General features: G+C 36.7%; 1 protein-coding gene and 2 non-coding genes across 3 annotated transcripts; 1 reads left to right on the forward strand and 2 right to left on the reverse strand.

Annotated features, from left to right (window-relative positions):
* Positions 1-33,059: 33,059 nt before the first annotated feature.
* LOC127128831 (uncharacterized WD repeat-containing protein C2A9.03) lies at positions 33,060-39,030 on the forward strand. Its single transcript, XM_051058196.1, has 9 exons — positions 33,060-33,315; positions 33,419-33,586; positions 34,069-34,155; positions 34,744-34,878; positions 35,234-35,344; positions 36,808-36,899; positions 36,975-37,080; positions 37,169-37,255; positions 38,428-39,030. The coding sequence occupies exons 1-9, from the start codon at positions 33,196-33,198 to the stop codon at positions 38,839-38,841; spliced, it is 1,320 nt and encodes a 439-aa protein (XP_050914153.1). The 5' UTR covers positions 33,060-33,195; the 3' UTR covers positions 38,842-39,030.
* A 172-nt stretch (positions 39,031-39,202) lies between these two features.
* Positions 39,203-39,283, reverse strand: TRNAL-AAG (transfer RNA leucine (anticodon AAG)). The gene has a single exon. It is a non-coding gene; the product is annotated as a tRNA-Leu (tRNA).
* A 4,175-nt stretch (positions 39,284-43,458) lies between these two features.
* On the reverse strand, positions 43,459-43,539 carry TRNAL-AAG (transfer RNA leucine (anticodon AAG)). Its single transcript has one exon. It is a non-coding gene; the product is annotated as a tRNA-Leu (tRNA).
* Positions 43,540-72,089: the final 28,550 nt, after the last annotated feature.

Below are 72,089 nucleotides of genomic sequence, written 5' to 3' on the forward strand. Positions count from 1 at the left end.
TTTGAAAATGAAATATTTTCTAAATTATTTGACAATGATTTCTTTTATGTGGTTCACCATATTGCATCCATATTCCATATTTAATTGGAATATATTGTAAAGGGCATTCCATTAATAGTTATTCACAAGCCAATCTAAGATTAGCCTCGAGGAATTGGCCAGTGTGAGGCAAAACATGGTAGAAGCCATAGATAATTACCTAAATAGGCTTAGGATAATGAAATCAAGGTGTTTCACTCAAGTTCCTGAACATGAATTAGTTGAGTTGATTATAGGGGGTCTTGATTATTCCATCAGAAAAAGTTAGACACCTAGTATTTAAGAGATATGGCCCAATTAGATGATATGGTTAGACAAGTTGAATGTTTGAAAGCTTAAAAGGATAGGTCGAGTAAGTATCATAAAAAAGAAAAAGTAGCCTACGTCGAGATAGACGAAATAGAAAACTTATTCGACACTGACAATGACTTTGTCGGAGAAAATAAGGTCAATGTGGCGGAGCTAAAGTTAGGACCTCCCCGTGTATGTAAATTACTAAAACCTTCAAATTGAAAAGCTCGTATTGTCACAAAACTTATATGTTTGATGTAACAAAATGTGGCAAAAAAATTTATCTCTTTGTTTCTGATGGTAAAATTGTAATCCCTAAAGGGCTTAAGACACCGCCATTAGAATTGAGAAAGAAAAATGTTTTTTTTTTAATTTCATAACTTTGTAGGCCATACAACTTCTCAACACATTCTTTTCAAGGATCTTGTTCAAAACGCATTGAAGGATGAGAGACTCAAATTTGCTGATAAGAAAAAACCTCGACTAGAGAAGAAGCTGAGTCTAAGGTCGAAGATGCTCTTTTTGTCGAGCATGTGGATGTGTTCATGGTTGATATCACTGAGGGCGCAGAAGAGGCTAAACCCAATTACGAAGAGAAAATGAAGGTGGTTTTCCCAAGGAAGAGGAAGAATGTTAGAACAAAATTGGTTTGTCCCATATACTAATGTTTATTCAAGTATGCATGATCATATACTAAAATGCATATTAAATCTAAGTACTGGTTATGACTCAGAACATCCAAAGAGAAGTGTGAAGATCATATTCTACTGTATCAGAAGCTGAAGAAGTGACTCTGAAGAAGACATCTCCAAAAGAAGTCAACATTCAGACATCAAAGTCTAAAAGTATCAGCCTCTGGAAACAGACTTTAGAAAAGTCTTCTTCTTGAGATCAGAATCTGAGCTAGTCAAAGCGCAAGGACTAAGGTGACACAGATGGGTCACTGTTCATCTTTGAACACACTTTATCATGTGATGATTGATCCTCTATCGCACACGAGTAATTAAAAATTGTAGTTTATGTAAGAGACACTCGAGAGTCACATCGCAAGGACTTTTGGATTGATTTTTACCAACTGAAAAAACAATGGGGGGTTTGTGTTTCGATTAAGATCACAACTAACATAATTTAATTACAATTACGATTAAAAAGCTAATATATTGATTTGGTTCCTACCTATCATCGACTATTATAAATTCACTTCCCTAAGCGGATTCTTTATTCCTGTTCGATCACAATATCAATCAATAAGTGCTAACAATATTATAAGAATTAAGTTCCTTTTTGCCGAATTAAGCAATCAGCTAGAGATAACGTGAATTAACAAATAAGTTGAGTTAAGTACGATTAAAATTACGGAACATATCTCATTCGAACCAATCAAAACTACTCTATGACAAATCAGATTAAGTAAACGATAACCACGTAACAGAATTGAAGGGAAAGAAATTAAATTACAAAATTATAATAATCCCAAGGTTTTGAAACTTTAATACAGCAAATCGACTTCGAAGTGGTTTAGTTCTCCATGAAATCTTAATAGCCGTCTAATTTCGTGTAAAATGTTCTATCCTACAAATTATGCTGCAATTTAGTTTAAATAGTATAGTAAATCGGGCTAAAAGAGCATCTGACCCAAATTACACAAATTCAACCCATAAAACTAATTGTTTTATTTAAGTCTAGACTAAAACGAATTATTCGACCCTTCTTCACTCCAAATCAGCTTTTGACTTCAAGAGTAAACTTTTAATTTATTCTCTCAGATTTCCAATGCATATTAGAACCCGTGAATCCGATTCTCGTAGCCCAAGTTATGACATGTATAGTGAGAAGGTATAAATAACTATTTATTTAGAAAATACAATACGGAATTAAAATAAAGGTAAAAATAAACTAATCTTAGGAAACACACTAAAATAGTATAAATAACCAAAGATACTCTAGAATTGTCGTAACATAATAGTGAAAGAATGTGCATGAAAATGCACTAATCAAATTTCCACACACTTGAACTTTTGCACTTCGAGCAAAACTTTAAAGTTAAAATCCAAAGCAGAAAAATAAACCAAACAAAACATGCAAATTCAAAGACCTTCCAAATCACAAGGGTGTAAGTAAAATCCACAATCTAATCTTCAAGAAGTATGTTGTTAGTGAGTAAAATTCAACGACATTCAAAGCAAGTAAGAAGACAGTTTACCAAAGAGTACATCATAAGTAACATGATCCTCACAGAAAAATTCTCTCAACTCTCAAGTGTTTAGGTTACTGTTTACACTCAAAGCACATTATAAAAATTAGCACTATCATAAGCTTGAAAAGACTCTAACATCCACAATTAGAATATATGCATACAAAAGATCAAAAAGACTTTTATTCGGGTTGTAACTTAACTAAGGTAAGAATGAGATAAATCATAAGGGGTACTAAGCTAAAATTCAAATGGTCAAAAGAAAATTGAAAGAAACTGCGGGAGTTGAACTAAATAAAACTTCATTCACTTTCAAACAACAATCTTGCAGCTATTTCTCTTCTCTTTTATTATATTTTTATTCTTTTTTAGAAGCAATATATATAGCCATCTGTAGCACCTCAAATTTTCACCCCTCATTCATTCATTTATCTCATTTTTAGGTCATTACCATTGCATTAACATCATATTAACATCACATTAACAGTACATTATCATTGCATATTACATTGCATCTTATCAGTCAAGACTGGCATCAGGAGAATTCCTCAGTGCAAAAGAGCAAGGTTTTTCCTTGAGATAAAGACCCTATGGTTGTGCTAGAGAGCTTATATGGATCAAGGTTCATTTTGAAGCAACTTGACCAAGTGTTAGAGGCTCAAAAGTCATCAATGCAGTTTCAGGTCATCTGGGCCCCATAAAAGTCAACGGCAGGTCAACTGAGGGCTAGGAGGTGGAGAAATGGTTTGAGACTTTTCATTCATGTCTAAAAGAGGTTTAATTATCATGTCAAACATCTACCTTGAAGGATTTGAAGCCAGATCAAAAGTTTCCCAAAACGGAAAGTGACCTGTAATTTCAAGTTTCCAAAAATGGAAAGTTTTTGGACCAACTTCAACTCAACTTTCCAACATCAAAGAAGCTTCAAATGAAATTTTGTCCAACATGAAAGTTGAAGATCTTTCTCTCCCATTTCCAAAAAGTCCAAGATCATGAGCATCTGATGAATAGTTGAGGAGATATGATCAAATAATTGCCAAATGTGCATGGAACTTCAACAAGCTATAACTTTTGATCTAGAACTCCAAAATGAGTGCCTCTTTTTGTATATTTCTTCTCATGACATGTATTTTCCAAACCATTCATCACATTGCATGATATTTAATCACATGACCATTTGCATATTCATGCTTATTTTGGAGGGAAAATTGCAAATTTGAAATTGGTGCATCATGGGAACAAATCACCATTGCCATTGTGTTCATAAGAGGGTTTTAAGTGAAATTGCATGGCCATTTGCTACTGTTCACGTGGGATTGCATGCATGGGGTGAAAAATCAATTTTTTGCACTACACCTTATTTCTCACTAATCTCCAATTAACCAAAGCTTAATTAATTTTTCAGCATGATTAGGCAAGCATATAAAAGGTTAATCCTAACAGAATTTTCATAATTCACAATTCTAGATCTAGATTGAAAATTTCCCTCCAAAATTTCTCTCCACCATAATTCAAAAATTCTTCAAAGAACACTTGATTTTTATTGCATATTCTGTTTTCTTGATCCTCATTTGGTAGAATTCAAGCCATTGATTGAAGAAATTGGTGAAGAATCAAGCAATTCCATACATGAACATGAACATGGAGTTTTGAAGTTTAGCTAGATCCAAGCCATTCCAAGGGTTGATTTGTGCTTCAGAAGTGGTAACAAGGTTGATAGAAGAGATTTGGATGCTTGCCAAACCTTGAATCTACTACTACCATTGTTGAAGCTTCAAGATGTCAGAATTTTGCATCTCCTAATTCTTGTTTTTGTTGCCATAGACTTGTAGTTCGTTGCTTGCTGATTCCACTGGTATAAAGAACATGAAATTTGGTGCAATATTGATGGAGATATATGAGTTTAAAGTTTGGATGTGAGATTTTATTTTCATCGATTTGCATGATTCATGAACAGTTAGGATGAAATAATAGTGGATTTGAACTCCTCGTGTTGCAAGCTTTCTGTTGATATAAGTTTCACTCAATTCTGCAAAAAAAATAATGGAGCTTACTGTTCACCACCGTCTTCATGAGGAAGATGGTGGTTTCCGCCCTGCCAGCCACCGTGCGCTACAGTGCTAGGGTTAGCCTGGTTCGTCCATGTGAAAACCACTGTAGAAGAGACTTTCACCCAAGCCATGCGTGTTCGATTCCTCCTTATGGCATGTTATTTGTTTAATTCATTCTGACTAAGCGCTTGCGTGTGCATCCATTGGTAATTTCATTGGTTCGTATTGATTGACTGTATCCACATGTGTTTGACTGGATGACTGGGATGCCATGTCAATTAGTTAAACTGTGCGTTTTGGCTGCACACGGTTCGAATCCTGCTGATGCAATTGCCATTTTATTCATTCATTTCATTATTTTTATGTTTTCACAATTTTATTTCATTTCTTTCATGTTATTTCTATAAACCATAAAAAATAGAATAATGATCCAATTAATTCCAGGTTTTTTCCTACATGATCATATGAATGTCTTCTATTTTTTGATGTGGATTTTTGGAATCGTGCATGGCTGGAATTTTAATTGTGCTAGACTAATTGAACATGTATGCATTTGTACCATGCCTCATTCATCCTAATGTGAAATGCTCAATAATGATCCAATTGCCATGAAATTTTGTGTGCTGATTCCTAACATGCTGATTGATGTTTGAGGTTTGGTTTGGTATTTTTAGCATTTGTCATTTCTGTTTTAGACACATGAACTTAGGGTGTGACAATGTGTTTCACACAATTTGATGTTGATCTTCTCCATTTTCATTGCCTTGCCAATTGAGCTCCTCTGTTTATAATTTTTGGCAGGATGATTATGTTTGATATGTTGATTGCTCATAAAAATTTCCATAATTGTTTGAGTCATTTCTGTTTTAATATGGAATTTTGATTCTTGATGACCAATTGTATGCACCTTTTGCTTGCCTTGCCTTCTCTTGGTTGAATGATGACCTTGCTTAATTCTTTTGACTTGGTCCTTTTTAGGACATCTTCTTGATTGAATAAATGTGCTATATGTTGAGAATTGGTTGCTGTTTTGACTTTTTGCCTTACCTTTGACCCTAGCCTTGGTGCTAGTGGTTTGTACTCATCTTTTGAGTTGTGCATTTCAGGTTCAAGCTTCTAGTCTTGATGGTTGATGTTGATCTCATAAATTGAGATGCAAAATGCTTTGTTCCACTAACATTTGTTGTGTTGTAGGTTCCTTGGTGGTGAATCAATTGAGTTTATGGCCTACATGTTGTGTATATTGGTTGTCTGACTGTTGTATTTGTTGGTTGTTTGTCTGAACATAATACTGATTGTTTAGCTTTTCTTACAGGTACTTTAGCCGCTTTAACTCATTGCTTGAGTTGCTTTGCTTTGCTTGTGGTTGGCATACCGCTTAGGTAACTTCCTATTCTCCATGTAGTCTGGAAGACCTGTCATGTTCTTTTGGCAGGCACCTGTCTGAAGCCCTCCTTAAGAGGCAATGTTTGTGCTTGTTTATCTTTGTGCCTTGTACATGTAAAGACCTCCTAAGTGAAGAGGCATTGGCAGATAGAAGGGATGTGCAATCCATCCCCTGCTATTTAGTTGAGTCTTTCATCTTGCTCGCACTACGTGCTGATGCATTTTGAATAAACACCCAAGATCCTTGTATATAGAGTCGGTCAAGTGGAGTAGAGTCCCACATTCTGGACTCCCATGTTTTCATTGATTAAAGCTCTCCCAGGCCAGGGATAAGAGCTATGAGGTCTCACCCTCATTACCTTTTCAGCTGCTCACCCTGACGGTCAATGTCAGTGGTTAAGAGCTTCATCAGATACCCCTTCCAGTTGGCTTGTTTGTCGAGGTTGACATGACCCCTTGACTAAAGCCCTGCCTTGTATGAGCCAATTGTTTGCATATAGTGTGTGATACCTGTGCTTGTGATTGCTTACTTGTTGTTTAGGCTAGCTTGCTTCCTGTGCGAGTTAGGTTCTGATTAGAGACCTCAACTTAGGGATCGTATGCATGACAACTTCTAGGCTCGAGTCGTAGTCTCCCTAGTAGCTTGTTATCTCCCTAGTCTCTGGTTAGGATAGAAGTTTTTTCCCTGTTAAGGGGAACTACGTCGCCCTGATCCTCATACCAGATGAGGTACGTAGGCAAGAGGTTGAGCTGATCTCTCCGGGCAACCTTTTTGTTTTGTTTGTTGTTTGTTTGGAGTCTGACGTAAGTCCAGCGATTGGCAGTCGGTTTCCTGTGTGTGTTTGTTTGTCTGGAGTCTGACATAAGTCCAGCGATTGGCAGTCGGTTTCCTGTGTGTGTTTGTTTGTCTGGAGTCTGACATAAGTCCAGTGATTGGCAGTCGGTTTCCCGTTTGTTTGTTTTGTGTGGAGTTGGATGTAAGACCAGTGACTGGCATTCCGTTTCCAGTAGTGTGTTTGCTTTGACGTCTCAGCGTCTCCGTTTAGCGTTTTGTTTGGCGTGCGTTAGCCGAGCTACGAGTGCTCTGATTCTTAGTCTGGTTAGAGAAGATACGTATGCATAGGATGCGATGTCCTAGCGAGCACGTTTCCCGTTTCCCCGAACTACGTCGACTCTGATGTTTGTGTCTGACAAACTACGTAGGCCCAGGATGCGATATCCTGCCGAGTCCCCTTCCTCCGTCTTCTTTCCTGGGTTTCATTCCAATTTTGTGCAGTTTTTGAGCAGTTATTTAGCAACCTTATTTTGTTCTTTTGAGCGTGGATCCCGTCGAGTACGACGGATGCGTAGGGGTGCTAACACCTTCCCTTCGCATAACCGACTCCCGATCCTTGCAATCTCTGGTCGTAAGACCATTTCCTTTCCAGGTTTACTTCGAGCGTTTCCTTTCCCTCCTTTGGGATAAATAACGCACGGTGGCGGCTCTGTGTCTTTTCCCGCCGGTTTTTCGCGTAATGCGTCACCATCCTTCTTTTCTTTTTCTATTTTTTTCCTTTTCTTCAATTTCTATTTTTTAATTTTCTACCAACTTTTGAAGTATCACAACTATAATAATTCAATCACAAATAACTCTAAATAATTATCCTTCAACCTTTTGTGTCGTACCCCAAATTTCGACTACCATTTATATGTTTTCTAGTGTCACATTATTAGGAATAAATGAAATGACACAATTGGTAACAAAGCATGGGTAGAGAGAGGGATCATATGGTCCCTAGTTCAAGTCTTGACTTTTGCATTGTTTTGGCACATTCTCATTTTTTGACTTTTTGTTTTCTTTATAAAAAATAATGATAATAAATAAATTGCATTTTTAAAAAAATAAGTTTTTTAAAATTAAATACTATTTTATGCATTTATAAAAAGAGAAAAAAAAACAAGAGAAAACAAAAAAAAATATTAATATCATTTGTAAGTGGGGTCAAAAATAGAAATCAAATTTAATTAACATATTATTCTTTGGAGTCAATTGTATTATGAATGAACACAATAATCCACTTGGTAGAGAAGCATGTCTAAGAGTTCTAAGGTGAAGATTTGAGTTCAAATCTCAATCTTGTCACTTTTTACAATTTTCTACTATTCATGTTTTACCTTCAATCTTATCATCTTAAAATCAATTTTCTTTTTACCTTTTATTTTTTATCTTTTACTTTTTCGATTTTTTTTTAAATTATTTATTTTTAATATATATTTTCTAAAAAAAATAAAATTTTATTACTTATTATTTTAATTTTTCGAATTTTGTTTAATTTATCATTATTATATTATTTATTTAAATATATTTTTTAATCTAAAAAATAAAAATCAATCAAGATAAAGTTAAAGAAAAAAATTCAATTTTTTTTCTTATTATTACTTTCTTAAGTTTATTTTTGTCATTTTTATCACCCTTTTTATTAGTATTAATTTACGGTAAATATTATCACTTTAATATTAGAATATTATTATTATTTAAGGAAAAATAAAATTAAAAAAATTAGATATTTTTTAATATCAAAGATTCTCAAAGTTTCAAAATATTCAAATATTCCTTCAAAAGGTGATTTAAAGGCAATGGACAAAAATTATCTCTTTCCAAAATAAAGAAGAGACAACCATCGAACAAAACATTAATCATCATTCATACAGTATTTCCAACTTTTAAATTCATTACATTTGTCTCACACCAAAAATTGAAAAAGAATTGTATACTTTAACTGAAAAAAATCATGACTTTAATATAAAATGAGGATTAATAATTAGAATATTATATATCATTAGATTATATTATTTAAAAGGTAATTAAATATAAATATTATATTAGATTGTTAATTATTTAATGAAATTATAGATTAATAGTTTAGGAGTTTTTAAAAAAAAAATTAGGCTAAACGTTTATTTATTATTTGCTATGAAAATGTTTTAGCTATCTAAGTATTTAAATTATTATATTATATATCATTAAGATGGTTGATTTTCATTTAAATATTTAGAAACGTAATTTCATTTTGAATGAGAGCAATGGCTTAGTGGATGCTAAAGCAAGGTTGAGGAATGTGCATAGGGAAGAAAGTGAGTTTGAATCCCATTCTTTCCTTGTTTTAAGAACTTTTCCTTTTTATGTTCAAAGACCAAATTTGTATGTATGTTATTTCTATAAAAATATCCAAATTCTATATTTTTTTTCTTTTTTCAAAATTTTATTTATTATTAATATTTACAGTTAATATTTTTTTAATTAGGGACTAAGGTTGTGATTAATCTATTAATAGTCGATGATGTTATGATTAGAAGAAATCGAAAAAGAGAGAAACACAAGGAATGTTTTGGTTCATCATCATTAATATTGTATCCTCCATTGTAAGGAAGAAATCAGAGTTTCCTAAATCCAAAAATCATATCAATCATAAGCAGATTCCAATATAAATCCAAAATCAAAGCTGATAAAAACATCCCATTTGAATCCAATCAAACACCAATACAAAAAATCAACATTAAAGCATAAAAAATTAAAATCATCTATAAAAAGAGGGCAAAATTTCTTCATCAGGGGATACCTTTCTTTGCCCTATGAGGTAGACCTTTCTTTGTCCTACCTCAGTTGTTATCATTCATTAATCAATACCATCTTTTTGAGATCAAACAATACTTTTCCTTGGATTCCATGCATACCCTTTTAGGATGATATAGTGACAATCCACCTTGTGAACCAAGAAATATTTGTTTATGAAACCAAACACTTTATTCCTTCTTTTTTGGCTATGACGCTTGTTTACTCATTGGCTCAGAGTTTATTTCTTCATGGATCCAATATACCATTCTTCTTTGATTTCAAATTGTTTGTTCTCTACAGTGATATACTATTCCTTATACCAAACATCACTGCAGTCAACCCTTGAAGTTATGTTTATCTTATCAGTCCCTGTTGCTTAGGCAAATACCTCTTTGTTTCTACTACAGTTAAACCTTGAAGGTGTGTTTGTCTTATTAGTCCATGTTGCTTAGGAAAACACCCTTTTGTTTCCACCATTCTATTGGTGCAATTTATACTTTTCATCACTTCCTTATCTCTCTCTGTTCTCGTGGTTCCGTGAACTACGAGTGCTCTGACTTTCTCATTGCACGATGAGAATACGTAGGCACAAGGCTTCAAACCCTTAGCGAGCACAATCCTAATTATTCTTCCGCCTTAGGGCACCATTCATATCTCTCATAGTCATTGATATACCTCCATTAACTCCATGTGACATACTGTTCTTTTTTAGCCAAATACATTATCTCTTTGAGCCCTATCTTGTGTCTGCTTATGAACCAATAGTTGTTTGTGATGTGAAACCAAACATCTAATTCTCTCTACTTTCGGCCATACCATATATAGTGGCGAACGCTTCTGGATACCCACATATTGGTTAACGTCAGTTTTACTCTTGTGTTCAGATTTCACCCCTTGTTGGAGTTCAAAAAACATTATTCTTTGGTTCAGACCATATCTGTTATCACAACTTCTTTCATCTCCCACTATTAGTTCTATGAACTACTAAGCTCTAAATTCCTTATTGCACTATAAGGATATGTAGGCATGAAGGCTCCAATCCTCACCGAGCACTCTATCTATTCTATTCTTTTTCCTTTCGCGGGTAATCTTTAGATATAACACTCATTCAAGCAAGAACAATCAAAACGATTCTCATTGAGTACAACGGATGTTAGGGGTGCTAATACATTCCCATTGCATAAATGTTTTCCTTACCCAATTATCTATTTCCCCCGGGTTTTATCGATGTTTTCCCTTTTCTTCGGGAATAAATAAAGTTCGATGACGACTCTATGGTATGTTCGAGTGTGAGATGCGTTCGGGTATATTTCCGCTAGTTTCACATATCATCATACCATTGGCATTAAGATGGGTCTTTTTTGCATATATTTACCATTTTTGGGGGGGATTTCAAAATTTGTTGTAGGTGCTTTATGGAAATGAATTCAAATAAAAGGACAACCCTTCGTATTAAGGCAACAATGTCAGATTTGCAAAGCCTAAAGGTTCTTCAAGGTCTAATGCCCAACTCCATTCATAGGAAGTAAATATTTAAGTATGGGAGGATTCTTGATCTCTTGAGAGTCACTGTAAAAGTAGAGGTTGTCACTGCCTTGGCACAATTTTATGATCCACCCCTGCGGTGTTTCTTATTTCAAGATTTTCTGATAGCCCCCACGCTAGAAGAATTTGGGTTGTACTTGGACCTTCCTAAAGACAGAAAGGGACCCTATATGGGTATGAGGAAAAAGATAGAAACTAAGAAATTGGCTATGACTTTAGGGATACCTATCGAAGATCTGTTGTTACATTATAAGGAAAATAGAGACTTTTAGGCTGTAAAGAATCTAGAGGTAGATCTCGTATCCGCTCTGCTAGTTGACGTATATTACACCATGAGCATCTGCCACAACAAGGAGAAGGGACCATTACGCTGTTGTATTCCATTATTGTACCAATGGTTTTCCTCACACCTTTACAAGGATATCTATATGGTAGAGACCAAGGGTAATCATGCTTGGGCTCAAAAGCTTATGTCCCTTAACGAGAGATCAATCCTCTAGTACCCAAAGAAAATAAGAGTCAGGGATATAATTGTCAACTGCGGGAGTTTTCCTAATGTACCCCTCATTGGTTCCAAAGAGTGCATCAACTATAATCCCATATTAGCCATGAGATTACTGGGACACCCCATATGGGAAAATCCTAAGGAAGGCGAGTTAGAGGAGTTCATCTTGCATGGTGGGGATACCTCATACACATAATTGTTTAGAAAGGTCATATGTGCATGGGAAAAGGTGCATGTAAAGGAAAATAAGCTAAAGAGGAAGGATACTTCATCCAAAGAATCTTACACCTCATGGGTCAAGGAAATGGTCCACTTGATTAAGTTACCTTTTGTGATTGATCCAACTTACCTTCCAGACATACCTGATCCTATTCCAGTGTCCATTGAGGAGGTCGATAGTCTCAAAGAAACTATTGTTAGGCTTGAGAAAGATAAAGAAAGCTTGGAGCACAGTCTTTATGACACGACCTACAAAAATAATCAGGTGAGCTATGACCTTGAGCAAAGGGACAAGCAACTTCTTGAGAATAGGGAGGAACTTCAGGCTGAAAGAAGCAAAAGACAAAAAACTTTGGGAGGTTTATTTAGCACCGAAGTTGAATTTAAAAATATCAATAAGAAATTAAAGGAAACCCAAGCAAAAGGTCAAAGGTGGAAAAGGTCGTGGGATCTGGATGTGTGGGAACAACAAGAAAGGTAAAGCGCTTTAGCAACTCAAGTTCGTGGACTCGAAAGGGAACTTACGGAATCTCAGGTTGTTGTTACTAGACAATAACAACTCAGGATATAATTTGTGCAAATGTTACCTAATGAACGAAGAAGGACCTACCAAGAGCTCTTAAATCTTAAAGAACAGGTGCATCTCCAAGCTCAAGATCATGAAGTCTTGACAGCTCAAGTCACACAATTAGAGGGAGAAGTCCAGTACTTAAGGGATCTTGTTGTTGTTGCTCAAATCATAGTTCAATAGCAAGGTGATAGGACTGAAGCATGGAGGATTGAGCATTCTAATATGGCAGATTTCGCTAATAACCTGGTTCGGGATGTCCCTAGGATGTATAAGAGAGTTGATAGTGTTGCAAATTTCCGCAACACCCCACAAGAAGTCTTTGAGTTTATTAGGTTGTGTGATGTCTGATAACGTGAAACTATACCATTTATTTTACTCGATTCGCATGCATTTTAGTATAATTTTGTGTATGTTTTATTGTATTATGAGGGTGTTGGTACCCTGTTTCAGGTACTTGTCGATGCAAAATTCACGTGTGAGAAAGAAGTAAGAAAAGAGAAGAAATAAAGAAAAAAGGGAAGAAAAGAAGAAAAACATTGAAAATGCAAGTTTTGGGCTTGTGGCTTTCTCCACGACCCCTTTCCACGTCACTTTAGACTTTTAGTACCATGGAATTCGCCATGGCCCTTTGGCGTTCACCATAAGCACACAATGCTGTTTTTTCAGCAACTGCATAGAACATGGTCAAAACTCCCCCTATTTTTCCTCAACCACTTCCACACGAATTTAGGGAAGTTCAACTCACATTTCACCAGTATAAAAAGGCAGAACTAGAAGAAAAAAATATCCAAGTTTTTATCGTGTAATTTTGATTCTTAGTTTAAGCAGAAATACTCTAAAAGTGATAGTTCTTCCACATTGGGAGGCTATGGCACCTTTATTCTAAAGTTTACGAGTTGCTTTGATCAAGCGTGTCGATATCGTTATATTTTCCAGTTGTTATTTGTACTCGAAGAATTCTCCGAAGTTTAATCCAATTATTATTATTCATCAGGTTTCTTTTAATTGCTTAATTCTTTACTTTCCACTTTCATTTGCAATTCTGAATTTTGATTATGTTTATGTTTAATAATTATATCTGTATGATTAAGTTTAAAACCATGTCTGGCTAAACCTTTCGACATCGGTATGTAAGTACCGTCGTTCCGATGGGATTCAGTGATAATTAATGTTTATTTTTATAAGTTATTTTTATGGTTCTAGTTTCCAATTCTAATTTAAAAAGGTTTTTGCACGAGAGGGAAAAGTCAATAAGGTTATAAATCAACAGAGCGAGAGTTTGAGATTTTAACCGGATAGTGATTTTCAGGCATTAATCCTAAACACAGCGAGAGCGCTTTAGGATTAATTATGATTTATCAATTTCCAAAAATTACTTTTAATTCAGGTGGGTAGCGAGAGCAAAACATTTTAGCTTAAGAGTATAGCCCGAGCCAAAAAAACGAGAGTGTGAGGCAAAGTCTTTTAATTTGATATTTTCTACTGAAAAGTGATTTACCTTATTTTAATGTTAATTGTTTACCGAATCCTCGAAGAATGATGTAATTTACATACCGATACCTCTTTATTGAATACTTTCATTATATTATTATTTCCAGTTAAATTTTATTTCCCGTTTCCCTTAATCTAATCTAAAAAATAAAACAATCATTAACCTTAGCTTTACATAGTAACTTTAGATAACCATAGTTTGGGTTTTGGTCCTTTGAGTTCAATATCTTTTTAAAACTACACGATACGACTGTGCACTTGCAGTTAGATATTTCAATATACATACTAAGTCGTGAGATCAAGTTTTTGGCGCTGTTGCCGGGGACCAATTAAGTCAATATCGTAACTCCATTGTTGCACCGTATAGACTAAGGCATTCATGTCTCTATTACTATGTATCACCCAAATTTTCTCTATGATTACCACTCCTAGTATTTTGAGGAACCGCAAGATTTCCATAAATACGACCTCGAAATATTAATGGAGGATTTCATTGCAACGCAAACCCACTCTATGATAGAATCTATGATGGAATGCTTTGTGGCTACACAAACTATTCAGAATGAAGAGTTTAGAAAATAAAGTATTTATACCAATGAAACTCTTAGGCAGCTGAACATTGTGGTCGAGTCCCTCACCACTCACAGCGACGCATTGGAGACTCAATTCTCCCTGCTTGCACAGACACCTCTAGGACCCTTCCCTGACAAACATGCAAATTTTGTGACAGCCAAGGGTGAAAAACAAATCAAAAGTAATAAGGACAGTAATAATGAGGAGAGTTTAGGTGAGAAAATAGTAGTGATTGAGAAAGACCCACCGACACCACCCGAAAGGGAGGTTGTCGAAGAGGTAGAGAAGGAAGCACTCTGTGTTGTTCCTCCTCCCTATAAATCACTGATTCCTTTCCCGCGAAGGTCTATTGAAGTTAAGGTAGACTCTAAATTCGAAAGGTATGAGGAGCTGTTCGAAAATATCCACACCAATGCACCTTTGTTTGAGATCCTGAATAAGAAGAGAAAATTAGAAGACCGTGAAACTAGGGAACTCATTAGTATTAAGAGGGGCAAGTTAGACTTTGAGGTGGTGGATGAAAATATTGAACCTAAAGCTGAAAAGCTAGTTCTCAGGATAGAGTTGGAACCACCACCAGAAGTTCAGAAGGATAAACTACCCCACAGAAAGAAAAAAAGAAAAGGTGATGGATATGAGAGATGGCTTGATAAGTGGCCATGTAAATCGAGGATAGTTAAAAGTTTGATCGGGGATTCATCCTCGAAAGAACCACCATGAGTACTCACAGTCCTGAGTCGTCGAGCTACCGACGTAAAACATAGTGAATATTTCAGTTTTATTAATGTCATTTTCTATCTATCCATTTTATATGAAAGTATTATTTTATTGGTTCGTAGCATTCAATTGACTGATTAATTATTTTTTGAGGCTTTGTATTCTATTAAGCAACAAATATCTCTCAGCAACCCTTATAAGTAATTAACAACCGCCAATATGCCTTTTTTCTGAGCCATAAAACAATATAAAATCCCATTTCTGAAGCTTGTGGCGTTCACCACAGCCCTCCTGGCGTTTGCCAAAGAGCTAAAACGAAAATTTTCTTATTTTAGGCTCGTGGCGTTCACCACAACCCTATAACATTCGCCACAAACATCAGAAACTCAAAAATACCGTTTTTAACACGTAGCCCCATGTTTTTCCACTCTTTCAACTTCCAAAATAATATTTCTCTATATTAACTCACTTTAACTCCCCCCACTCACACCCTTCATCTCCAACCTTTCAAACTCTCACTCATATTCAGCCATTTAAAACACCATCACTCAGTTACAACCCCATTATGAAATTATTTTTCACACACACGTCATGCCTCAAAGAGTCCAAGCTCGTCTTCAGTGAAGGTGAAGTTGGAAAATTACAAAAGGAGAGGTACTTGAAGTTCTACAACGCTCAGTCACTCCAATAAGGTATGCCGATGAACCTTGTCTACGTAGGTTAGCATTACTCGGTAGTGTATAATAGATACTAGATAGACTAGATTTAACACACTTATGTTCTATGAATGACGCTACCTACGAGAAGCTGACTTTGGATTTTTTAAGTTCTTTCACTACTATACACCTATGGTAGATCAATACTCTTATGGCACTGTGAGGTTTAGAATGTTTAATAGGGATTACGAATTGAGTCAAGATACTCTTGGGGACATGCTGCATTTTCCCCATGGGAATGGTATAGCTTATGCCTGTCCCTTGGAAGAAGAATGGCAGTATGAAGCGTTTTGTTTTTGGGAATAATTGACAGGTGAGAGAACATCCAATTGGGAAGGGCTAAAAGCTTCACATATCAATAACTCGGCCATATGCTATGTGCATCGCATATTAGCTAACACAATTTTTGGCCGAACAAAAAATGGTAGGGTGAATTTGAAAGAGCTTTTCTTTTTACACATCACATTCGCACCGACACGAGTCAATATGATTCCTTTTATGTTGGAACACTTGTAGTTGATTTACGCAAGAGGGTCCATCCCTTTCTATATATGAGGTCTAGTTACCTCCATAGCCCGCACACTAGGCTTAAATAGTGAGCTTGCAACTCTGCAGCCCCTACCAACGCCCTCCCTGGATATCGATTCCTACCGAGCCCAACATTTAATTAAATCCAAGCGGGATGGAAAATACTCTTTCATGGTTGGTAACCGCGAGATCAGGAGTATCATTTTACCCTGCCCCACATGCACAAATGTGCATAACAGGAACAATTGACTTTATGATCTGACCGCTCCTGAACTCGGTCATCCTGCCCCTAATGACACACATGTGCAGGATGACCAAGGTGGTCAGACTGATAATGAACTTGATGAGATGGAGCAAGATGCTCCCACTTTCTCTGACCCGACTACACGTGCACACACCGCACCTGACCCTTCTAACACTTTTGCAGACACCTATCCCTGACACTAGTCCCAAGAGGAGTATGATTATGTTGGCATCAGGACCACACTTGACAATGCCCTCTGTGAGTTGTGACACCGTAACGATGTAGATGCCGAATGAGACCAACTGTTGAGAGATATACAAAGACAGCAGGTCGACATGATGGCATAAATCCAATAGATACAAGATCAGAAGCACAACTACACAGGAAGGGCCAAGCATAACTTATTGATCCTGATTTAAGAAATGGAAGGCAAGTGTGTAGGGACCGAAGACCTGCTTGAGTACATGCAACACATAGGTATACCACCTCCTCGGCATGGTAGGTATGGACGAGCATGAGGTCGAGTCCGTCATTAAGTACTCCATTCAGGTTCTATCTTCCTTTTCCACCTTTTAACGAAACATTGGGGACAATGTTCGGTTTAAGTGTGGGGAAGGAACTTTATCGCTTTTATTTACAACTTCCTTAGGTAGATTTATTGTTTTATCCATTTCCATTTTTATTTAATTATTTAGTGTTAATTGAGTCAATGCATGTGATGTCGAGTCTTTATGCGTGGTTTCCACTATTTTTTTATCTTCCCGTTTCTTGAGCCACACAAAAAAAATCATGAAAATCATTTCACAATTAGAAAGTTCTAAGTTACAAATGACATTGAGGTTTAATTGTAAAATCTTGGGAAATTTGTGTGCAAGATCGGTATCGTTTTAACGCGTTGAGTCCCCTAAACATGCGAATTAATTTGAATATTCATTATGTCAAAAACCTTGTATTTTTACCTAATGAAATAGTTCAGGCGGTCAACACCATCTTGGTCATGCTTTACATAGGAGATTGATGCAAATAAGTGTTTGGTCCAAAGAATAAAAATGATATTGAATGAAATATGTTAAGACTTGAATTACAAATACCAATCGTAGTTGGTTTAATGGTATTTGGCGCTAAACTTGGTACAACGGACTACGGTCCGATCCCCCACGATTACGATTTGGGAGGGGGCTTAAACCACTTAGATTCCATAATCAACCCCCGAACCGGGAAACCTAAGTTAAAATAAAGGACCAAAGTCACTAACAAATCTTCCTACTATAAGTGTGAAAGATAACGGGCTTAATGTGATCGCACTTGAGTGGAAAAATAAAAGGTGAGTTGACAAGTCTGAGATATACCGACATCATTTAGATTTGCTTGCATGTAGGGAGACTCATGACCGCAATTGCGGAATAGCGTTATTATGATATCCTTAGTGCACCGATTAGTACCTATTTAAGAAATTATAACCAAAGCGAAGTCTGTAGCTTTAGGATGATTAATTAATTTTTTATGTACTTTTTCATGGATCTACATGCTACGAGTCTCCGAATTTTCATGTCACAAGTGTAGCATTTGCTTGAGGACAAGCAAAAGTTCAAGTATGAGGGAGTTTGATAACGTGAAACTATACCATTTATTTTACTCGATTCACATGCATTTTAGTATAATTTTTTGTATGTTTTATTGTATTATGTCGATGTTGGTGCTCCGTTTCAGGTACTTGTCGATGCAAAACTCATGTGTGAGAAAGAAGTAAAAAAAAGAGAAGAAATTAAGAAAAAAGGGAAGAAAAGAAGAAAAACACTGAAAAATGCAAGTTATGGGCTTGTGGCGTTCGCCATGACCCCTTGACACGTCACTTCAGACTTTTAGTACCATGGCATTCGTCATTGCCCTGTGGCATTCGCCACAAGCACACAATGTTGTTTTTTCAACAACTGCACAGAACATGGTCAAAACTCCCCCTATTTTTCCTCAACCACTTCCACACGAATTTAGGGAAGTTCAATTCCTATTTCACTAGTATAAAAAGGCAGAACCAGAAGAAAAAAAATCCATGTTTTTATCGTGTAACTTTGATTCTTAGTTTAAGCAGAAATACTCTAAAAGTGATAGTTCTTCCATATCGGGAGGTTATTGCACCTTTGTTCTTAAGTTTACGAGTTGCTTGGATCAAGCGTGCCGACATCGTTGTATTTTCCAGTTGTTATTTGTACTCGAAGAATTCTCCGAAGTTTAATCTAATTATTCATCATGTTTCTTTTAATTGCTTAATTCTTTACTTTTCGCTTTCATTTGCAATTCTGAATTTTGATTATGTTTATGTTTAATAATTATATCTGTATGATTAAGTTTAAAACCATGTCTGGCTAAACCTTTCGACATCAGTATGTAAGGATCGTCGTTCCGACGGGATTCGTGATTATTAATGTTTATTTTTATAAGTTATTTTTCTGGCTCTGATTTCCAATTCTAATTTAAAAAGGTTTTTGCATGAGAGTGAGAAGTCAATAAGGTTATAAATCAACAGAGCAAGAGTTTGAGATTTTAACCGGATAGTGGTTTCCAGGCATTAATCATAAACACAACGAGAGCGCTTTAGGATTAATTAGGATTTATCAATTTCCAAAAATTACGTTTAATTCGAGTGGGTGAGCGAGAGCAAAACATTTTAGCTTAAGAGTACAACCCGAGCCAATAACACGAGAGTGTAAGGCAAAGTCTTTTAATTAGATATTTTCTACTGAAAAGTGATTTACCTTATTTTAATGTTAATTGTTTATTGAATCCTCGAAGAATGATGATATTTACATACCAATGTCTCTTTATTGAATACTTTCATTATATTATTATTTCCAGTTAAATTTTATTTCCCGTTTCCCTTAATCTAATCTAAAAAAGAAAACAATCATTAGCCTTAGCTTTACATAGTAACTTTAGATAAAGAGAGTTTGGTTTTTGGTCCTTTGGGTTCAATATCTTTTTAAAACTACGCGATATGACTGTTCACTTGCAGTTAGCAATTTCGATAGACATACTAAGTCGCGAAATCAATGTCATGTTGAAGGAGTTTAAGGCCCACTTGAAGGTGGCCATGGAGGCACCACTTTAGTTTAGTTTTCTGTTAAGAATTTTTCATTTCAATTTTAATTACTTTATGTACTGTTATCAGCGGGTATCATCCCCGTATGAACCTTTGGTCTTGGATTTATGAGTAAAGTTGCTTCTGCCTTTTATGCAAATTGTATGGTTTCTATAATTGTGCTCATATTCCTAAAACATGAAACAATAAATTTTGAATGTCCCCCAAAGAAGTAAAAACAAAATATTTTTACATACATCCTCATACATTCATATATACTTCATTTTGCATACATTAAACAGAAAGCAAAATCATTTTCCCCTATACTTTCCCAGTATCATCGAACGTGACAACTTGACTCTCCAAAGTCGAGCTCAACGCAAGAAGGCCATGGAGAAACTTGAAAAAAATCATGTTGCACTTAGAGAGGATATGGACTCGGTCAAAGGGAATATGGAGGAAATGAAAGACAAGATTGATCAACTCAGGAGATTTATTACCAACATGATAGCAAGAGAGATTGAGGATGATAGAAGGAAGGGTTCTTCTGTGTCTACCCCTCCACCCGTGGATGGTATCCCTCTGCAAGGATTCACCTCTGACATCCAAGGGGGCGAAGCTAAGAATGGTACCCTTCATCCTGAAGGGTCTATCCCAACCATTATTTACAATGGGGCATCTCGTCCCATACAAATACTAGTTCTGCAAGACAACTATGTGGATTTGAGCCAACAGTACGAGGATGAGGATCATAGGGTTATGGCCCAAGAGAGTAAACCAGATGCTCACCCTGCTGTCACTATTGGGGAAACAAGAGTTGAAGACAAATATAAAATCTTGGAGGAAAGATGAGGGGTTATTGAGGTCTTCAATATCTTTGGAGAAAATGTTGTAGGAATGTGCTTGGTACCCAACATGGTTATACCACCAAAATTCAAAACACTGGAGTTTGAAAAATACAAGGGTGTTAGCAACCCTAAGAGTCATCTCCAAATGTTTGTCAAGAAAATGGCCGCCTGCACGGATGATGAGAAATTAATGATGCATAGTTTCCAGGATAGTCTAAGTGGGGCATCCTTAGATTGGTATATGCAACTAGAGAGAACCCATATCAAGACCTGGGAAGACCTGGCCAATGCCTTCCTAAAGCAATACAAGTATAACTTGGATATCGCTCATAATAGCATGCAACTCCAGAATCTATCTCAAAAAGGCAATGAATCCTTCAAGGAGTATGTTCAAAGATGAAGGGAACTAGCTTCTCGCGTGCAACCTCCACACTTGGAGAACGAGTTAGTTGACATGTTTATAGGCACCTTGCAAGGCCCTTACTATAAAAAGATAATCGGTCCAATATCTATCGGATTTGCTGACCTGATGATAATTGAGGAAAGGATTGAGAATGACTTAAAGAGTGGTAAGATTGGAAAACCGTCTTCCAATCAAAATAGTAACAAGAGGTACTCCAACAATAATAATCCGAAGAAAGGTGAAACCAACGCTGTCACAATTAAGGGACATTCTCAGGTGCCTTACAATTATTACATAGCTACAATAGTTCCTAATCAATATCCACAACAGGCATACTCTAGGCCTCAAGCACAATAGGCTAGAGCACCACCTCAATAAAATCAACAAAATGGGTATGCCCGGAGGGATTAGAAAAGACCATGAAAGGACTTTGACCCCATACCTACAACGTATACTCAGGTCTTGTCCTACTTAATTCAAAAGGGATTGGTAGAGATTAAACCTCTAGCACCTCCGTCAAATCCTCCTCCTCGTGGTTACGATGATAATGCCAAGTGTGACTTCCATGCTGGATCACCCAGACATACTATCGAGAAGTGTTTAGCACTCAAGTTCAAAGTGCAAGACTTATTGGATCGTAAGATTATCTCTTTTGCTCCAGAGGGCCCAAATGTGTAGGTAAATCCAATGGCAGGACAAGATGGTCCAACCATCAATGCGGTGGAGGGACTAGACGACAACGTTTTGATCCAAGTAGTAGATCAAGTGAGGACTCATATGTCAAATGTACATGAGAAATTGATTGGTTACAAGGCATTCAAAGAGTTATATGCTGGCTGTAAAATCTGCCTAATCAATCCAGACACATGTGGGAGGATAAAGAAGTGCCTTCAATAAATGATAAATGAGGGTTTGGTCCAAATTGGGTACACGGGGAAGTTAGAAGATGTCTCAGTTATAGAATCTCATAGGCACACGCCTTTTGAGATCCCTTACCAGCAAATGGGAGCTCCAACACCCTTTCAAATACCGTTTCCAATGTCTTCCCAGATGTTAGTACAAATACCAGTTCTAGTGTCATTTCAAATACCAGTAAAGTCACAAGACCCTATTGTCTTCCGTGTTCCTGCATCGTTCCCATTCGAAAGCACTAAGTTTGTACCAAGAAATAATAACTCTACATAATATGTAGGAGACAAACCTATAGTAGTAGAGCCAACAGTCACTAATATTGCTGGAATCGGGGGCATGAGCCGGAGCAAAAAAGTGTTTGCTCCTGAACAATAATCAAGGGGAAAGACACCTGAGGGTTCAAAAGGGATGAAGGTTGAGTCTTCCAAGAAGGTTGTACCTTAAGAAGAAACCGAGGAATTCTTAAGGTTGATCAAAAAGAGGGACTAAAGGGTGGTAGACCAATTAAGCTAGACGCCCTCCAAAATCTCTATACTACCTTTGTTGCTAAGTTCTGAAGGCCATAGAGAAGCCTTGTTAAAAATATTAAATGAAGCCCATGTCACTCAGGACATAATACTAAATCAATTTGATGATGTGGTGGCTAATATAGCTGCTAGCAGCTGTTTGGGATTTAGTAATGATGAATTATCTCCAGAAGGACACGCTCGTAACAAAGCCTTACATATATCAGTCAAATGCCAAGATAGTCTCCTATCAAGGGTATTAATGGACATTGGCTCATATATAAATTTCATGCCTAAGAATATTCTGGGAAAGCTGAATAACATAAGAACTTCCATGAAGGCTAGTATTTTGGTGGTCAAAGCTTTCGATGTTTCGAATAGGATGGTAATTGGAGAAGTTGACTTACCAATAATTGCAGGACCTCATACCTTTATGGTCACCTTTCAAGTGATGGACATCAATCCATCCTACAGTTGTCTTATAGAATGACCTTGGATCCATGTAGCATGAGTCATTACTTCAACCCTGCATCAGAGGTTGAAATTCATAACTTATGATAAACTAATAATCATCGAAGGAGAGGAAGACATGTTCGTTAGTCACCTTTCATCCTTCAGATATATAGAAGCGGATGGAGAAACATTGGGAATACCTTTTCAAGCTTTGGAGATTGCAGCAGTTAGTCGAAGAAGATAATAATCAATATCCCTATGGGAGAAGATGTCAAAATTGATCAAGGGTAGAGATGCACAGAGCTGAGGAAAGCTGTTGGAGATACCAGAGAAGAAGGATTGGCTCGGGCTAGGTTACAAACCAGCTAATGAAAGATTTCAAAAGACCAACTAGAAGAAGCTCTGTACACTTCAAGAAACTTTCCATGGTGCGGGATATAGGGGTGAAGTGGTTGTGGTTGAAGAAGAAGAAGAAGGGATACCTAACTTAGTGTGTCACAGTTCACCAAATACAACTCTCAACAATTGGAAGACCATCAATATCTCGGAGATGATTTTTCAGTTCGAAGTAATTTACTGTTTTTTTAATAATAATAAGTCATTTGCTATGCCTAAAGCAAATAAACAAGCTTTGTAGGGCCCCATTCGTTTCAATTACTTATTTATGAATAAAATTGTATTTTTGTTTTCAATTAAGATCTTTTTTTTTTATTTTAATTTTTTTTTTCAAAAATGGAAATACCCTTCCATATTGTTTCGTTCCTATCAAATCATCCAAAATATAATAATAAATAAAAATCTTCCTCATGCAGATTAAAGAATGAACCTATTGAAAATGCCACTGCTATAATTCCTTATAACTTCGAATTCCTAATTAACCAAGAGGAAGAAGGCGATGAGGATGATTGTGAACTGTCAGAAGAGTTAGCCAGGCTGCTGAAGCAAGAGGACAAAGAAATTCAACCTCATTAAAAACCAGTGGATGTGATCAATCTGGGGACTGAAGAAAACAAGAAGGAGGTTAAGGTTGGAGCTTCCTGAAAAGATGAAGTTAGGATAAGGTTGATTGAGCTCTTACACGAATACGCATATGTGTTTGCTTGGTCATACCAAGATATGCCAGAGTTAGACACATAAAATGTCGTACACAAACTACCGCTCAAACCAGAGTGTCCGTTAGTTAGACAAAATTTGAGAAGAACCAGGCAAGACATGTCTCTCAAGATCATGGAAGAGGTCAGGAAACAACTCAATGCAGGGTTCTAAGCCGTTGCCAAAGATCGAGAATGGATGGCTAATATTATGTCAGTTTCGAAGAAAGATGGTAAGATCAGAATGTGTGTAGATTATTAGGATTTGAATAGAGCAAGTTCTAAAGACGACTTTCCACTACTACAGCTCGATGTACTAGTAGACAACACCACTCAGTTCTCAGTCTTCTCTTTCATGGATGGATTCTATGGTTACAACCAGATAAAAATGGATCCCGCAGACATGGAGAAAACCACGTTTATCACTCCTTTGGGCACCTTCTCTTACAAGGTGATGCCTTTAGGATTGAAAAACGTTGGGGCAACATATCAAAGGGAAATGGTGACTCTGTTCCACGACATGACATAAATAAATAGAAGTCTACATTGGCGATATGATTGTCAAATCACAAATTGAAGAAGATCACATAGTCAACCTACAAAAGTTATTTGATCTTCTGAGAAAGTTCAAGTTACGTCTGAATCCTACGAAGTGCACTTTTGGGGCCAGATCAGGAAAGTTATTAGGGTTCATAGTTATTTAGAGGGGAATTGAAGTCAATCCCTATAAAGTGAAAGCTATCCAAGAGATGCCAGTTCCAAGGACCGAAAAAGAGGTCCGAGGATTTCTAGGGAGATTGAATTAAATTGCTAGGTTCATCTCACATCTTGCGGCTACGTGTGAACCAATCTTCAAGTTACTCAGGAAAAATCAAGCCATCGAATAGGATGAAGGTTGTCAAAATGCCTTTGATAAAATCAAGGAATATCTACAAGAGCCACATATCTTGGTACTACCAGTTCTAAGGAGACCACTTATGATATACCTAATAATACTTAATAACTCTGTGGGATATGCATTGGGGCAAAAAGATGAGACCAAAAGAAAGGAGCACACAGTCTATTACCTAAGCAAGAAATTTATCGATTGTGAATCCTGATATTCACTATTGGAGAAAACTTGATGTGCCCTAGTCTGGGATGCTCGGCGGCTCAGACAATACATGGTGTGTCATACTACTCTAATGATATCCTGAATGGATCCTATCAAGTATATCTTCGAGAAACCTGCAGTAACTAGGAGAGTAGCCTAATTGCAAATGTTACTAACAGAATAAGACATCCAATATGTCACACAAAAAGCTATAAAAAGGAGTGTGCTAGCGGATTATCTCGCGCATTAGCCAACCGAAGATTATCAACCTATAAAGTTTGACTTTCCTGACGAAGATATTATGGTAATAAGGGATTGTGAGACCCCTAGGTCCCGATGAGGGACCCGAACCAGGATCACTATGGAAACTGGTATTCGATGGTGCCTCAAACGCAACCGGACATGGAATTCGAGCCTTCATAACCTCCCCAACAGGGTACCATATTCCCTTCATATCTAGGTTATGCTTTACTTGTACAAATAACATGGCAGAATATGATGCATGTATCCTAGGGATTGACGAAGCCATTGACCTAAGAATCAAGATCCTAGAAGTATATCGAGATTCAACTCTCGTCATCAATCAAATTAAGGGAGAGTGGGGGACCCATTAATGCTAAGCTAATCCGGTACCGAGACCACGTCCGGAAGATGATCACTTATTTTGACGAGATTACCTTTCATTATATTCCTCGGGAGGAGAATCAACTAGCGAACGCCTTGGCCACTCTATCGTCCATGTTCAAGGTCAAGTGGTACAACGAAGCGCCATCTATAAGAATTCACCGTTTGGATGAGCCTGCCTATTGCATGGCCATAAAGGTAGAAGTTGATAATAAACCATGGTTACACGACATCAACTAGCGGACACCTTGGCCACTCTATCATCCATGTTCAAGGTCAAGTGGTACAACGAAGCGCCAACTATAAGAATTCACCGTTTGGATGAGCCTGCCTATTGCATGGCCATAGATGTAGAAGTTGATAATAAACCATGGTTACACGACATCAAACAATTTCTTCAGAAACAGGAATATCCTGCAAACTCCTCGAGTGGGGATAAGAAGACACTTAAAAGATTGGTCTCCTAATTCTTCCTCAATGGGGATGTACTTTACAAGAGGAATCATGACATGGTCTTACTCAGATGCTTGGACAGATATGAGGCCGACATGCTTATCAAAGAAATTCACGAAGGATCCTTTGGAACTCACACCAATGGGCATTCCATGGCCAAGAAAATTCTTCGTGCGAGATATTACTGGTTGACTATGGAGACCGACTGTTTCAAATACGTCAAGCAGTGTTATAAGTTCCAGATCTATGCAGATAAGGTACATGTGCCACCTACTCCCTTAAATGTTCTGATTGCTCTATGGCCATTCTCCACGTGGAGTATCGACATAATTGAGATGATTGAGCCAAAAGCTGCGAATGAACACCAATTCATTCTAGTTGCTATCGATTACTTCACCATGTGGGTAAAAGTTGCTTCTTACACCAATGTGACAAGACAAGTGATCGCACGATTCATAAAAAAAAGAACATTTGCCGCTACGGGGTCCCTAGCAAAATTATCACGGATAATGAGTTGAATATAAATAACAAAGTGATGTATGCGTTATGCGAGAGTTTCAAAACTGAACACCATAACTCGTCACCCTATCGACCAAAGATGAACGACGCAGTAGAAGCGACCAACAAGAACATAAAAAAGATCATCCAAAAGATGGTGAAAACATACAAACACTGGCATGAGATGCTCCCTTTTGCACTACAAGGCTATAGAACTTTCTTCCGCACTTCAACAGGAACAACTCCTTTTTCTATGGTATATGGTACCAAATTCGTACTCCATATCGAAGTCGAGAACCCATCTTTAAAAGTCCTAATAAAGACCAAATTAGACGAGGCAGAATGGGTACAAACCAGGTTGGATCAATTAAACCTCATAGAAGAGAAGCGCATGGCTGAGGTATGTCACGGGAAACTATATCAACGAAGGCTCAAGAAAGCATTCGACAAGAAAGTTCATCCTCGACATTTTGAAGAAACTGATCTAGTGCTCAGAAGAATTCTATCCATCCATAAAGATTCCCGTGGCAAATGGATCCCGAACTACGAAGGACCATACATCATGAAGAAGGCATTCTCTGGTGGAGCCTTGATTCTCACAACCATGGATGGAGCGAAGTTACCACAATCTATAAACTCTAACACGATCAAGAAATACTATGCCTAGAAAAAGAGGATAACAAGTCCGCTAATTCGAAAACCCTAAAGGGCAACTTAGGCAAAAATTAGGGTATCCCGATGGATTGAAAACTTGAAAGAGCAATCCAAGCAAAAATTAGGGACTTGTATAGAAAATAAAACTCGATAAGTCGAAAACCCAAAAGGACAGCTAAGGAAAAATAGGGTATATCATCCTGGTGGACTAAGACTCGAAAAGAGCGGTCCAGACAAAAATTAGGGATATCCAAAAGGCATGTGACCGCATCACTTGTTTCATCCTACAACATGAATTCATATGAGAGAAATCAATTCAATCATCATCATCAGAAGCAAAGTATTGTGACCTCGAAGACATATGGATAATAACATGTGTTGAGTTCAATAGGGACATGAATAAATATGTTTTTCATTGCCATTTTACATCTTCCTAGATTTTCGGTAATCTCTTCTTATGAGAATTACTTCTTTATGTACTATTGCCCATTTACGGGCCAAATCTCAATAAATAAAATTTGTTTTTAAAATCTAATTTTGTGTTATTCAATTTTTCCACTTGATTATAAAATATCAATTATTTGTGAATAATGCATTGAAACGTCGGGCATAATAAAAAAGGATTTTAAAAGAAAACATATTTTACTTCGATTTCGAAAACGTCAAAGGGATCATATTCTTCCAACATTGCCTCTCAAGCAAAACACGGGGTCCATAAATCAACAGTCACGATCTAACCAGCACAAGAGTTTCTCCCTTTTCAAAAGCACATTGTATATTCCCGGATATCAAGGGCGTCATGGCTTGTTCCACGAACATATCAAAATATCAAGGTCGGAGAGTCAGAACGTCACGAAAACACTGGATATTCCAAAGATATTTCATACCACATCATAAAAGAGGTGTTATCCCTCTCATTTTTTTTATACTTTTTTTGTTTTCTTTATAAAAATAAATAAATAAATTTCATTTTAAAAAAATATAAGTTTTTTAAATTTTTAAATTTTTTTAAATTAAATACTATTTTATACATTTATAAAAAGAGAAAAAAAACAAGAGAAAAAAAAGGTATTAATATCATTTGTAAGTGGGGTCAAAAATAGAAATCAAGTCTAATTAACATATTATTCTTTGGAGTCAATTATGTTATAAAAGATCATAATGACTCACTTGGTAGAGAAGCATGTTTAAGAGTTCCAAGGGGAAGGTTTGAGTTCAAATCTCACTCTTGTCACTTTTATAATTTTTTTATTTTTTATTTTGTCAACTTGTGATTTAAAGTCAAGGGACAAAAATCATCTATTTCCGAAACAAATACCAGACAACAATCGAACAAAACATTCATCATCATTTATAGAGTGTTTCCAACTTTCAAATTCATTGAATTTGTCTCACATCAAAAATGGAAAAAGAATTATATGCATTAACTGGAAAAAATTATGACTTTAATATGATATTTTCTTAAAACTATAGTATAAAATGAGATACAAGTTGTGCAATAAAGAAAAAAAGAAAATCAGACAGACACCTGAATAGCATAATTTGTAGGATTATGTTAAAAAAATATTTTATTACTATTAAAATTAATTTTTAGAAAAAAAAAGATTAATGATTAAAATATTATATAAATATTATATCAGTGTGTTAATTATTTAATGAAATTATAGATTAATAATTTATGAGTTTTTTTTTGAAATTAGACTAAAAGTTTAGTTATTATATGTTATGAAAATATTTTAGCTATCTAAGTATTTAAATTATTATATTATATATCATTAAGACTCTTGATTTTCATTCAAATATTTAGAAACATAATCTCAATTTGAATGAGAGCAATGACCCAGGGGATGCTTAAGCAAGGCTGATGGAAGAATGCGAGTTTGAATCCCACCCTTTCTTGTTTTAAGAACTTTTTTTTTTATGTTCAAAGATCAAATTTGTAAGACCGTTAATTCTATAAAAATAATCCAAATTATATATATTTTTTTCTTTTTTTGAAATTTTATTTATTATTAATATTTTTAGATGATATTTTTAAGTAAAAAAAATCATATTTGCATATGTTCTAAGAAAAATCAAATTTCACATTTTATTACATATTCAAAATTAATACTCTTTTCCTTATCAGTATGTAAATCTTTTTTTTAATTAGGGACTAAGGTTGTGATTAATCTATTAATCATTCATGATGTTATGATTAGAAGAAATCGAAAAAGAGAGAAACATAAGGAATGTTTTGGTTCATCATCATCAATATCGTATTCTCCATTGGAAGGAAAAAATCAGAGTTTCCTGAATTCAAAATCATATCAATCATAAGCAGATTCCAACATAAATCCAAAATCAAAGCTGATAAAAAACATTTCATTTGAATCCAATCAAACATTAATACGAAAAATCAATATTAAAGTATAAAAACTTAAAATCATATATTAAAAACATTCCATTTGATTTTCACTTTTCGACTTGTAATGGATTTTAAACAAAGAATGAGATAATAAGCTCAAAGGATTTTCAAACAAGAGATGATGTTATTCATGGTTGCCTTTTTGGCTAACTGGCTAAAAAATAAATAAAACAAAAAAATATGTTGCTTTTATCATATAAATGTGCACAAATAAACAAAAAGCTTCAACAAGAGTCAAGTCAAGTTCTAGAGTGACTAATAGACATGAGTGAAATCACACAAGAAGAAAGAGATGGATTTTTGTATATTATACATTAAAATGCTCAAATCTCACAAAGGTTAATGATACACAATTCAACAATTAGTCATACTTATCATACTTATCATACTAAGAATGCATAACAAAAGGATCATATCACACCACAAGCCTTTAATAAATAGAAAAGAGAAATTACTCACACAACACTTGCAATCCGAAAACCAATGAAAATGAATACAATTTTTTATATTTAAGAAAACAAACAAAAACAGTAAAAAACTGAATGAAAGAAAACAAAGTAAATGATTCACTCTCCCACACGTAAGATACACATTGTCCTCAATGAACGAATATAAATATAAAATAAGCATGAGAGAAAGGAAGAAGGGATCCCTGATCAAGTTGCAGTGTAGGTGGGCTTTTCCAAGGAAAACTCTTCCATGGTTGTATCTTCAGGCACCAAATTTTCATGGAATATCTTCAAACGCTTCCCGTTAATTTTGAAAACCTTGTCAGTACCTCAACTTTTTATTTCTAATGCACCATGAGGAAAACATTAGTAACAAGAAAAAGGCTAATCCAATTGGATCGAAGTTTCCCAGCCATAATTTTTAGGCGGGAGTTAAATAGTAAGAATTTTTTGCTAACAAAGAATCCCTTCTTAGAAATCATTTGATCATGGAACTGCTTAGTTTTCTCTTTGTAAATTCTAGATCTTTCATAGGCCTTTAGCCTAAGCTCTTCAAGCTATTGTAGTTGGAGTTTTCTTTCCATACCTGCTTTTTGCATTTCCAAATTATAACTTTTGACCGTCCAATAAGCACGGTGCTTAATTTCTACATGGAGGTGACATTCCTTACCAAACACAAGTCGATAGGGAGATATCCCTATTAGTGTCTTGAAAGATGTTCTTGGATACTAGCTTTATAACTTGATTTTTGAACATTCTTTTTCGTTAAAGAACCGTAACACGATTCACATCACATATTTTATAATAAAGTCAAATGTCAAAGGATTAATTAGGTGTATGCCTCTTTCTTCCCCGAGTATTTGGATACTGGTTATAGAGATCGCTTTTTGAATAATCGTCATCCACCTAAAAACAATCCAACCAATCAAATCTATCATTTTCCGCCCTAGCGCGACCGCAAATTTTTCAAACGAACAATGTTTGATCCATTCTAACACGATACAAACAAATTCTTAATCATCCCATGCGCGAGCATGCAAGCAACATTTAACCACTAGAATACGATCAAATATGATCCATTCTACCACGATACAAACAAATACTTAAGCCTCCCATACGCGAGCAAACAAGCAACGTTTAACTATTAGAATACGACCTAAATACCGATCACTAAAATCAACCAATAAATAAATTTTTGCTACCCAGAACTACGTAGGTTTGAATTCCTCATTGCATTTGAGAATACGTAGGAGAGAGACTCAACGTCTCGTTAAACAGTATAATAAAAAAATCCAAAAAAATACATTTTTCTCGTTAAATTTGCAATAAATCTTTGAAGAGTTATTTCCTTTCATCATACAATACAAATTTTTCTATAAATAATGACAATCTATAAATAGAAAAACACAACACAATTCATGCTTTAACGAGTCAAAATATTGTCAAAATATTTCTAAGCCATTCATTTATTTTTAAGCGCGTGAGAGAGATTAATATTATTTACAATTTATACAAAAAAAAGTTTTTTAATAAATTTTTCGTACTTCTTTCCATTAGAGAACCAATTTTTAAAATTAGAACACAATCATTAAAATATTTGAGATGACACTAGTTCCAGTAAATTTTTTGATTCAAATACTGTTAGCCTGAAATTTCTAATTTTGAAACAAGTCAATTAGATGTTGTATTGAAACAATGCTAAGTGTTAGCATTGATTGACACAAATTGACAAGAATGAGTACGTCGACTGGAGCGTTTGACTGGCATCTTGAAGCATGGTTTGGAAGAATCTCAATAGCAGATCTTGAGACATGGTTTGGAGGAGTCTCATAATAAATATGATTCATCACTCGACACTGTGTCGAAGTCGAAGTGTTCAACGAACTTCAAAGATCTAAAAGATTTTGGAAATCAAAGACTGGAGAAGAGTCTTAGTGCTGTCAACAAATCACCTTCGACGAACAAATCGTTAGTAGTATCTAAGAGCAATTACGAACGTGGGATAATGGTTTCAGCCATTTTCGATTACTGACGACGTGACAGTGCATCAAAAGATAAAGTTGCATGTCCTTGAAGACATGTCAATTCTATAGGAATAAGTTGTCTGAGACGGTTATCTTTAGTTTAATATATATAAAAGTTTCATATGTTGTAATGGAGGTCATAAATTTCATATACTTTATCTATAAAACTAAAATACGCAAATCAAAGTACCAAATAATTTGTGAGTAACATTTGAGTCTACATTCCTTTGATTTTATTATCTTTATATTTTCTTAATTAAAACATTTTTACTTTCTATCATTTACTACTCCCTCCGTTCCTTTTTAAGTGTCATTTTTGACTTTTTACACATACCAATGAATCTAATCATTATTGATACTTTTCAAACAATAATTCTTCTTTTACCTATAATACCCTTAATTATTTATTACATTCACTTTACTTTTTCTCTCTCTAATAATTATCTAGGGGTAATTTTGACAAAATTGCAATTAATACTACCTTGAACTTTGTAAGTGACAATTAAAAAGAAATAATTTTTTTACAAGAAAATGACACTTATAAAGGAACGGAGGGAGTATATTTATTTAATATCATTTATTGTCGATTTCATTTACTTTAATTCAATTTTTTTTCTTTATTATTTTGTAAAAGTTACTCCTAGAGAACTAGTTTTATCTTTATTAATTTTTAAAAGTTAAACCCTTTTAGAATTTATCCTTGAAAATGAAAAAAAAAATCTCTTTCTAATGAGTAACATAATTGAGTTTAGTGAGTCAAAGCAACACTACTTAGGTCCTCTAAAAAAAGTTTAAGCCCAAAGAATAAGAAAAAATAAGATCATATCTACACGTTGCCATGTTATTATTTTGTGGGCCATAGCGAATTTACACACACTAATCATCATTAATTTCATCTTTTCCCTTAATTAATCATCATTAACAAGAGAGTGTGTGAGAGTGAGAGGTTCTTTTCTTTACCTTTCTTCCAAAATTCAACACTCAACCAAACCAAGTTTCGAACTTGAACTTCAATTCACGCTCACAAAACCAAAACCCTATGTCCTATCACCATGAATTTCATTTGGCTGAAGATGAATTTCTTGAAGAAGTAGATAATCAAGAACAGTTTGATGGTGCTGGTGGTGCTGATGATGTTGCTCTTGATGAATATGAAATGGTTTATTTATTTATTTTGATTTTGCCCCTTTTTTATTGCTTGATTTTTGTATCAATTTTGGGGGAATTGTTTTGGTTTTGATTGGTGATTTTGATTGGAACAGCTTACTAAGGTGACTGATACATCAGCTGCACAAGCAAGGAAGGGGAAGGATATTCAAGGGATTCCATGGGAGATGTTGAATATCACAAGAGAGAGTTATAGGTTGACTAGGCTTGACCAGTATAGGAATTTTGAGAACATTCTCACATCTGGAGAGACTGCAGACAAGGTTTTGTTTGTGTTTTTTGTTTGTTGTATAAATTTGTTTCGTTAATATCGTATAGCTGAATTTGAACAAATTGATATCTATGAAGCACAAACACCAGACTCTGACATTGACACCGATACGTTAACACCGGTAATAATTTGAAAAAATAAATAAATTGAACGCAAAGCAGAAGTGTGTTGGGGTGGTGTCCAACACTGACACGGACACGGACACACGTTTTTTCAGAGATGTCGGTGTCACAAGGATCGCTATTGTTCTGCGGTAATCATGCCATTTAGTTCAAAGTGCAGGGTTGTGAAATTGATGCTATTGCGGTGTTATATTGCTTGTAGTATAACATGGTTTGGACAAATTTATATTTTCCGTCATTCACGATTGGAAACACTGGTTGAGGTTGTTGGGAGGTGGGGAAGTAGTGTAAGAAATTGTTTGATAAATTTTTGATACTGAAAAGGTTTATGTTTCTTTGTTTGGTGTTCTAGGATTGCAAAGAAGTCGAGAAGGGTGACAAGTACTATGAATTCTTCTATAACACAAGGGTGGTTAAGCCGACCATCCTTCATTTTCAGGTTTGTTGATTTTTTTTTGTCGTATGCTGCGTGCATGGAATGATTTCTTAGGTTACTATGTTGTAAAATAGTGGCAATAGTGGTGCTATAGTGAGTAGCGGTTTTTGTTGAGTTGGCTATGAAAATTGCGATGCTCTCGTAATTTGCCTATTCGGGCAATAGCGACTGCTATAGTGTAGTGTTTTTTTTGTTGAGTTGGCTATGAAAATTGTGACGCTATCGTTGTTTGCCTGTTCGGGCAATAGCGGCTGCTATAATAGTGTAGCGTTTTTGTTGAATTGGCTATGAAAATTGCGATGCTATTGTAATTTTCCTATTCGGGCAATAGTGGCTGCTATTCCAGTTTTAGTTAGCGGATGTAGCGGCAAAAGCGGCAAAAATTATAATTTTAGGGTTTTTAAGTAATAAAACTGGAGAGTCAACGTGTATGCCATGCATGAACTATTTTTAAAATAGAAAACTGAAGAATCAACATGTATGCCGCGCATGAACTAGTTTTTAAAATAGAAAACTGAAGAGTTAAGAGTTATCTTTCTTTTCATATAGTTTTCAAGCCTGATGACATGTTTTTTTTTCCGTGGAATGCAGCTGCGAAACTTGGTATGGGCTACTTCAAAACATGATGTATACCTTGTCTCTAACTACTCGATTATGCACTGGTCATCATTGAGTGGCAACTTGTCCGAGATTATAAACTTTTCCGGGCATATAGCTCCTACTGAGGTAATGCAGTCCAGTCTCTTGCAAAATCTTGTATAAAGAAAGAGGTATTAAATAGCGGCACTGTAGCAATATGACAGCCGAATTTTAAAAAAATCACCATTGTTCCACGATATGAAATTTAGCACGAAGTGTTGTCGAATAGCGGCTAATGCTATAGCTCTATAGCGTAACGGAATTTGAACAGATCGATATTTTCCATGATCGACAACCCTGATTGATGCAAGACTTGTTTAAAAGTCCAGAATTTCTGAAGCTGTTCAATGTACATGTGATTAATGAAAACGGAAAAGTTAACATGGTTCGTTTGAGAAAATACGCAAGTTAGAATTAATGTTATATTTGTTTGGTCTTTTAGAGATGTGCAGGAAATCAGTTGGAAGGATTTTCCCAGACACAGATTAGCACATTGGCTGTTAAGGATAACTTTCTTGTTGCTGGTGGCTTCCAAGGAGAGCTTACTTGTAAGGTACGTCCACAGGATTTGTGCCTTATCACGTTATCACATACGTCCACAGGATTTGTGCCTTATCACATTATCACATACGTATTTCTTTCGGCTTCTGATACTTCATAAGATTGCTTTATGTATTTGTCAAAAATTGCCCGTTTTGTATGTGTTCTATTCTCTATCTGATTATGGGGTGTGTGGGCAATTGGCATATATATTATATATTTATGAGTGTGACTTTGGTGAGAATATTTGTTATTGTAAGAAATGAGAACAATCATAACTAGTGCAGTCAAGATCGAGTGCTGGGCCGTAAGAGTACGATCTTACGTGCCAAGAATGGCTGAGTGTTATGATCAGAGAAAGATTGTTTTCATCGCCGGTGTGGTCAAGGTCGAGCATTTTGAAGCAAGATCTTTAAAAAAAAACGTTTTGGGCCTTTTTTTTTGGGCTTGAATTATAATTTTCTTGTTTTTGTGTATGCATCTGTATAAATATATATGAAATTACCATTTCACCCTTCAGTAGGATCTTACATGCCATGCTAACGATCCGAGTTTTACGATCTTTTACAAGCCGAGCGATCCTTCTTAAGATCTCGTGCTTGACTACATCGATCATAACCATCCGATTAAATTAAATATGGTATGTGTGGTCCAAATAGTACTTTTTTATTAAACGTGGATTGCTTTCACTCATCCTTTTATTGCTCGCGTCTTTTCCCTCCTTTTGGTTTTCACAGCACAAAACATGACTTATCTTTTTAGGAAACTTGCGGATCGAAACGGTGTAACAATAAATAAAATGATGCAATATGATTAAAAGGCATAATGAAAGGCAAACATAGAAAATCCCCAAAGAAAAAGAAATAAAATCTGACAATTAAAACAATGGGTACAAAAAAAAGTTTCAAACTTCATATATTTTATTAGTTCTAAATCTATGCACACAATATTTAATGAGAAACATAAGAAGAAAGAAGCTATTTCAAAGCTCGTCATTGATTTTCGTTTTTTCGTTCTCTTTCTCGATTTTTAGCTTTTAATTCGACCTGTTTATTGGGCTTTAGGTCTAATTCCATCCGAAGCTAAAAATAGCTGCTATAGCGGCGCTATACCGCTATAGGTTAGCGGAATTTGGACAAATCACTATTGTTCCACGATACTCTATTTAGTACCAAATGTTGTCAAATAGCCGTTATAGCACTATTGCACAACGGAATTTTAATAATCCTCTATTTTCCGCAATCCGCAATTTTGTGGATTCCCTAAACCTTACGAAGACCACTTCGACTATATCTCTACTCAATGTGGCCTTCACTGGACTAAAAAGGGGCACGTTTTTGTCGGAATTTATATTATAGATCGTCAAGGTTGGATATTCGTGAGTAGTATTTAGAGAGGTAGCGATGAATGTTAGGAACAAATCTTCTTGCAGAATATTATTGATTGAAGCTTATAAAATCTATATATTGAATGCAGCGTTTGGATAAGGAAGGAGTAAGCTTTTGTACGCGAACAACGCATGATGATAATGCTATAACAAATGCAGTTGAAATATATGAAAGCCTGAGGTATTTCTCATACTATCTATATCTGACTTTATTTGTCTTAGTTTGGAATGATGTCTGACCCGGAAACTTTTGTAGTGGTGCAACTCATTTTATAGCTGCTAATAATGATTCTGGCGTTAGAGAATATGACATAGAAAAGTTTCAGCTTTTGAATCATGTGCAATTCCCTTGGCCGGTGAATGTAGGCACTCTCCAACCATTGATTTGATATTTCGCTTGGCTTTTAAAAAATATTTGTGATTTTAATTTCACATTTACTCATGATGCAGCACACATCGATCAGTCCTGACCGTAAACTAATGACTGTTGTGGGGGACAACTTAGATGGACTGCTGGTGGATCCTCAAAATGGGAAGGTACATGATTCCTCTCTCACCAATTTATTGATTTTTTGTTTTTTGAGATTTTCTTTTGGTAAATATTCTATTCATGTTTTTAATTAGTTTCCTGATATTATAATTTTCCATGCATTTTCTAATGGATCAAAGGATTTGCTTTTTATTCCTTATTTTTTGTGAATTGTTCTGATTATTCAAACATTTAAGTGTGTGTCTTTGAGAGTGTGAAACAAGCAAAGGTTTCATAGAACACAGATGCTGTGATATGGTTGTTCAGGAGTAGTCAATAGCGGCGCTATCCCGCTATAGCCGAGTGGAGCGGAAGCCGGCCGCTATGAAGAGCCTTAGCAATGCAGAACATTATAGCGGCCGCTATAGGATAAATAGCGGGTAGCGGGGGGCGGAGCGGTTTCTGTCCCGCTATCCTTTTCTCTTATGAAAAACCGAAATTAACCATAAAATTTAAGACGTTGTAAGGGTAATTTTGAGTTTTTCAATCAAATTTGAGTTGAGACTCAACCCTAACCTCTTCCTTCACCGACGATTTTGCACTTCAGCCATTCCCAAGAAAAATCAGAAGTTCCTCCCTCACCTCTCTCTCTGCACTTCGTTCTTCCCTCTGCATTTCATATGTTTATAATTATTATTCATGTAGTTTATCCAAAAAATGATAAAATAGCGTCCCGCCATCTCATTTTTTGGATCGGCCGCTCCGCTCCGCTATCCGAGATTGACTACTCTGGGTAGTCACAGTGTTAACATTCATAGGAGTAGTGAATGCATAAATTTATCAAGAGATCCTTTTGGATAAACAACTTAATTAAGAGTATATAGTATAAGCATTATCCTTTAAGTGTTTATGTATAAGATATTTTCATAACTTTCAGAAAAAATATAGTTAATTTGTTTTATAAGCGATCTTGGAGAGCTTATAGAAATAAGTCGTAATTATAAGTCGTAAACAGCTTATGGACTTGTCAGTTGTAAGTTCTTCCAACCAGCTAGTCTCACAAGTGCTTAGGTCAGTAGATAAATTTCAATGAGTGAATCCAAATATGTTTAAAATTGCAAATTACAAATGTAATAAAAGTGAAAACTGGTCAATTATAGCTTTATCATGGTTTCTAAAAGCAAAATGTTTGAGACTAAGCTTCTGATAACATGTTTGAGACTCGTTTAATATTTTGTAGACTGTCGCAACTTTGACTGGTCATCAAGATTACTCCTTTGCATCCGCATGGCATCCTAACGGCCACGCATTCGCAACCGGGAATCAAGACAAGACATGCAGAGTATGGGACGCTAGAAATGTGTCATCTCCACTCGCCATTCTCAAGAACAACCTTGGTGCGAGCCGGTCGATTCGGTTTTCTTCAGACGGACAGTACATGGCTGTTGCTGAACCTGCTGATTTCGTGCATGTCTATAATACAAAGTCGAATTACGAAAAAAGTCAAGAGATCGATTTCTTTGGCGAAATTTCCGGAGTTTCGGTAAGTCCGGATGATGAGTGTATGTATATTGGAATATGGGACAGGACTTATGCTAGCTTACTACAGTATAATAAGAGACACTCATATCATTATCTGGATTCTTGCTATTGATCTTGGTTACTTTTTTTCTTACTTTTGGATTGATGTTAATTTTATAGAGCATTGTGGAATTATAGATATACTTTACATTTTGGTTTTGGTAGTATTTTTTTGTGTAAGTCATATAAATCAGGCCTCATGTTGTATTTCTAAACTTTTGATGTAAATGCCACCAGAAAAAAATTGGGAATTGCTTGGTTATATTGTTTTATTATTATTTCCTTAAATGGTTTTATATTATAGCAAAATAGAGAACTATGATTGAACAAATAAAGGTATTCTTTATCTAGAATGCTTGGTTAATGTAATGACACAGTATGCACTTCAACACCGATAATTTCATAATTGAACATAATCAAAATAAAAATATCAATGTTGAGAGTGGGATTTGAACCCACGCCCTTTCGGACCAGAACCTTAATCTGGCGCCTTAGACCAACTCGGCCATCTCAACTTGATGGCAAAAATTCAATTTGATTTACTAAATTATCTAATCATATTTGGTAAAAAAATAATAGTTATAAGAAGAAAGTGTAGTTGGAAAAAAATATAACAAGAAATGAAATGATTTTTTCAATGTTTTGGTAGAAGAGAAAACAAAATGAAGGAAAGATAAAACCAACAAATATAAAATATTATTGTTTAAAATTGTAAGTGTTACCTCCACGTATTCAATGATATTTGCATATTTGAAATTGAAACATCAATTTCAATTTCAAGAAGTTAAAGGATTTGTTTATTTCAGACAATTTAATTCTCAAGGTGCTTTGTGATGACATACGATTATAGTGAATTTTGTTTGAATTGTGTTTTCAATTTTAGTTAATTTGCTTTGTAGGTTCCACAAATAGAATTTTTTTTGATGTTAGATGTAAGCAACATGTATCGAAGGACATGAATGAAGCAACGGTAGGTTTGTGGAGAATAATTCTTTATTCTATTTCTACAAAGTAGTACAAGAAGAGTTTGAGCAAACATGTAATTAACCATGTTGTTGTTGATATTTATGTCAAAGACACATGATTGATTTCTTACAAAGAAAAATTTATTGTTGCATGGACAAATTGAGTGATGTCTATCGGTAGTACCGCGACAATCATGTATGTGATGCTATATTCAAATTTATAACATTAAGTATGTGTGTTTAGGATTTGACTTATTTGATTATGAATGTAATTATGCTTTCTAACCATTTTTGTGCATTACTATAAAAAAAAAGTATGTCGTGACGTGATTTTCACATCACAAAGATGAAAATCACGTCACAAAGCAAATTTAGCGTCGTAGTTATTCACGAGGTAGTAGTTGTGATATCTTTTTTGTCATGTGAAAATTACGTTACAATTTCAAGTAGTGATTTTCATGTCACAAAATCCTGCTGCAATTCTGCTTCTACTTTACTGCACGTCAGGTTTGCAGATCATGATTGCAGATTTTTTTACGTGAATTTAACGTCACTAATATCATTTTTGCGACGTATTTTCCACGCCACTCATTTAAAAGGTTATTTCTGATTAACGTTGTGTTTTTCATGTCACAAATTATTTTTTATTAAAAAAAATATTTATAAGTTTATTAATTACGAAATTAATAATAATTATTTATAAATTTATTTATTATGAAATTAATAATAAAAAAATTATAAATTTATTTATAATAGATTTTTTAATTTTAATCAATAATAAAAAATACTAATATTTACAAATAATAATTAGAAATATTAATTTCAATTTAAAATGATTAAATTCAAAATAATTAAAATTATTTTACAAAAATTAATATTTAAAATTAAAATAACAATAAAAAAATCAATCAACATCATCATCCTCATTATCATCTATAACTTCGTCCACATCATAATTATCATCATCCCATCCCCATCACCGTCCAATTAATTATTTGTTTGGTTCCCTTGTTGTGAGATCAGTTGTCGCATTACTTTCTACATCTCAATTTGTCTCTTCTTCATTTCCTCCATTTGAGCGTTTATCGCCGCCTCACATTCTGCCGCCTCGTGTCTCGCCTCAATTAGCGTCAATTGTCGCACTATTTCCATCATTTGGGGTGTCAATTGTTGTAGACGTGACAATCCTTCCCCATCCGTAACTCTTTTAAATAATATTCTATTCCCTCCTGGTCTGTAGTTCCCGACCAAAGATCCAACACCAAATAAACACCCGTTAGGTCATTTCCCGTCAATTACTAAATTCCAAATGTAAAGATCCACATGATCATCAATCAGGTCTGAACCTATTGGAGTATACCGAGGATTTTAAACTAATTTTTTTGCGAGCAATGTGTCATAGTCCTTCTGCACATAGAAGAAAAAAATTCAAATTAAATATAGTTTAACCAATATAGAAGAATTAAATAAAATAAAATAATGAAATATAGCCACTTGATTTTCACGTCAAAAACATTAACTTAGTTGCCACATGAAAATTACGCCACAACTTTACCATTAGATATTAAAAAAACTTAAACAATTTATTCATACATAGAAATTAACTTAAATAAAATAATACAATATAAACAGCTTACCAAAGCTAATTTGGTACGTTCGTCAACAACTTTTTTTGATTTTTTGGTACGAGTCTTTGCAACCAACTCATTCATTCGAGTGTGTCTCCCTAAACTTAGACTAATTAATAAAATTATCTTAAATTAAAATTATCTAGTAAATCAAAAAATAACTTAAAGAAGTAGTTATAATTATCATGGATCGAGCATGTTCGGTGATACTAATGCTTCTAACTGCAATGAGATGACCTCCCTATTCAGATGCTCACATTTTCTTTGTATTTTCAAATCTTGCCTTAAAACCAGGTGTATCCCAATAGACAAGAAGTTCATCAAAAATTTCATTTCCTATCTAGTTAGGACAAGCACCTTGCTCTTCCTAACCACGTCTCGCACGTCGTAGCATGTCAGAAAGTCAGACTGTTGTTCTGTCCCACCATTTTTTTTAATCCTATCCTCGTCAATTGTATTCTAAATACATTTTTCCTACAATGTTGTAAGACATTCAAATTAATTGTTAGATAATTATAATTAAAAAAGTAATTAAAATAACAATAACTTAAAATAAATTTTTTATACCTTAAATTTGCTAAACCAAACCTCTTTATCATTCTTGGAAAGTTATCGAAATCTCTTTCAATTTTTTTTATACATTGGGCAGCAATCCGACTCGACTCAAAACTAAACAACAACAATTTAAATAAGTATTATTAAATCTAAAAAAAGACAACATGTTTACTTAAATTAAAAGTTTATGAATTTGAAACTTACGATTTTCCACTCAGTCAAATATAGTATCTTCCATCAATAATCTCATACTCTAAGAAGGATGAAGAAAGAGAATGAAAATTGGTTATGTGCGTGGAGGAAGAACAATGAAAATATATAGGGAAACCATCAAAGTGAAAATCACGTTGCAACTAAGCGACGTGAAAATCACGTGGCAACCTAAATATGAATGTTGTGTTGCGACGTGAATACAACGTCAGTAATACTGAAATGTCAAAACGATAATGATCCTCACCAAACATCCATTCAAACAGTTAGGATTCTCACGTGATCTCTGTTGATTTTCTGAAAAGTATTTTGCGACGTGAATTACACGTCACAACTATATATATATATATATATATATATATATATATATATATATATTTAATTGAAATACATTGACCGTGTAAAAGGATTTTACACCGTCAATTAATCATAGCCGTTGAATATTGAAATAAGTTTGACTTTTACTTTAAAAATCTATAAAGTAATGCAAACGGGTGATGGTGATGAATCGATTGTGTAAAATTTTTTACACTGACAGTGTATGATAATTAATCTCTCTCTCTCTCTCTCTCTCTCTCTCTCTCTCTCTCTCTCTCTCTCTCTCTCTCTCTCTCTCTCTCTCTCTCTCTCTCTCTCTCTCTCTCTCTCTCTCTCTCTCTCTCTCTCTCTCTCTCTCTCTCTCTCTCTCTCTCTCTCTCTCTCCTCTCTCTCTCTCTCTCTCTCTCTCTCTCTCTCTCTCTCTCTCTCTCTCTCTCTCTCTCTCTCTCTCTCTCTCTCTCTCTCTCTCTCTCTCTCTCTCTCTCTCTCTCTCTCTATATATATATATATATATATATATATATATATATATATATATATATATATATATATATATATATATATATATTAATTTGAAACCCCCATGTTAAATAACTGATGCCTTTTTTTATTAGAAAATATTTGTTACGACGCGATTAACACGACGCAACGATTTTTTTAAAACTTTATAACAACCCACCATCTGAAAAGGATGGTTCTTTTATTTAATTATTAAAAAATATTAGCGACGTGATTTTCTTGCCACATGATTTTCACGTCGCAATATCATGACGTTGGAAGATGATTTTCAAGTAGTGCGTGTGTGTGAAAGTGTGTGCTCGCGCATATACTTCACAACCATAAGTTATCTCACACCTTGATTTATCACTCATTTTGAGTCATTTAAATAAAGAATAGAAGATCAAAATAAAAAGACAAGTGATAATTAGATTTATAGGATTTGAAATAATATTAGCCTTTAAAATGGAACCCATAAGCCAATATTTATGTGTAAACAATGAAAAAAAATATCAATGTTGAGAGTGGGATTTGAACCCACGCCCTTTCGGACCAGAACCTTAATCTGGCGCCTTAGACCAACTCGGCCATCTCAACTTGATGACAAAAATTTAACTTGATTTACTAAATTATCGAACCATATTTGGTTAAAAAACAATAGTGATAGGAAGAAACTTAAAAAAGAAAGTGTAGTTGAAAAAAATATAACAACAAATGAAATGATTTTTTCAACTTTTTGGTAAAGGAGAAAACAAAATGAAGGAAAAACAAAACCAACAAATACAAAATATCATTGTTTATAATTATCGGTGTTACCTCCCTAGAAATAGCGTATTCTATGATATTTGCATATTTGAAATTAAAACATTAATAAATTTTTTGTTGGGTATTACATAAGTTAAAAGATTTGTTTATTTCAGACAGTTTAATTCCAATATGATTTTGTGACTGTCACATGAATTTAGTAATTTTATTGGAATTGTGTTTTCAATTTCAGTTAATTTGTTTTGTACGTTCCACAAAGAGAAAAATTTCTATGTTAAAGGTAAGCAACATGTATTGAAGGACATGAATGAAGCAATAGTAGGTTTGTGGAGAATAATTCTTTATTCAATTTCTATAAAGCAGTACAAACAGAGTTTGAGCAAACATGTATTAACCATGTTGTCTTTGATACTTATGTCAAACATATATAAAACTAACATGGACTACAACTTCTTCATCACAATCACCTTACTCATTGTTAACCTCCACTCTTACACCTAGCTGCCATCAGCCATGGTCAATAGAAGGGCTTTATCTTCTACACCAAAAGGTACCAGCAATATCATTGATGCCAACGATCTAGCAAAGATGTGTGCTGTCATAGATGAACTACACCGTCAAAACCAGACACTAGAGGGCAATGTCTACAACATCAGACATTGCCAGCAGGAGTCCAATCCCACAAAGGAGATGGAAGTTCTGGATCCCTAGCCACTGTTAGACGAGATGTGGGGGGCGCATGCCCCTGAGGGATTCAAACCTCATTCTTTGGCAAGTTTGATGAGTGTAGTGATCCTTACGAGAACGTCGCCTCCATTAACACACAAATGACCATTATAGGAGCGCTTGACTCCCTGAAGTGCAAGTTGTTGTCTAGCACTTTAAGGGACGCCATCCTATGATGGTATAGGTCTACCCTGCACCTCCATTGCCAATTATTAGGAGCTGGTAAAGAAACTTGTACGCCAATTTTCGTCAATTATCATAGAAAGACGTCTACCACCAGCATGTTCAACATATGGCAGGGTCCACCAGATTTGCTGAGGAACTATCTCGCTCGGTTTAGCTAAGCCAACATCAGGGTCATCCCACCAAACCAAGAAATGTTTGTGGTGGCTTTCCAAAATGGACTCGAGGCAGGAAACTTCAAGGAGTCTCTCACCTAGAAGCCAGCGCTTTCGTTGGCGGAAATTGTCACCAGAGAAGAATGTTATATAAAAGGAGAAACAACAAAAATAAGGCGTAAAACATCAAAGAGCATGTTCCCAACTGTAAGAAGAAAATTTGGTTCTGCATCTGGCCTTTAGTTTTGATGATAACAATGCATTATTTCTTAAAGAATAATTTTGTACACTAATGGGTTTTGTCTAGTATGTAGCTTTTGCTAACAAGTTCTGATTCTAAAGCTTTGACGTGTGACGTCATCAGATTCTGAAATCAACACACTCTGATTCTGAAGAGATACAAATGCTTTATAAGATCCTGTCAAGTTCTAGGAAGATCTTAGACAACGGTTCTAATGAACGTTTGTGCTAAATCTTATGGCTGTGACTCTGATTGAAGAGCCTCTGAAGGATTGTTAACCTTCAATGTTCTATGCTCAAGTTCTTAAGATTCTGAAGAACAAGATCTGAAGACTATGAAAACCAGGTTCTGAGGAACTATGTCAAGACTCTGAAGACTGAGGTTCTGAATATTATCTCAATTATTCTCTTGATCCTTCTAAGCATGCTTCAACATTATTTCATCAGAAGCCTATGAAGATTAGAAGATAAGATCAAAAGGTTTTACGTCAGGAAAATAGTACATAGTACAAGATCACCCATCCCCCCACTATGCTGGTTTTGTGGGCTAAGGACATTACTATTGCACCATTTTGTCTCCTATATGCAAACCGTTATACAAAGAGACAAATATAATTTTCTATTCCAATTCTACCCTCCAATGAATCTTTTAACTGCCTATATAAAAGAGACTTGGAAGATTGGAAGATGTTGTTCATTCACTCAAGCTAGTTCATTGTGCATTACTAAACTCATACACAACGCTCATTACTGAACTTGATTTATTTGTATATAGTTTTTTTAAACACACATAGAGTTTTTACTCGTTATTATGCGAGAAATCCATTGTACTTAACTTGTGTTAATCTGCTTTTCTAGAAGCAATATTGTAAACACAGTCTTGTAAATCTCAAATTGTTTGAGTGGTTTCCTTGAGTGGCTAGGTTTTAGTCAGATAGACTCAAGAAGACAAATACGGGTTGACTTTGTGGTGTTTGTAATCAGTTTCGATTATAGTGGATTAAGTCCTTGTTGAGAAGGAAAAATCACCTTGGTAGGGTGATCTGGAGGTAGCTTCGTTAACATCGAACCAGTATAAAAATAACCTTGTTATTTTTCTTGTTCGTGTTATTGTTTGATTGAATTGGTTTTTAAAAAGCTTTCTTTTTTAGAAACCCAATTCAAACCCCCATTTCTTGTGTTTCTTGTCACCTTCACCAACATCGAAGGTTCACGCAAGAGGAAAAGTAATTATACCTCTCCCATCAAATACAAAACTACATTCAAGGGAATATGCAAGAAGACAGAGAGCTTCACGCCTCTTAACACTCGTCGTGAACATATATGTCGTGAGGTTCTTCACATGGACAACATTCCCACACCTCTAGCTCTGAAGGCAGATGTAATAGGTCTTTAACCAGAAAGATAGTGAAAGTTCCATAAAGTCAAGGGACACCATACTGAGGATTATTACCAATCAAGAAAGAAATCAAGAGGTTAATCCATGAGAGACACCTTAAGAAATATGTGAAGGGTGACTCTTGCAATGGGCCAGACAACTCCGAATCGTGAGGGCAAGATGACGCTCGAAGCCCCAGGACCAACGAAAAAAAGGAGACATCCCAAGGTGAGGGTAGTAAGATTGTGCGTTACATGCTCAACACCATAGTAGAAGGATTTTTTGGGGTAGGGGAAACTAGCTTCACCCATAGAAGGTATGCTCTCCAAATTCTGAATATAGATGACCTCTCCGACGTCGAAGGAAAAGGAGAAACCCAAGTTCCAAAATCCAGAACTGCCTTCTCTGAGAAAGATGCATCTGACATCTACACTCATAATGATGACCCTATGGTCATTACCATCATATGCGACAAATGGGATATCAAAAGAATTCTCGTAGACCAAGGAACTTATGCAGGCATTCTGTATTGCGAGGCGTTTGAAAGACATCGTATCAACCTAGAAGACTTAAAGCCCTTCAAAGTTTCATCGATTGGATTCTATGGTGATCAGGAACAAGTAAAAGGATACATCATGCTGAAAATCATGTTTGGAGAGCAGGACCAGGCCAAATAAATAAAGATCAGGTATTTGGTTATTGATGATCCTTTTTCTTACAATATGGTTATAGGGCGACCAACTCTTAACCAACTGGGTGCCATATTACCCACTATGTATTATACATGAAGTACCCCCTCCCGAATGGGAAAGTAAGAGTTATCCAAGGAGATCACCATAAAATGTTACGTAGAGAGCCTCAAGCTGAAAAGGATCGAAACTCTAGGCGTGAAAGCCAAGAAACTGGGCTCAAGAATAAAGCCACCAAGAGTATCCTCCAAGGGCGAGGATGATCCCTCTCCAAGTAGTAAGGAGATCGTAGATTTAAGGTCTTGAAGGAATGTCCTATTAAGACACTCACATTGCTATTGTTTATTTTTTTTGTATCTCTATTTATCTATTATGTTGTTGATTTTTATAAGCGAGTATTACATCTCTTATGATTGTAAAGACAAATTATTTTAATGGGTACACTTTTTTCCCTCTGCGCTTTTAATAGGGAGAAGGTTTTTAATAAGACACCTCATTTTATTATTTTAGAGAATTTATCTTTGCTAAATATTCCCTACTTTGTAAGAAACCTAAAAGCTCGAGAGAATATTGTCCTATGAGGAAATTAAAATGTTGGATCTTTAAGTAGGATCCTTTCTACCCATAGAAGCGATCAAAATGTAGGATCCCTAAGTAGGATCCTTGTTGCCCATAGAGGCGATCAAAGTGTTGGATCCCTAAGTGGGATCCTTTCTGTCCATAAAGGCGATCAAAATTTTGGATTCCTAAGTAGGATCCCTGACGCCTATAAAGGTGATCTAAGTGTTGGATCCTTAAGTGGGATCCTTGTCGCCCACAAAGGCGATTAAAATGATGGATCCCTAAGTAGGATCCTTACTGCCCATAGAAGCGATCAAAGTGTTGGATCCCTAAGTGGGATCCTTTTCGCGCTTTGGGGAAAACTTTCTTTATGATAGACTTCTTGGCGAAGATCCTTGCCGCCACTCGAGGAAATATTTTTAACGTCGGACTTCACGGTGAAAATACTTGTCGCCTCTTGAGGCAATATTTTTTATGTTGGACTAGATGGAGAAGATCCTTACTGTCCCTTGAGGCAATATTTCTTTATGATGGACTTCACGAAGAAGATCCTTGCCACCCCTTGAGGCAATATTTGTTATGTTGAACTTCATGGAGAAGATCCTTGCTACCCGTTGAAGCAATATTTTTTATGCTGAACTTCATGGAAAAGATCCTTGACGTCCCTTGAGACAATATTTCTTTATACTGGACTTCATGGTGAAGATCCTTGCCACCCTTTGAGGCATTATTTTTTATGCTGAACTTCATGGTAAAGATCGTTGTTGCCCATCAGGAAAATACGAATAAGTTATCAAGCATCTTGCCTGAAGGACTTATAATCTCATTAGCCAGGCTACATATAACTTTGCATGAGGGACTTAGATTTCCCAGACTATTTATTCTCTCGCCTGAGGGAGTTGGAAATTCCTCGAGTGGGATCAAACATAGAAATCTTGCTCTACATGCGTGACCGAAGTCTATCCTAAGAGACCTAGTCATAAGTCTTGTTTGAGGGCTTGATAAAAGTCTTGCCCGAAGTGTCTAACGCCTCTCCTGAAGGGCTTATAGTCTCATCATACATTCTACATATAACTTTTTATGAGGGACTTAGATTTCCCAGGATATTTAAATTCTCGCCTGAGCGGTTAGAGTTTCCTTAGGCGAGATCGAATATAGAAATTTCTCCCTAAAGGTGCGACTGAATTCTAGCCTAAAAGACTTAATCATAAGTCTTGTCTGAGGGCTTGATAGAAGTCCTGGACGAAGGGTCAATGCCTCGCATGAATGACTTGTAGCCTCATCATCAAGGCTACATAACTCCGCCTGGGGGACTTAGGTTTCCCAGGCTATTTAAACTCTCGCCTAAGAGACATAGAGTTTCCTCGGGCATGATCGAACATAGAAATATCGCCCTAGAGGCACGACCGAAGTCTAGCCTATGAGACTTAGTCACAAGTCCTGTCTTAGGGTTTGATAGAAGTCCCGCCCAAAGGGTCAAACGCCTCACATGAAGGACTTATTGTCTCATCATCCAGGATGCATATAACTTCGTCCGAGGGACTTAGATTTCCCAGGATATTTAAACTATCCGCCTAAGGGACTTTAAATTTCCTCAGACGCGGCCAAACAATATGACTTTTTCTAAAAAATCATGAGCCTAATAGGCTCATCATATGACACATATCATCAGGAAACTTAAGACCTCAAGATACTCACCCGTACAACGATCTTAAAACACTTCATCCTCTATCAATGATCGCGTGCTTGAGAGACTGTGTAGTGTTATATTTGTAAAAGATCTAGTAAGGACAACCATATGTCGCCCTCTGGAGAGGCGACAACAAATGTCACCCTCTGGAGAGGCGACAACAAATGTCACCGTCAGAGAGGTATCACCTTACTCCAATGCCTTCCTCTCGCCAAATCACGGGAAACACGGGATAAGACTTTTCTTAGGAAAAGAGAATTCAGGGTCAATAGTTGACCCACACCCCCTTGAAAATAGGGATTGAATGGTTCACCATTGATTGAGTGAACGACGACCTTTCCCAAGAAAACCCTAGGCACAAAGCATATATAAATACCTCTCCCCCAATGGGAGAAAACACATATCCTAATTCATACACTTATACCTAAGCACCAAAAACAATACAAAACCTCTCACCTCACATGAGCAAATCCTCTAAACCACCGTAAACACCATCATACAAGATTTCTCTCCGCCGTGGACAAAACCTAATCACCAAAAATTATTATATATCTACTAAAGACTCTGAATATCGTTGCTCTTGCATGGATAACATATACTTGTATTTTTTAACTAATACAAATAATAAGGGGTAACGAAGGAAATTGGTATAATCAACTCCAAAAGTAAAATATGATTTTAAGTCTAAATTGATAATGTAGTATTTATATTTGTAATGACAAAGGATTTGGAAATAATGTCTGATGGTTGGACTTGTCTTGTTGTCTTCCAAATACCAAGGAGAGTAAATAAAGGGTGTAAACTTCTAAATGGAGAAATGTGAGATGAGAGCATTCAAACATTAAATTTACTTGCTTATTACCGTTCAAATTTTTATTTTCACTTCTACTTGTACAATAAGACATAGATAAACTCCGGCACACATCAATCACTCACAGATAATTGATTAAAAATACATACGTTTAATTTAGTAAAATTGACTTGCAATTTATTAGAAAATAGATAGAGTTACATTTTTCTTAAATAATTTATTCATAAAAAATATTAATTAAATAATAAATCATAAAAATTACTAGGAAACAAAAATTAAAAGAAAAATGGATATATCTTTCATCTCTTTTGAAAGAATATTTTTATATAGATTATACATGAATGTTTATTAAAAATATATTTTTAATATTGAAGTAATATACATAGATTTAATTTGAAAATTTTATTCAAGCCCTTCAAAACCATCTTTCCATATAATTTTTGTATTCCACAAATTATAGAGACTTTGTAATATTTAAGAAATTATTCTAAATCCATCAATTCTTTTCAATTTGTCTTATTTTTCTCAAAAATACTCCCATCCAAAATTCTAAAAGAGATGTATTTTATGAGATTTGTATTGAAATTTTACTCCACTACTCAAATAATTAAATTGTTCTTTATAGTGTATTGTAGAAAAGAAGAATCTTCTAAGCACTTGTTTTCAAATTTGTTACAGTTATTCATTTGAGAAAGAGATTTGTTGGTGTTTTCAAGTAATTTGGATGACTTGCTGTTGAAAATATTGGAAAGAAAGAATATCAGGGAGTTTGCTCAGAAGATGATAGTGATTGATTGTTTGCTTGATAAAGTTAAGATTTTAGTTTGGTGGTACTTGAAGGCCAAGAAGAAAGGTCTCAACTATGATATGAATAGTTGGGGTTAAATTCCTTGATTTCTTCAAGGATTAATGATCTGTTTGAATAAGTTTTATTTTTTTGGTTTTCAAAATCTATTTTATAAAATTATTTGAGAAATAAAACATGTTTGCTAATCTTAATTATGAAAATTATTCTAGAGAAAAAAATTATTTGATAGAATTATTTTCAAAATATATTTTAAAATAAAAAAAAACTAAAACTTGTTTTATATACTTTATCATTTTATAATTTTTTTAATATCTTTTATTTTAATCTAGATGTTATGGATCGACCAAAAGACCCAACTGACCACTGTCCAATCTATCTCCAGTCTACTCTACTCGATCTATAATATAAAAACAGTTCACATGCCATGAAAATGTACACCATCTCTGATCTTCAATTTCGCTTTACTCATCTTGAATTTTGAACTGACTTGGGCGTTGGAGTGCTAATCATGCAAATCCATCCTGTCGCCGTTAAAGAGATCAGAGTCACTGTCCGAGGCCAACAATTATCCATCTATCATCATTTATGGTTCCTTCACAGAGCTAGAGCATCCATTTTTGGTTCCCGGACAAAACAAATGCGTCGTCTGTGAGAATCGACTTTTGATTCCTGCGATTTTAGAACTAATATCCGATTCACTAGTTCGTAGCCTTCTTAGGTTACCGAATCCAAAATGCATTCAATTTTCGACTCCAACGATCTTCATGAATCACGTCGTTTTTTTTCAATTTCATCGCTCATAACTTCCTCATATCTCATAATTGGGAGCACTCATAAGTGAACACGGAGATCCCGTATCCAGTTTGGTTTACTCACCATTTCCTCCTCAATCTTTCCGTTAAGATCTTCATCTCCTTCAAGAAATCCGCAAAATAGTAGAAGAAAGGATTTGAGATCAAGATCTAGGGTTTCACCGGGGTATGGAGGTAATTTCCATGAAAGTCAGACCGAAGCCTTTCAATCCACCTTCCGACCTAGTTGTGCCCACACTCCCCATCACTGTCAGGGTGACATCGAAAGAAACCACAAGTTCATAGTTAATGGCACTCGGATACCGCAAGTTCGTAGTTAGCGTATGGTGCCGATCTAATGCCAAGGTGTTTCTTTTGGATGCTACAAGATTCCCACTTGATGCACCAGGGTCCCCTCAAGCCAGATCAAAGAGCAGAGGCCTACAAAGCGCACCCAGAGGGATGTATCCTAGACTTCATTTATCAGGGGACCGATCGATAGTAATATCCGACCTCCACTCAGAGTCCATGTTCCCAAGGAGAGATTGGATAAGCCTATTATCGAGCTCCATCTGTGCTCGAAGAAGTCAACCCTTATGACAGATTAACCACAGCAGGAACCCCATATCTATTTTAGGTAAATATCCACTCTGAAGGTGGAAATAAGTCAGGGAATCTTAACCCAGACAATCAAAAAGCGCCCTGCCAAATCATCGGATAAAGTAATTCAAAGAGCCCAAAGATCAATGGACAACGTCAAGCTACGTCCCTAAAGTCGACTATCCAACATACGCCGATATAAAAATGCAAGGAAAATTACCTTGGACACTGTCTGATCAAGGGAGAAGTTTCGAAGCACTAAATGCATTCAGCCCGGAACTCCAGAGAAAGACAACGACTGAAGACTCCGGACACTGTCTGGTCACCCCGAGGTCATCATCAAGGGTTATCCACCCTGACAATAATTCATTTATTTATAACGAGTTCAATACATTATTAAAACACACACACACACACACACACACACACACACATGTGTGTGTGTGTGCACTCATGCATGCACCCCCTTACACACACATCTCCCTCTCACCAACGACTTCCCTTCTCTCCTCAAAATTAACTACACTCAAGATAGATTGAGTATCAATTCTTCCTTTCCTCACTTCAGTAGGGGCACCTCACCAGGGCCAAACCCTTCCTCATAGCCAAGCTCTTGAAACCAAGATTTCATTTCCTCATTCTTTGTCACCTCTTCCGGAGAAAGAGAACCAATTGGGTATAATAGTAGCCAACATCTTGGCTGAAGTGGATATTAGACCACTAATTCGGGTACGAAAAGTCACAATAGCAAAGAGAATCGACAAAGATGTAGCAGAAAACAGAGTGAAATGTAAAAGTGAGAGGATTCACCAATATAACACGTCTTAGGAAATTTCCCCAATCCAGAGCGAATGGATCGAACCAAGAAATGATCGATTGAAGGTAAAAGAGCCCCTAATTACGAAAGTTATCAAGAGAGGTGCACCTCAAACGAAAAAGACTAAAAATAAGCTAAGAGAGGGCTTCCAAGATTTGTACTCGACACACAATTGAAAGACCCTCACATATTCGCATGACTCTGGGTGAAGTTGGGAAGGGGAAATCTTCAAACATTTCAGGACGACTACCTCAAATTTAGAAAAAGGCAGTCGAAACCCTACTCTTGTAAATAAGCATTCATAGAAATGGGTCATTCAGTCATCAAAAGAACTCTATATCCTTTTCCCTCTTAGAACTGGAACGAACGACCATTCAGAAGGTTCACTGACCATAATGTTAGCATCACTGATGGCGGCCTCAATGCTCAGAATCGAGGAAGTACCCGCTAACTTTGCATCTACCCAGTCATACTCCGATATGGCAGGTCAACCTCGAAGATTCAAATGATATAGTACCTCAACATCGCTAGGCTCATGATCTAGCATATGTAGGAAAGTTTGAATGAAATCCATATCAAGGTCTTTCATTTTCAAATTAGCCCACTTTTCATTTTCCGATAAGGTAGGCGGGGGCATAAGGACCTCACCGCAACCTGTTCTCTCGCCAACATTTGATATAAGGGTATCTAATGACCCAAAAGAAGAAATTTCTCCCTCCAAGGAAGTGTTAGACACTCCTTGTTACCTAGAGTCATCATATATGGTTAGAATCTCTGGTCCTATGTGATCGTCAGTGAAAGAAGGGAGAGGAGAATTAGAGGATGGCCCATATAAGGTTTCCACTTTAGAATCTCTCACTGAATATTCATTATTATCACTCTAATTGACTAAATAAACGAAGATGCTATAAATCTTGAATGAGAAGAGTACCTTGTTAAAGAAAGTTGATGAAGCAGGAGGAATGAAAAAGGCGAAAGCTTTAAACAAAACATTGAGTCACTTCTAGTGATATTCTCAAGAAGAACGGCCAAAGACATTTTCTCTGAAAAAAACTTCCAAATATTCAACTCACTCTATTTATAAGCAATGGAAGTCGAAGGGTCAAGACCAAATACGAACAGAGATCACAAGATCAACGACTAAAATTCCACTCATGGAAACACGCCAAACTCAAGTACACTTAAGCACTCTATGAGCTGCGCCACACCCTAGCTGGTCACATTATCACATGTGTCAGGGAGGGTGACAAAGCGTCCCAATGATGGAACTACATTAAACACACTTATTCCCCATTAATTTTTTAAAAAGTGATCCCATGTGATTCGGTTATATTCCATACCCGATTAATCGGTCAATAATACTTAAGGCTTCTCTGAACCTTTCAGTGTCCGACAAAGCCTTGCGTGCAACTGTTCAGGACAGGCCAAAAGGCCCAACTGACCACGACCCAATACATCTCAAGCCCTCTCTACTTGATCCAAAATATGTAAAAAGTTCACACACCATGAGAAGATACACAATCTCTGATCCCCAATTTCACTTTACTCATCTTGAATCTTGAACTGACTTGGGCGTTGGAGTATTAACCATACATGTCAACTCCGCGCCTCCGTAAAGGAAATTGCAACCACCATTCAAGATCAACAGTTATCCACATTTCATCATTTATAGTTCCTTTGTAGAGTTAGAGCATCCATTCCTGATTCTGAAATGGAACATATATATAGTTCGTATTGTTTAATATTTATTATATTAAATTTAAATTTAAAATTTAATATCTATCTATATATATATATATATATATATATATATATATATATATATATATATATATATATATATATATATATATATATATATATATATATATATATATATATATATATATATATATATAAATATAATACTCATAGGCACATCTAATCTGCTCTATTTTGCATCAATTATTTTTTGTATTGTATCTACAATACGAATATTTATTGAATATATCATAATTATTTTTTGCGAATCAAATAAGCAGCTTGAATTTCATTTGTAAATAAACAAATACAAGGTATGCGTAATTGTGTATATTATATTAATAATATTTTGGGGATAATGTTTTAGACATGTGACCTCTATAATTTACGAGTTAAATTTTTCCAATTATTTTCTCTCAATTTCATAAATAAGAAACTAACTCTTTCTATTTAGAAAAAAATGAGTATGCAATGACAATGTTGAATACTGCATTAGTTTTTTTTTTAATATTTCAAATAACACTCTTGTTATTTTATTTTGAATTGTAAATATTTTTTCCTTCTAAAACATATTCAAGTTGAATAACACATAAAACAAATACAATTAGTAAAAAAGAAAGAATAAAAATACAAGGATAACATGTTTTTTTATCAAAATAAATAATTTTTTTAAGTATTATGAAACATGGATAAAATGTATTGTAGATTTTATTTTCCGTTTTATTTTCAATTTTGATACATTTGAATTCATAAATCAAAATTGATTATGTAGTCTTATAACTGTGAAGATCTTAAAATAAGGTGTACTCGCTCAAAAGCTGTATCGATCTTGCGATGTCTTCAGGAATCTCCCCAAGTTACCGATGACATGTAAGTGTGTCAGTTAAAGGAGAGAGAATCCTCCACTACTTCTGAAAGATAGGTGGTCAATAACTCCTCCTAATTAGGGGGAGTGTTGCCACCATTCGAGATTACCCAAACCCTAGACCCAAAGGGCCTCTATAAATATTCCTCCTGTTAAGGGGAGAAGGGACATATCTTAAGTCATACAAATCATTACACCTCTAAAGCATGTTACTTAACTCACATCATCCCCTTAAAAGCTTATACCTAAGCACTTCATTCATCTATAGAGCCTCTCATTTCATGTGAGCATGACTCTTAAAATCACAATAAAAATATCATTGTACATGGCTTCTCGATGCTGTGGGCAAGCCCTAACCACCCATAATTATTATAAACATACTAAGGCCTATGAGTTTAGAATTCTGTTAAAAAAAAGCTGACTTGACGTTAGTCCCTAGGGTTATAATTCTATTTTAAAAAATTGACTTGGCTAACGACACACACATGGAAATGATTTATATTTTTTTGTGGTTAATGTTGAAAATCCACCACAACCTATGGAGAATTTCTATCAATCTTGATGAACAAGCTTGTTATCAACCACACAATGAAAATGAAAATAAAGGAACGATTGAGAAAGAAAGAAAAGAACGTTGGAGAAGAAGAATATTTCTGTAGAGTTTTCCCTCCGCCCACAACCCGTTGAAAACTTCTTTATTCACTTTGCAACTGCAAAATTCTGTGAATACAATATTATGATTTCTTTCTTCTCTTCATACAAGAATAAGGATTACTCCCTCTATTTATAGATTTAGGTTAATTTGCTCCCTAAGTCAAAGCCTCAAACTATAAAAGCCCAAAATAGTTAACACTACTAAAACAACATGCTTCGACACTTTGACACACTAATACAACTCAACACACTAGGTGATTCGACACTTCCTTGCTTCCATCGAGCAACATGCTTCGACACAAGGAATTACAATTCAACAATTAATACATGACTTATACAATTATTATTTAATTCCACGTTGACTAATTATTATTATTTAGTTTTTTGGTGTTAAATGATAAAAGCCAAAATTTTCAAATTTTTTCCTTCAAAAAATGGTCCCAAAAGGGTTCGAACCATAAACCTTATATTTAAGGCAAAAATGCCTTTGTACTAAGGCACTTGTGTTTCTTATTTTAGATTTGCACGCATATGTATATATTACATAATGGGAAGGAGGACTAAATCCAAAAATGAATTATTTTTACAATTTGGACTTCTTCTTCTTCCTCTCCTCTAATTCATATTCTTCTTCTTCATCTACACCTTCATTCATGACTACATATTCATTTGGTAACTTGACTCTGTTTCAAATCCTCAATACATATGAGTTTGAATTCATATCTTCATGCCCAACTTTTATACAAATCCATAATTTTTTTAGATCGATGAGAATATATGTGTTTGTTTATGAGGTATTCATGTATGTTTATTTAGTGCTCTACCATTTCAAACCATAATCATTTTTGGTAATTTGATTAGGTAACTTTACTATTTACTCTTTGTCTCATAATCTTCACCATCATCTTTCATTAAAGTTTCATCTTCATGTTTGTTTTTGAAGTAAGGTTTGGATTCTTAGTTTCTCAAAGTACCAATTTGATTTTTATGTGCATGATGGTTAAGCATTTTCCAAAACAAATATACTCCTGCACGTATATACACCTATGCAATCGCACTCATGCATTTTATGTATGTGATTATCATTATCATGCTCCTATTTCATGAACATCAATTAGTGTAAACAAGTGTTGCAAGTGCGTGATCTTTCTCGAGAACAAGAACTGAATATCAAGTTTTATATATTACAATTTCGGTGCAAGCGTTTAATAAAGTGAGCTCATGGCCAAGTGGAAAAGGTGCAGGCATTTTAACCAAAGGGTGTGGGTTTGAATCCCACAAGTTACAAAAGTTTATTTTGTTAAATTTGTCATTGCCACGTGGACCAATAAAAAATAATTATATAAGACATGTATTAACCACAGAAAAATATAAATCATTTTCACGTGTGCGCCATTAGCCAAGTCAGTTTTTTTAAACATAATTCTAACCCTAGGAACTAACGCCAATACAAAAGTGAGATTTAGGGACTCAGACAAAAAAAAAGATATAGGGACCAAAATAAAAAACTCGATAACTTACAGGGACTTGAAGATTATTTAAGCCTTATTATAAACATACTAAGGCCTCTGAGTCTCCCTGCCCTTGTAGGGGGAACACACATACATGTACTTTTTGAATAGTATAATTACGTCCACCCTGGGACCCTGATAAAACTATCACAAACCATACTCTTTTTATCATCATCACCTTTCTGTTGTTACCATTCACTTCTACACTTAGACACTTTTATCCATGGTTAACATGAGAGCTTCATCCCTTACTCCAAAAGGTACAAGCGATATCGATATGTCGACGCCTTAGCGGAGATGCGTGTCACCATGGACGGATTACACCGTCATAACCGGACGTTGGAGGACGACATCCACATCATTAGACAATGCCAACAGGATTCCAATCCCCCAGAGGAGATGGAATTGTAGGACCTCCAACCACTCTCAGACGAGATTTGGGGGGCGCCTGTCCCAAAAGGCTTCAAACCTACCTCTTTGCCCAAGTTTGATGGGCGCAATGATCCCTAAGACCACATTTCCTCCATCAATACATAAATGACCATCATAGGAGTGTCCGAATCCTTAAAACACAAGCTTCTATCTGGAACTTTCAGAGACATTTACCTCATACGATATATGGTTTTATCACGTGCTTCCATCAACAACTACTAGAAGCTGGTAAAGAAACTTGTACACAGTTTTCCGCTAGCCACCACGGGAAGATGTCCACTACCAACCTATTTAACAAAGCCACCATCAAGGTCATCCCACCAAACCATGAGATATTTGTGGGGGCGTTCTAAAATAGACACAAAGCGGGATACTTCAACAAGAACCTCGAATAGAAGCCAACATTGTCGTTGGTGGAAGTGGTCACCAGAGTTGAGTGCTACATAAAGAGAGGGGAAAGAAACACCAAAAAGAAGGCATGTGGCTCCAAGAAGTGCATTACCAAAGCTAGGAGATCACACTATCAGAGGAAGAACAATTATACCTCAACCATAAGGACAAGATTGCATTCAAAAGGGTAGGTAATGAAATAGAGAACTTCACACCTCAGAACTTTTGTCGTGAGTAGATCTAGCATGAGGTACTCCATATGCATAACATTCCTAGTCGTCCCGCTTCTAAGGCATATGTGATGGGTTTTGAACTAGAAAGGTGGTGCAAGTTCCACAGGATGAAGGGACATCACACTGAGGACTGCTACCAGGTCAAGATTGAAATCAAAATATTGATGCAAGAGAGGCACCTCAAGAAATATGTGAAAGGAGACACCTCCTACTCATCATACAAATCTAGTTCGCGTGGGAGAGTTGACACTGGAAGCCCCAGGCCTGGCAAAGCCAAAGAGGCACCTCAGGGCGAGGATAGCAAAGTTGTGCACCACACACTCAACACCATAGCAGAAGGGTTCTCCGGAGGAAGGGAAACCAGCTCCTCTAGAAAAAGGTACGCTCTCCAGATCCGAAGTGTGGAAAACCTTCCTGAGGTCAATATTGAAGGAAATCACCAAACTCCAAAAGCCATGATCATATTCTCAGAGAAAGATCCAGCCGAAATTCACCCTCATAATGAAGAACTCGAGGTAATTACAATCAAATGCGAAGACTGAGAGATTAAAAGAGTTCTTGTTGACCAAGGAAGTTCTATAAACATATTGTATTAGGAGATATTTGAAAGACTTCGCACCGACCCAAAACACCTAAATCCCTTATGAGGATCACTGGTTGGATTCTTTGGAGAACAGGTACAGGTAAAGAGATATATCACCTCAAGGATCACATTTGGAGAAGAGGATCAAGCTAAGAAAATAAAGGTTAGGTATCTGGTTATAGATGCCCCTTCTTCATATAATATGATTATAGGAAGACCATTCTTTAACCAACTGGGTTCCTCTTTGTATGCTGTGTATTTATTCATGAAATACTCGCTCCCTAATGGGCGAGTGGGGGTCATCCAAGGAGATCAAGAGATCGTTCGGAAGTGTTATGTAGAAAGCCTCAGGTTGAAGAGGATCCATGATCAAGAAGGGAATACCAAGAGGATAAGTTTAGGGATAAATCCACAAGAGGAATTCCACAAAGGCGGGGAGACCTCCTCCCTAACCTCTGAATATTATCGAGGCTAAAGGTCAAGGTGAGATACCCTCTAGAAATATCAACATATCTACCATTTGTTTTTTCTTCAATAGTGTTTGATTTTTTTATATTTATAGGCAAGTATTATATCTCTGTCGATTGTAAAGAGCAAGTTACTTCGTGGAATGCACTTCTTTCCCTTTGCGCTTTTACGTGAGGCAAGGGTTTTTAATGAGACACCTCACTTTTTACTATGTTAAGATTTGTATGTTTGGCTATCCATTTCTTTGCAGGAAACTTAGATTTTTAAGAGAAGATTGCTCATATAGGAGATCACAATTCACCCATTGAGGAGATTAATTGTTGGATCCTTAAGCAGAATCCTTGTCGCCCATCGGGATATTCAAGTTTTTTGGTTCCTCAAGTGGGATCCTTGCTACCTATTAAGGAAATAAATTATTAGATCCTTAAGTGGGATCCTTGCCGCCTCTCGAGCCGATAAAGTTCGTTGGATCCTCAAGTGGGATCCTTGATACCCATTGAGGTAATCAATTATTGGATCCTTAAGTGGGATCCTTGCCATCCACTTAGGTGATCAATTGTCGGATCCTTAAGTGGGATCCTTATCGCCCATTGAGGTGGTAAATGGTTTAATACTTAAGTGGGATCCTTGCCACCCATCGAGGCGGTCAAGTTCGTTGGATCCTCAAGTAGGATCCTTGTCGCCCATTAAGGCAATCAATTGTTTGATCCTTAAGCGGAGTCCTTTCCTCCCATTAGGGAGATCAAGTTTGCTGGATTTTAAGCAGGATCCTTGCCACCCATCGAGGTTATCAAGTTTGTTGGATAGTGTCGCAACGCGAAAAAACAACCGGCGGGGAAAATACAGAGCCGCCACCGACGCTATTCATCCTATGACGAAAAGGGAGCGCAGGACTAACCTAAGAAAGGGAAAGGAACGGTCTTACGACCAGAGATTACAAGGTACGGGAGTCGGTTACGCAAGGGGAAGGTGTTAGCACCCCTCACGTCCGCCGTACTCGACGGGATCCACGCTCAAAAGATAGCTCAAAGGAAAGGAAAGGGTTGCTAATAAACTGCTCAAAGAAACTGCACAAACTGGAATGATAAACAGGTGGGGAAGAGAAAGAAAACGGAGGAAGTGGACTCGGTAGGATGTCGCATCCTGGGCCTACGTAGTTTGTCAGAAACAAACATCAGAGTCAACGTAGTTCGGGAAAAGGAGACATGCTCGCTAAGACATCTCATCTTATGCCTACGTATCTTCTCTATCCAGAGGAGAATCAGAGCACTCGTAGCTCGGCTAACGCACGCTGAAACAAGACACCAAAAAAGGACGCTGAGACGTCAAAAGAAACACCCAAAAGGAAACAGAATGCCAATACATGGACTTACACCCGACTCCTAACAATAACAAAAAGGAAACAGAATTCCAATACATGGACTTACACCCGACTCCTAACAATAACAAACGCTAACCAGCGAACACCAAAGAAAAAGGTTATCAGAACGAACCCCAACAAAGTAACCAAATATCCGGAATAAATTCCCGATATGTATAACCAGTCACCACAAATGAACCCCACAGATGATCCCCAAGTGAATAACAATCATCACCAATGAACCCCGAAGATGAACCCCAATACGAAGAACAATCGTCACAAATGAACCCCAATATGAACCCCATTACGAATAACAACCGTCACAAATGAACCCCGAAGATGAACCCCAATATGAAGAACAATCGTCACAAATGAACCCCGAAGATGAACCCCAATATGAACCCCATTACGAATAACAACCGTCACAAATGAACCCCGAAGATGAACCCCAATATGAAGAACAATCGTCACAAATGAACCCCGAAGATGAACCCCAATATGAACCCCATTACGAATAACAACCGACACAAATGAACCCCGAAGATGAACCCCAATATGAAGAACAATCGTCACAAATGAACCCCGAAGATGAACCCCAATATGAACCCCATTACGAATAACAACCGTCACAAATGAACCCCGAAGATGAACCCCAATATGAAGAACAATCGTCACAAATGAACCCCGAAGATGAACCCCAATATGAACCCCATTACAAATAATAACAGAAGGAATCCCCCAAGGTATGAACATACAACACACATACACGCTGAATAAACGGGTATTCACACCAAAGAAAATAAATTCCAGAAACAAAGACACGAAATGGTAAACACATGTCGAGAATAAGGGTGAACACACACGAAAACAAAGAAAAGGGTGAACACACGCGAAAACAAAGAAAAGGGTGCCCGGAGAGATTGCTCCCAACCTCCTGCCTACGTATCTCATCTGGTATGAGAATCAGGGCGACGTAGTTCCCCTTACCAGGGGTAAAACACTCTCCTAACCAGAGACCGGGGAAACAACAAACTAATAGGGAGACTTAGACTCGAGCCTAATAGTTGTCATGCAATCAAATATCCCTAAGCTGAGGTCTCTAACAAGAATTTGACTCAACCTGGACGCGAGTCAACTCAAGTCTAAACTCTACATACGTTCAACTTCCTCAGAAGTTAATCGTACGACTCCTACAGAAATAGAGATGAGAAGAGGAAAGCAAATAACCACACCAACACAAGTGAACAAGCATCACACACTATATCCATACAAGAGGCTCAAGCAATGGGTGGGCTTTAGCCAAGAGGGGTCATATCAACCTCGACAAACAAGCCAAACTGTAAGGGCAATCAAATGGGCTCTTAACCACTGACATTGAACGTCAGGGTGAGTAGATCAAAATGGTAATGAGGATGAGACCTCATAGCTCTTAACCTTGGTCAGGGTAAGCTCACGACACAGAAAGCGTGGGGATCCAGAAAGTGGGATCCTTTTCCACTTGACAGACTCTGGACAAAAGATCTGGGGCACATGTTCAGAAGCATCAGCATGTAGTGCGAGCATAAAGAACGACACACTGAATAACGGGGAATCGGTTACAGATCCCTACCTTCCGTCAATTGCCTCTTCTCTTGGAGGTCTTATCAAGTATAACACATGCCTCTTGTTAGAGGTCTTTGGGCACAATTTTAAACAAAGCACAAACAGAGCCTCTGAAGGAGGACTTGCCAGCAAAATGCCTGCCAAAAAGGTGACAGGACTCCAGACTACATGAAGTAAGAAGCTAACTACCTGAGTGGTGTGTCAACCATAATCCAATGCTCAAGCAAGAGCTAAAGCAAGCAAGCAACTAAGGTACCTGTACAAAGACTAAACAGTTAGTACTTTAGTCATAAAACCAGAAGACAAGCAGTGAAACCCTCTAACAATTACACAATTCAACGCATTAGTGCCCTAGCACTCAAACAAGCTCATGAGCTCACCACATCAATTAAAACCCTACAAAACAAAAATAGGTCAGAACTCAATGTATTTGTATCTCACAAGGTGAGAACAAACCCAATCATCAATGATGAGTATCCAAACCTGAAATAAGAGACAAAGTTAGTTCATGTACATCCAATCAAACACAACAAAGCATAAACAAATAATGGCATGAGATGAATTGAATCAAAATCAGGGATCAAACCAATGTAAAAGAGGCAAAGGCTCACACCACAAAGAAGACCCCAAACCAAGTCAAAGAATTGACCAAGAACAAACCCTAAAACTGGGTCAAAACTCTAGTACAAAGACAAGACTCAAAACCTAACCAAATGACCAACCCAGGACCCATCCTTTTGCACATCACACATTCAAACACTCCCTTAAATGTCCTCAAAAGGACCAACATCAAATCAATGATCAAGTATCTCAACTGGTTTATGTAATGTAATGACCAAAAATATGCACAAAATGAACTTCCAATTTAGAAAATTCATATCAAATCAGAAATGCATGCAATGACTTTGGGATTTTTTGTATAAGTTCTTTATGCCATGAATGTTCAATATGCAAAAGATCAAGTCCAGAATGATGCAAATGCTATGTGAACAAAAATGTACCAATTCAATGTCAAAAATGTGACACAAATTGTCACATTTTTCTCTATGTGTCAAAAGTGATGATAACAGGTGAGAAAAAATGCAAACCAGTGACCAATAATTCATGTCATATATGAATATCATGTATGCAAAAAATTGGATCAAAAGGTTCAAAATTGAGGATTTCACAATACAGTGAATGCACTAGGTCAATTTGGTACAATATTGCTTCAAAAATTCCCACATAAAAATCCATACATCAAAAGTTCTTGAATTCAACACCATAAAAAAGTAGACACAAATACCAAACTATGAAAAAACATTGGGACTCATTTGGACAATTTTTGGATTTTTTATGAATTAAACAAAATGACCAAAATAATTGGAATATAAAATAAAAAATGGAGGGAAATGGAATATTTGAATTAAATCAAAAAAAATCACAAGCCACAGGATCTGGCGCGCATCTGAGATCAACGGTCCAAGTTTGAACAAATGAAACGCACCGTTTCATTAATTGACTCACCCTCCCCAGTCAGCAGTCAATGCACGCGTGGCCTTGGTCAAACCCATCTCATCCAATCAATCTCCCACGCATGAAGCCACATGGCGTACACTCAACAAACCCTAACATTACACAGACGCCGGAGCTCCGCTCCGGTCGTCTTCTCCAACGAGTCCCCGGTGGCTCCCACGGCGGCGCCACCATAAAAATTCCCAGAAATTCACCAGACCACCACCATTCTACTCAATTTTCCATGCTGATTCCAAATATCCTATTAGTTTCTCCTAATTCTTCCTAGTTTTTTCAAATCGAAGGATAGAAGTTTCTAGATCCAAACTTCCAGTCACAACTATGTCCTCAATTCTCACTCAATCTCAATTCTAATCATATATTCATGGCCTACGCATCAAGATCTACAATCATATAACCTAAAATCAGCAAAAGGAGAAAGTGAAAATGAAGTCACTTGAAATTGGAGCTTTCTAGAATCACGATCTCACGTGCTCAGCTGCTCCAGATCAACTCCTAGGAACTTCCTTTGAAGCTTTATGCAAAAAGAAATGGATGAAACCTCTTGAATGCGCCTCAATTTCCAAATTCGATCAGCATGATAATGCACTTGAACTGCTTTATTTCTTGAGGAATTACACCAAACGATGGATGATTCTTGATCAGTGAAGCATGAGGATCAAGAATATGCAATGATCTTTGAGAATTGTGTGAAGAAAATGCAAATTCGAAGAGAGAGATTTTGAGAGAGTTTCTTGAATTCTAGATCTGAAAATGCAGTTATTGACAGTTATGATTAGGGTTTCACTACTTATACTCCTTGCTAATGACACTGCTAATCATTTTAGCCTTTTACTAATCATGATTAGTGAGTTATTATGCAACTTGCCAAAATGCAAATTGAGCTCCCATGGCCATAATGCACGTGCTCAGTCCCATGCTAGGATCTTAATCCACTCAAGAGCAACCAAGGGTCAGGATTTGAAGATTGTTTTGCTTGCATCTTAAGCCAAGAATGAATGGTGAAGATTTGATTCATTTTGAACATGTGTGAAACAAGGTACATACACGCCTCTCTTATGCATGGCAAGGGCTCATTTTTACTCAAATATGGTCTAGGAAGAAAGCTGAAGTGAAGCCTTGCCTTGGTTCTTTGTGAATTTTGATTTGTAACATGATATCATCCTTAGAACAAATGTGAAATAATGTGACTTTTGACCATAATCCCTTGAGGATTAGCTTGCACAATTGAGTCAAATGATGTCATTTTGAGATGCCTTGAACATGAGGAGCATTTTGCAAAAAGAATGAACCAATTTGAAGCATTATATCAAAAGTTATGCCATTTTGAATTTCCATGCATACTTTGTGATCAAATGACCATAACGCCTCAACCATTCATCATATGAATATGAATTAGGACTTTTTGGAAAGGGGAGACAAAAATATATAACTTTCATGTTCACCAAAAATCCATTTGAAATCCTTTTGATATTGAAAAGTCAAGTTGAAAGTGGACCAAAAACTTGCCAAATTTGGAAACTTTGAATTATAGGTCATTTTCCATTTTTAGTAACTTTTGCCATGACCTTTGAACCTTCAAGATGGATGTTTAGAAAGATTAATAGACCCCATTTGAACATGATTGAGGTGTCTCAACTCATTTCCCCATCTCATAGCCCTCATTTGACTGCACAATTGACTTTTGGTCCTAGATGACCTTGAAATGTCTTGATCAACTTGAGCCTCTACCACTTGGTGAAATTGCTTCAAAATGAAACCCTAGCTCATGTAAGCTCCTTATAATAATCATATGATCCTCATCCCAAGAAAATACCTCATCTCTTGAGAAACCCTGGTTGAAGAACTGCATTGATTAAGGTTGACCATAGGTCACAACCCTAATCCAAAGGAACTTGAGGATGAACTATGAAACCCTTGATGATGATAGAACCATGATGATGGTGATATATCCTTGCATATAAAATGATGCTCAAGACCTTTGAAGAATCAAGAAACCCTAATTGGAACCCATACCCTCAGATGGTTGATGATCAATTCATAGAGACCCTCAGGCTTGAATCACCTAACTTCTCCATCTTTTGAAAAGACTTTGGAGGATGATCTTCTTATTTTCATATGAGATGAAAAATTCAATGCCTAATGCCCTAAAACATGAAATGAAATGCCCCAAACTAGTCTCAAGAAGAGGAGGGAAAATTTTGAGGTGTTACAGCTGCCCCTATTCAATCCCCTGGAATTTGTCGATATGAACAACCTCGGCTTTCAGATGATCACGGTGAAGAGTGGTTGAATACCCAGAACAAACGAACAATTTGCGCTCCACTGGAAATTTCTTTTTTGTTATTACTTTTTCGCTTTTCTTGAACCCCAAAACTTCTTTGATTTTTTTCTTGGACCCCTACATAAATATTTTTTCTTTCGCGCGGATGATCCCTGATCACCGCATTTGAACCCCGACAACTTCATGTCACTCTTGCTGCCAAACAATGAACCCCGTTCTCCATTTGAACCCCAGTCGCCTGACGATAACTCTCGATCGTCATTGTGAACCCCATTCTCCAAAAGACACCCCGTATCTCCTTTTCTCCATTTGGACCCCGTTCTCCATTCTCTTGTGATAATTCCGTTGGCAACGTCGGAAATAACACCAACCACCACTCTAATGGCGACATACCAGAGGGTACACCTTCACAAAAGGAAGGTAACATATGCATTTCTTCCCTTGAAGACACCCATAACGACTTCTGTTGGCCTCGCCAAAGTCTAAGGTGACACATGATCAGAAGACAATCCAGAGGACCTCATCCCGGATACAATCTTCAACTCCAATCTCTATCTCCAGTTGAACCCTGTTCTCTAGAAAATGCCTAACACTTCCTTTTCTCCTGGTGGACCCCAATCTCCGCGCTGATCGCGTAACGTTCTCCAATCTTCATTTCCATCTCCGCACGACGGAATCTCTTCCTCCAATATCGCGCTACTGGGGAATACTGTTGATTCAAAATCACGATGCCAAACTCCTCAGAGTAAGATCTTCATCAACCAGCTAAACCAGGTCTCAAACGGTAACCATGACTCGAGACTAGCTTATGCTTGCAATGCCGATGCATGAGTTTTACAGCGTAATGCTCCATAACCATGGAAATGCTATGCAATTAGTTATGCAATATGCTATGCTTCTCTAAATGATGAATGCATAAAAAGTATCCCCCCCAGGGGACGGCACGAGCAACTCTATTGAGGAACTCGATATCGCTCCAATCTCCAACCCTGCTTGGGATAACACTGATGCCGAGGAAAGAGAAACCCTCACCGGGGATGACCTCCACTGAACTCGATCTGCTTGGCGACTTTACTGGGGAAAAACTACCAACGCACACCCCTGTCGGGGGAACAACAACCTTCAGGCCTGGCTGCTGAGGAAACACCGACCTCGAACCCGCTAGGGAGACACAGAATATTTGACACGGAACACCCGTCGACTCGTCGAACACTGGTATTCACCATCTAACCACAGTGTCTATTTTCCACTTTTGAGAGCTCCCAGACTCATCCGGTCTTTTCCGATTCATCACCTTGTACTCTCGACTTCTCCCTACTTCGAGAAAATCGACCTCCTTAGATTCGTGCCAACTCTCCAGTCTTCAGACTTTGAAGAGTCTTCTTGATTAACCCCATAGGATCGTCGCAATTCTTTCGCCGTCTCTATGCCATTCTTCAATTCCTCATCCCTGATTGGACCTCAAAGGAATCTTTTGTCAAAAAGAAATGCTTCACACCACCACCTGCAAGTGAGTGAAAATAACCAACAGCACCTGCAAAGAGATCGTTAGATAAAACGTGCCCCAGGCGCGCCCAAATTTCAACACCCAGGTCACTCTACCTTCCGAATAAGATTTCAAGTTTCAATCCTCTAAACATGCATTGGAAGAGACCCCTACATCTCAAAATGCAAAGATTTTTATCAAAAATTAACGGATGTTTTTGCAATCAAAGCGGTGATGAAAACAAAAACAAAATTATTTGACTGAATATGCATTTTATTGATTGGAAAAGGTGGCTCGTAATTGAGCAGTACACAGGAAGCAATCCCTGAAAAGAGGTAATTGCGCACAAAAGGAAAATCTATCCTAATGGCAATGTGAACCCGTGATCTCATCAAGTTCCAACCCGGTTACAGCCCATATGTCCTCAAGACTCTCTGCGCTTTCTGCCTTCCGAAACAAGACGCTTCCGACCGATCTCTGTTTTAGATTATCCAGGTGTCAAATCCAAAGTACAAACGAACATGCTAGACGCAGTTGTTCGTTTCACTCCCTCTTTTGCCTGGACCGCCCTTTCGGGTTTTCAGTCCACCGGGATACCCTTTTTTGCCCAAGCCACCCTTGTGGGGTTTTCGACCTGCCGGGTGTACAGTTCTTTTCTTTTTATCCCTAATTTTTGCCCGAACCTTTTTCATTTTCATTTTTTCCTCTTTTTTTTGGTTCGCTGGGATGCCCATTTTTTCCTGGACTATTTTATTCTTTCCGTCCAGTGGGTCTCTTATACAAAGCATTTTTTAACTGCGTCCGCATTCACAGGGGATGGAAAATTCTCACCATCCATGGTCGTCAACAACAAGGCTCCGCCAGAGAAAACCTTCTTGACCACGAATGGACCTTCATAATTGGGTGTCCACTTGCCCCTACGATCGTTATGAGGAGGAAGGATCCTTTTCAACACCATATCTCCCACCTGGTACACACGAGGTCGCACCCTTCGGTCAAAAGCACGCTTCATCCGCTGCTGGTACAACTGCCCATGACAAATGGCCGCCAGCCTCTTTTCCTCAATCGGGCTCAACTCTTCATACCGAGTCCTTACCCATTCAGCCTCTTCCAATTTCACATCCATCAGGACTCTCAATGACGGAATCTGGACCTCAACTGGTAGCACAACTTCCATCCCATACGCAAGCGAGAAAGGCGTTGCCCCAGTAGATATACACACTGAGGTTCGATACCCGTGCAATGCAAACGACAACATCTCGTGCCAATCCTTATAGGTTACGACCATTTTTTGCACAATCTTCTTAATATTCTTATTAGCCGCCTGGACCGCCCCATTCATCTTTGGACGATAAGGAGAAGAATTGTGATGCTTGATCTTGAATTCCCGGCACAGTTCTACTATCATCTTGTTGTTGAGATTAGAACCATTATCAGTGATGATTCTTTCGGGAACCCCATATCTGCAAATGATGTCTCTTTTCAGGAATCTGGCCATGACCTGTTTCGTCACGTTTGCATAAGACGCCGCTTCCACCCACTTGGTGAAGTAATCAATAGCCACTAATATGAACCGGTGCCCATTCGAAGCCGTAGGCTCGATCTTTCCAATCATATTAATGCCCCACATAGCAAACGGCCACAGAGATGACATCAAACTCAACGGATTTGGAGGCACATGCACCTTGTCAGCATAAATCTGGCATTTATGACATTTCCGCACGAAGGTGAAACTCTAAGCCTCCATTGCCATCCAGTAATATCCAGCCCTTAGCAACTTTTTTACCATCGCATTCCCGCTGACGTGGGTACCAAACGATCCCTCGGGCACCTCTTTCGTCAATTGGTTTGCTTCTTTGTCATCGACACATCTGAGCAAAACCCAATCAAAATTCCTCTTGTACAAAACCCCATCTTTATTCAGATAGAACGCCATGGCCAACCTCCTCAGAGTCTTTCGGTCCTTCTTAGACGCTCCCTCGGGATACTCTTGGGTCTCCAGATAACGCTGGATGTCATAATACCATGGCTTTTCATCATCAGGCACTGTTTCGACAACAAACACATAAGCCGGTCTATCCAGCCGTCCCACCTCAACATTAGGAACTTGATTCCACCACTGCACTTTAATCAAAGCGGCCAGAGTAGCCAAGGCATCTGCTAAAGGATTTTCTTCCCTCGGCACATGGTGTAATTCCACCTTGGTGAAGAACGTCAACAATCTCCTCGTATAATCCCGATATGGAATTAAGTGGGATTGATGCGTATACCATTTCCCGTTAACCCGGTTCACAACCAAAGCTGAATCTCCATAAACAACAAGGTTCTTGATTCGCAAATCAATCGCCTCTTCGACACCCAAGATGCAAGCTTCGTATTCAGCCACATTGTTGGTGCATTCAAATGTTAGTCGGGCAGCAAAAGGAATGTGGGATCCCTTCAGCGTAACCAAAACAGCACCAACTCCGCTACCATTCACGTTAACAGCCCCATCAAACATCAGAATCCATTCGGACTCAGGGTCAGGCCCCTCCTCCGGGATAGGTTCCTCACAATCTTTCGATTTGAGAAACATGATGTCCTCATCAGGGAACTCAAATTTCATCGGTTGATAATCCTCAATGGGTTGCTGGGCGAGGTAATCAGATAATACACTCCCCTTTATTGCTTTTTGAGAAGTGTACTGGATATCGTATTCAGTCAAAATCATTTGCCATCTCGCAACCCGTCCTGTCAATGCTGGCTTCTCAAATATATACTTGATCGGATCCATCTTGGAAATCAACAAAGTGGTATGAACCAGCATATACTGTCTCAGTCGGCGAGCAGCCCATGCTAAAGCGCAATAAGTTTTCTCGAGCAGTGAATATCTTGTTTCACAGTCGGTAAACTTTTTGCTAAGGTAGTAAATTGCATGCTCTTTTCAACCAGACTCGTCATGCTGCCCCAGTACACCCCATAGACCCCTCAAGGACCGTCAAGTACAGGATTAACGGTCGCCCCTCCACAGGAGGCATCAGAATCGGAGGCTCTTGCAAATATTCTTTTATTTTTTCAAATGTCGCTTGACAATCATCATTCCATCTGACCGTTTGATCTTTTCTCAACAACTTGAATATGGGTTCACACGTGGTTGTTAGATGAGATATGAACCGCGAAATGTAGTTCAATCTACCTAAGAAACCATGAATCTCTTTTTCTGTTCTTAGTTCAGGCATTTCTTGTATTGCTTTTACTTTAGCAGGATCAACCTCGATTCCCCTTTCACTTACAATAAACCCCAGCAACTTGCCGGGCCGCACTCTAAAAGTGCACTTATTCGGATTCAACCTCAATTTGAATTGTCTCAACCGGTCAAACAACTTGGCCAAGTCTACCAAATGCCCTTCTTCTGTTTGTGACTTTTCTATCATGTCATCAACATAGCATTCGATCTCATGATGAATCATATCATGAAACAAGGTCACCATAGCTCTTTGATACGTGGCACCGGCGTTCTTGAGACCGAATGGCATCACCTTATAACAAAAAGTGCCTCATGGTGTGATGAACGTTGTTTTCTCCATATCATCTGGCGACATTTTAATTTGATTATAGCCAGAAAAGCCATCCATGAAGGAAAACACCGAGAATTGAGTTGTATTATCTATCAACACATCGATGTGAGGTAATGGGAAATCATCTTTCGGGCTAACTCTGTTCAAATCCCGATAGTCCACACACATCCTCACCTTTCCATCCTTCTTCGGTACTGGCACAATGTTCGCGACCCAAGGCGGATAATTAGTGACAGCTATGAAACCAACATCC

This window comes from Lathyrus oleraceus, chromosome 3 (assembly GCF_024323335.1).
Source record: "Lathyrus oleraceus cultivar Zhongwan6 chromosome 3, CAAS_Psat_ZW6_1.0, whole genome shotgun sequence".
Taxonomy (NCBI): domain Eukaryota; kingdom Viridiplantae; phylum Streptophyta; class Magnoliopsida; order Fabales; family Fabaceae; genus Lathyrus; species Lathyrus oleraceus.

Bases quoted from the DNA above. Each gene is read 5' to 3' on its own strand.
- LOC127128831 (XM_051058196.1), top strand. From the start codon at position 33,196: ATGTCCTATCACCATGAATTTCATTTGGCTGAAGATGAATTTCTTGAA. The intron at 34,156-34,743 runs GTTTGTTGATTT...CGTGGAATGCAG, and splicing joins CGACCATCCTTCATTTTCAG to CTGCGAAACTTGGTATGGGC. The intron at 37,081-37,168 runs GTAGGCACTCTC...CTCATGATGCAG, and splicing joins AATTCCCTTGGCCGGTGAAT to CACACATCGATCAGTCCTGA.